The sequence below is a fragment of the Helianthus annuus genome, chromosome 2, assembly GCF_002127325.2.
Source record: "Helianthus annuus cultivar XRQ/B chromosome 2, HanXRQr2.0-SUNRISE, whole genome shotgun sequence".
Taxonomy (NCBI): domain Eukaryota; kingdom Viridiplantae; phylum Streptophyta; class Magnoliopsida; order Asterales; family Asteraceae; genus Helianthus; species Helianthus annuus.
In genome coordinates, this window is record NC_035434.2 from 94,725,920 (window position 1) to 94,798,008 (window position 72,089).

General features: G+C 37.3%; 1 protein-coding gene and 1 long non-coding RNA gene across 4 annotated transcripts; one reads left to right on the plus strand and one right to left on the minus strand.

Annotated features, from left to right (window-relative positions):
• Positions 1-8,171: 8,171 nt before the first annotated feature.
• LOC110915675 lies at positions 8,172-28,546 on the minus strand. Its single transcript, XM_022160408.2, has 27 exons — positions 28,374-28,546; positions 28,022-28,291; positions 26,443-26,502; positions 26,258-26,350; positions 25,547-25,775; positions 23,730-23,833; positions 23,534-23,596; positions 22,805-22,905; positions 17,593-17,687; positions 17,239-17,259; positions 17,046-17,141; positions 16,837-16,957; positions 16,360-16,497; positions 16,075-16,259; positions 15,052-15,287; positions 14,754-14,855; positions 14,281-14,457; positions 14,002-14,190; positions 11,260-11,501; positions 11,019-11,165; positions 10,688-10,904; positions 10,450-10,578; positions 10,223-10,366; positions 9,292-9,363; positions 9,022-9,201; positions 8,882-8,941; positions 8,172-8,448 (listed from the first exon to the last, which is right to left on the minus strand). The coding sequence occupies exons 1-27, from the start codon at positions 28,377-28,379 to the stop codon at positions 8,374-8,376; spliced, it is 3,552 nt and encodes a 1,183-aa protein (XP_022016100.1). The 5' UTR covers positions 28,380-28,546; the 3' UTR covers positions 8,172-8,373.
• An 11,950-nt stretch (positions 28,547-40,496) lies between these two features.
• On the plus strand, positions 40,497-48,891 carry LOC110915663. Of its 3 annotated transcripts, none has more exons than XR_004885996.1 (6): positions 40,497-40,649; positions 41,308-41,397; positions 41,909-41,999; positions 43,106-43,793; positions 46,927-47,016; positions 47,528-48,891. It is a non-coding gene; the product is annotated as an uncharacterized LOC110915663 (long non-coding RNA). The 3 variants fall into 3 exon arrangements; XR_004885995.1 differs by having other exon boundaries at positions 41,909-41,964; XR_004885997.1 differs by lacking the exon at positions 41,909-41,999.
• The last annotated feature ends 23,198 nt before the right edge of the window (positions 48,892-72,089 follow it).

Here is a 72,089-nt window from a genome sequence, read left to right on the forward strand (position 1 = left end):
ACTTTTCACAAAAACCTTTTTCTCGACAAGCTTTCTGTTTTGAACATTCTTTTTCTGATAATTCTTACCACCCTGATAACCACCCGACCATCTGTTTTGGTTGTTGTTATAAAAACGTGGTGGTACAACAGGCTTTTTATAGTAAGATTTATCTTTTTCAAGTTCAATTGTCTTTCAGAATGTTTCACACCTTCGATTTCCGACACATCAATCTCAGTCAACTTGAACACATTTCTCAATTTGCCAACATTCACATTCTCCAAAGGAGAATCACGATCCGAATACAACTTATCAGATCCCACCATCTTGTACATCACAAGATTAGGTTCTTCACTTAAGTTGTTTTTGGATTTTGATTTTGGAATGTATTTGTCCAAAAAGCATTCATCATCCTCAGTAGTAGGGATGAGCTCGGTACCGTCCGGTACCGAAAGAACCGGTACCGAAAATCCTCAAAAGTGGGTACCGGTACCGGTACCGAATATACCCGGTTCGGTACGGTTCGGTACCGGTACGGTACCGGTATTTGAGGGTAAAAACCGGTAAATACCGGTACCGAACCGGTACCGTACCGGACCGGTACCGTACCGGACCGGTACCGTACCGGACCGGTACCGAACCGGTACCGAAAATGTTAAAAGTCGGTACCGAATCGGTACCGAAAAGGTACCCGGTTCGGTAAATTCGGTACCGGTACCGGGTCCATTTTGCTCATCCCTACTCAGTAGTGTCACTTTCAGATTTCAAAACATTTTCAGCCATACTTTTAACAATTTCAGACTGGACACTATCTTCGTCAAATGATGAAGTGAATGTGACATCAATCGTGTCTGGAAGCTTAACTTCATTAACTTCTTCATCATTTACCAACCTTGATTTTTCCTTTGAAAAATTGTTTAACACTGGTGGTGGAACCTGATGATACCCCACCCCGGTTCCATCCGAGTATACATCTTCGCCTGCTTTGTTCTTCCCAATTGGTTTAGGAACGATATGTTGAAGAACAAAACTTGCGGAGTTGTAACTGTTCAATTTCAACTGGATGCGTTCATTTTTAATTTTAGCTTCTTGAAACTGAAGCTTCAACTTAGCAATCTCATCCAACTGTTGGTTGATTTGCTCTTCTTTAACCCTAAGAACTCCTGACGGTTGCACATTTTCTTTGTTTGTTTTACCATTTCTTTCATCATAATCTTTTACCGTTCGTTTTAGCTTCTTAAAATTTTCTGAGAGTTGACGATTTTCATGAATTAACTTTTCGTTTTCTTTCCTAATTCTTTCTACATCATTTTTATCATTTTCTCTTTTCTTAGTTAATTCTTTTAATCATTCATTTGAAGCTTTTAACATTTTGTCACGGTTTAAGATCTGATCTTCAACATCTCTGACTCTTCCTGTCAGTTCTTCGGTCTTTTTACCCATTGAGGTAAGCAAGTGTACTACAAACCTTGCAGTCTTTCATGCAATTTTTGCAGTCATTCTCAGTTTTGGCTTTCTTACCTGACTCATTGATTGCATCATTCGGACTGACCTTGCTTTTAGACTCAGTTCCAGAACCAAAAACTACCTCTAGCTCTTTTGCTGCAAGCACTTTGTCAGCCATCTTCTTCAAATTTTCTGCAGTGAATTCTTTTGACGTATCAATAATCCCGTCATCAACTTTCTTTGACTGCGGCTCCTTCTCTTTTTCTTTTTCTTTAGCTTCTCCTCCTCCCCACCACATTCTCTGGCTGGCTTCTTCTTCTTCAGCAATTTGCTCTATGAAAGTTTCAACACTGACAGAATCTGGATCAACAGCAATGTTTCCTTTAGGATCTAGGTAACATTCTCTATCAGCATCCCATCTATTCGCCCTTTTTGCTCCTTTGTATGTATGATAAATTTTACTCTTCATGCTTTGAGCTACCATCTTTCTGTTAACGTATTTCACTTCTTCTGTTCTGGTATCTTTGAAAGGAACAATCTTTGTCATAAACGCATAGCCCGCTGCATCTTCTTCTGGTAGCAATTCATCATCATGAATAACAGCAAGTGCTCTTGATTTTTCTTTGGGGGTATCTTCTAGCTGCTTCGTTCTGGGCGGTTCAGATTTGTTTTGATGATAGATGGCTCTTTTGTAATAATCTTCTCTGAATGGATTAGCAGTATCATCAGCATATGCATTTCGACATTCACGTTTAAAATGTCCCTTTTGTTTACATTTAAAGCACATGACTTTCGATTTATCAAACCCGAGCTTTGTGGACGGTCCGCTAATGGAGTGTCTGCCTGTAATCTCCATGAACCTTTGTGCTCTCCTAACCGCACTAGCCATACACCACCTGATATCGATCAACTCCATCTCTTCTGGGTCGATCTAATCATAGTCCTCCTTGGTGAGGTTAGTATTTCCAATCTTGCCCGCAACAAGGCTCTCGTATGATTCTAGAACAGATGCTAAAAACACCATTTGCTGCTTTGCGGATTCTTCACTGAAATTTTGAGCATTCTTAAGATCCCACAGCAATGTTACATTGAAACAGATTCTTTGGAACTGATTAACTTGAAGTAGTTGACGATGAACCACCATGAAAACCACTGCTTGAACTTTCTTGATTTGACGTGTTAGAACTTTCAGCTGAGAAAGTTGTCTTAGGAGATGTAGTCTTCGGGATCATACTTCCTCGATAATACAGCTCCACATTCTGCTGATATGAGGAATGATTGACTTTATTTGATTTCTTGATCTCAAGTTCATGACTCTCCAATCTTTCAATTAACAAATCAACCGTCAGATCCTCCAACTTTATTGTGTTCTTCAGCATCAAAGCAAAGTATTGCCAGTCTTTCTCATCCGGCAGCGAGTCAAACAGTTTGTCAACCAATTCTTCTTGGGTATAGATGATTCCGTGTCTTGCAAGTTCCATTTTCAAATGCCCGAATCTTTCAATCATCTTTGACATAGATTCATTTTTCAAACATCCAAACAAATCAAATTCTTTTCTTAACAACTTCTTTTTGTTTTTAACTATCTCGGCACTACCCACACATTTCACTCTCAGTTTCTCCCATAGATCTTTCGAATTTGTATACTCAATCAACGATATTATGTCATCTCTCACGTACTGATGAAGCAAAGCAATGCACTTTTGTTCAGCAACAAAACTTTCTACTTCAGTATCTGCTATATTTTCATAATCCGATCTTCCCATATTGAAACCATTCTTCATGCTCTTCCAGCTTGAGTATGCAAAAGCTTTTAGCCATTCTTCAAACCTTTTAGCCCATCTATTGTATTCTTCAATTGCCATTAGCTTGGGCGGTTTGTTGTATGTGCCATAAGCACTTTCTACACTCAAAGCGTCAGAAAGGGTTTTCTTTGCACTTTGACTTGGAGCATTTTCATTCGTGTTGTTTGATATATCATCTCCTGTGCTTCCCGTGAAAGCAAACGCGTCACTGAACGGATTCAGAAAATCATCCATTTTCAAGTACCTGAAACACTCAACAAACGCTTAGAAAAATTTTGGATTTTAAAGACAAGTTCAAACGAAAACAGTTCACGCGAAATAAGTTCTTCGCACGAAATGATTTTCACACGAAATACACGTTTAGTATGAAATAACAAGTTTGGCGTTAAATAGATCTATTTCGTACGAAATGGAGGTTGTTTTCGTACGAAATGAGATTCCAAGTTGATTTCGTGCGAAATAAGGTTTGATTTCGTGCGAAATGAGGAACAATATGCTGATTTCGTGCGAAATCACTTGATTTCGTGCGAAACCACTTGATTTCGTGCGAAACCACTTGATTTCGTACGAAATAGGGTTCACAAGATTGATTTCGTGCGAAATAGACACTGACTATTTCGTGCGAAATGATGTTGATATCAGCATATCGGCCACCATTTTGTCAAATTGATCCAGTTTTTGTTCGAATTTTGGTCCAATTCTTTCAAGGATCCATTAAAACAGTGTTTTATGTGATATATGAGAAATTCAATCCATTTTGTCCGTTAAATCTCGTTTAATTTTGAAAAGAATGAGTAGAAGTCAGATTTTATGATGAAAACAAGCTGAATTGGTATAAACTCTTCTTCCTGAGCTCTGATACCACTTGTTGGATCGTCGTGTGACCCGAACGAGTCAATCAGAAGAGTTTACAATCAATATCAAAGGCGGAATCAGAGATATCGACGTGATTACAGCTTGATTCTCCCTAATTATCTTTCTTTTATTGATTTCAAATCTTTTACAGATCGTTTGACAAATCGGTAGCACCTCGGCTCTGAAATCGGAAAGTTACAAATGAACCAGCAGCTCAGGTATTTATAGACTGGGTATTTCGCACGAAACCAACACTCTTCATTTCGTGCGAAATGACCTTGTACCATTTCATATGAAATGACTTGCTCATTTCGTGCGAAATGACTCGGTACCATTTCGTACGAAATGAATTGTTCATTTCGTACGAAATGAATTGTTCATTTCGTGCGAAATGACTCATGAACATCCAAATCCTATTTTCTAACCTGCTGAGCACTGGTTTATCCTATCTAGACTCAAGACTCTATAAAGACGAAGTTAACAGACATTAATGCACCAACAGTTTCGACTCGAGACCAACCATCACCAAACAAGAGAACTCGAGACAACTTAGTTGTGACTCCGGTTTCAACTCGAGACCTCATGGTCTCGAGTTGCAATTGCTAGTCTCGACTCGAGACCGTTGAACTACAACCTGAGATAGCATGATCTCGACTCGAGATCTCTAGTCTCGACTCGAGACCTCCTGGTCTCGACACTTATCTTGATTGGGCCGCGTTGTATGAAACTTGCACACTATTGGTAGGCCCATGTACTTGGGCCGCACACTTGGGCTTAAAACCTGCACCTATATGCTACTGTTAAACATGTTATGTGTATGTTGTTAACCCTGATTGTATGCAATCTGTTAGTATACATGTAAAACCATACGTGTGATACTTGAGTACGAACCTGACTTGTATGGTAACCATAATAGGACGTGGTTGACCACATTAGCTCAAGTACTTTTATCTGCCGAGCTAATCTAAGGTGAGTTCACTGCTCTTTTTCAAGCATGCGTCTCGGGGAGGGACATCTGGTAAATATTCCAGGGAGGAATATTGGGTTATGGGGTTTAACTGGAATGTTAAACTGGGATGTCGGATAATACACTTACTTTCTATCACTTAAGTCCCATCTACTACCGAATTAGTTGCCAGGGAGGCAACGAGGTTATTAGTTGAAAGCGCTATTAGGTTTGGCACCCTCACACCGTACCGAGGAGGACGGGCGTAAACTAATGACTTTAACCACTCGACCAATGTCTGATAGAGCATTGGGGAAGGACAAATAAACTGACGCCATCTTGCGCTATCGAGTTACTATCAACATGTTTTTAAACTAATATTTGGTAACTAAACGTTTTGACAAACTGTGAACTCGCCAGCGTTATGCTGATACACTTGTCTACATGCTTGCAGGTCGTTAGATTCTTGGACATGGAACTTGCAATCTGGGTGTGCTGGAGTGGTCATGGTTTGAGATACTTGGAATTGCGTGATAAGTTTATCTGTTTTAAAACACTTGGTTTTTGGAATACTTGAACAATGGTTTACATTATGCTTCCGCTGACTATGTTGGGCTTTTAAGTTATGTTTTGGAAATACTATAACTTAATGATTGGAAACTTTATTTAATATCTTGTAATAGTTCAATGTGATTGGTGGCTGGATCTTGGTACGTCACACACCTCGCGGGGTTTCCGCATGTGGTATTTTGGGGGTGTGACATTTGTGGCTGTTCAACGACTATCACTGTACCATCATTGAATCAATCTAGCACATTCCACTATCATTTCTTACAAACAAGTTATCATACTGTCAGGAACCATCATCCAATATTCATAAAAATCCAAGCTTTGCTACAACCAACCCCTAATCCTTATATCAACTTTTATATTCTAGCATCAAATAATTTTTGTCAATGTATCAATATATTACACAAAAACAATTATCATTTATCATATGAATCATTGACCAACACGCACCTTAAACATGTATTCCTATCAAGTATAGAGGTGGTACACTAACCAGTTTGATTGAGAGTAAAAATGTGCAGAAAGATCAAGAGATAAAGCTTCCAAAATGATGATTGATGATTATCTTGAAGGCTGCCGCCGAGATCAAAAAGAAGGGAGAAGATGTGTGTTTTTAGGGTTTTTAGAGAGAGAAAGTTAGAGAGACAGGGAGAATGTTTTTGGGATTGATGAGCAAAATGATTGCTGCCAAAACCTTCTAATTGTCGGCTGAAAAGGCCCTTTTTATATGCTTGTGGATGTCGCACACTTTTAAGTGTGCACCCACTAGTGTGCGGTGTATTAGGGTTCCATTATGGGCTTCTCAGTGACACTGGGCCTGGACCAACAGTGGTGTGCGGTGTAAAATCGGAGGTGTTGTGCGACCAGTGTAGTGTGCATGGTGTCAAGGAAGTGTGCGGCTGGTACAAGTGTTCGACCGATCTAAAAGTAGTAATGATGATAATAATAATCTAAATATTTATCACATAATGCACATTTAATCCTACCATAAATCTTATTTATTATACTCACATAATTATAACATAAAACAAAGCGTGTAGGAAAACCCGAAGTGTCACATTATCCCTAAGTTCAGAGAAATTTCGTCCTGAAATTTAGAGCGCAGCCACTGACGAGCTAGTGTGTTAAAATGTTTTCGCGGGGTGTCACATCATCCCCCTATTAGTTTGGAATTTCGTCTCGAAATTTGGCTGTAGCCTTAGTGTTGGAAGTATTGTTTACAAACAACTGGGGATACTTGCCCATCATCTGGTCTTCCCATTCCCATGTAAACTCTGGGCCACGGCGCGAGTTCCAACGAACTCGAACAATAGGTATCTTGCTACGCTTGAGGGCTTTGATTTCTCGATCCATGATCTCAACCGGTTCCTCAACAAAGCGTAGCTGATCGTCGATCGTGAATTCCTTAAAAGGAACGATTAGGGTCAAACATCATCTGAACCGTGCCCATCGATGCAACACCACATCGATTCATCATCGAATATGCCTATCGATTGACGAAGATTCATAGGGGCGAAGAATGGGCATTTCCCGACGAATGCCATTTTCCATGGCTACCTATGAGCATGTCGTGTTTGATAAAATTTGCAGATTGGGGGGGTTTCGAGGGTGGAGGTTTACGGTTGAGATGGTTGAAGGTTGGAGGTTTACGGGGAGATGGAAGTTGTTAGTTGGTGCAATGGTGGTAGGTGGTGCTCGGAGGGACTTGGAGATGGTAGTCGTGCGGGGAGAGGTGGGTGGTTGTGGTGGTGATGAGATGGTGGTTATGGTGCTAATGAGGTGGTGGAGTGGTGGTGGTGGTGAAGATGGTATGTATGTATATATAAAAAAATATTTTTTATATAAATATCCACGTCATCATCCACATAATCAAGCTAGCATCCACATGAGTGTTCACGTCATCAAAAACTAACCCAGTTAGAAAAGGATCAATGGAGGCCAAAATTTTACAAGTTGAGATTGTCAGAGGAAATTTTTTAAGTTGGGATTACTATCTGCCAACTGGTGAAACCTTGGTTATTAAAATCCAATAACCCAATAAGAAAAAGCTCGATGATGTTGCAAATGTGAAGTTGAACGAGGAATAAACCTCTGACCATGTTTTCTTTTGCTATTGAATTCATAGTATTTAGATTTACATGGCCTAGTCTTATGTGTAATTACTCAGTTTCTTTTGTAGAAACCTGAGCTGTAAGAATTTTATATTGATTTCTGCCCTAATTTATATAAACGGCTTAACGTAAAAGTTTGTTGTCCTCTAAACTTATTTCAACAAAAATTAAAGATGGAAGAACTAAAATGACCAGGTTGTTACCATTACAACATGAGAAAGCCTCTTGCCTATTTGTAACATTAAAATAAAGCAGACACAATATTTTCATCATCAATAAGTTAGTTGCATGTAAACAACAAACAGACACAATATTTGTCTCCCACTGCAGCTTATCAATTCAATTGTTATCTTCTCTGAGCTTGATCCAATCCCAAAAACATCATAACAATAGTTGTCTTTCGCCTATCGGGGCCACACATTCAAGAAACATGATAAACGAATTTCAAGCCATGACCCATCCAAGCACAATCATGATAACGATCTCACACCAAAATAATATTTAATAGCAATTATACGATTCTAATTGTATACTTAAATGTACATTGGAAACCAATCAATCACACACCTCATCACTTCTACACATAATGCACAACATCATGAATGCCTATTCTATCACATCAAAAACCATACTCAATGTTATCAGCCTTCCAGAATACACCTCATGATTGGCTAACATACAGAACAGGGACCAAACCTGCCAATTTACCATCCCGACCCGGCCTCTTTTTCTTCACCTGCGGTCAAAACAAAATATCAAAAATCATAAGCAACAAAAGGAAAGATATTGAGAAACAAGACTTGACATATGTATTCCAGCAAACATTGATGGACAACCAGGAGTGACTAAATGGGCGGGTTGAGTAACGGCTCAAAAAACATAATGAGTTGGGTAAACCCACTAAAAACACTTTTGATTAATTTTATAACGGTTTTACAGATAACTAAATGTGATCGCAAAATAACGTCTTTATAAATCAATTTACAAGGTTTTATGCATCTGGAAACATTTTTAACCTGCTTGAACTAGTGAACCCGCTTGCTATTTAGTTGGATCTTCTAGCTAAACCGTAGATAAAACATACCGAAGTCGACCCATTTGTATATAGATAGGTTAAATTGTCACCCGTAAACAAAACATTCAGCATAATGACGAGACAGTGTACTTACATAGAACCACCCATCCACTTCATACTCGATTTCAACCTCTTCCCCAGCGGTTAAATTCAACTGAAATATAGGAATTCTTACAAGTCGGAGAAATGGTGTAATTTCAAACAAAAAAGGATATTGACTAAAAGTCAAAGTACCTCATCATCACCACCAGCGGTGAAATCATAGAGAGCTGATCCAGATTGTACATTCCCTGAAGAAGATCGTTCTTCTTCATGAGAATCAAAGCTGCTTGACCCCTGTCCAGCCAGAGGGTTCTCAAATGACTCGTATCTTTGGTGAACGGGTGATGAGTATGGAGGTGGCTCTTCCGTAATCTATATTAAAAAAGTTCGTAAATTCAATAAACTTTGACCAGTTAACAACACTAACCTGTTACCTATAAAAGAAAAAAGAAAAAAACTAACCGGGGAGCCATAAGCCTCATAAGAAGAGGACCCACCAGATGGCTTTCTGTTTCTGCTCGTACTCGACTTCTCCTGAAATTATGCACCCAATTAACACATTTTATTGTACAACTGACTACCGGTTCTAACTCGTTTATTACCAAACCAAAAACAATACTTGTTTGCCCTTACAGGTCAGGCAAAGCAGAAGAAAATCAAACATATACAGTGGAGGTTGTCTGTCAAAATGGGTGATTTTGGAACCAGTAAAAATACGCTAAATACTTGAAGACATCAACAATTGACTTTGTACAAAAGAAGACATAGATAAAAATATTTTCTCGCACAGAATGACAAAACTAAGGAATCACACACAGCACAGCGATTTATTAAGTAAAGAAATTAAATCGCTATATACGTATATAGGATGAGGATCATGAGAAAACCACAAAGTTACTTGAAAACTTGAGAGAACAACTATCAACCAAGCAATTATTTTTTTCAACGTTTTTTTATTATAAGTTATTGTAAAAAAAAAAAAAAAAAAAAAAAAAAAAAAAAAAAAAAAAAAAACTATAAACAATATATGCCTAGATTGACGATCTAGTTCACGAGCTACATATATGTAGGCTGTAGCTCGTCGATTTACATTTATTTTATTAATTCCTGTGAATATTAGTAACGTATAAAAGTATGTAATTTTTTTTGTTTTTATTTTTTTAAGAAGTGTCACGTGTTTGGGAGGTTACACAGGTTTGAACCCGATTATAAACCACCTCTAGTATCCAGGCATCATGTTAAGATACAAGTTAACTAGGCCTCTTAATAAACATTAAAATGACTTGCAATTAAAATGGATTATTATAGGATTAGGAGCATCAAAAACACTCGTATCATCTAACCAGCTTCAACCATTATTGAAACATTAATTTATTTAGCATGATTTACATACCGCAGGTTGTGAAGACCCATAAGTTGATGGTTTTGAACTGAACAATGAAGGATAATTCATTCCTCCAAAGTGAGACGAAATTGATGTCTCAACTGACCCTACAGAATCTGGAGAAGAAGATCCAGAGGACCTACCATCATCATCCTGCAAAAAAATATATATATATTTCTTACATCATCATGCATAATCAATTAACCGTAATGGAAAATTTAGAAGTTAAATCATACATCAGCTTCTGCCGTCTCTAAAAGAGTTTTAGCCCACATGTCATCATAACTCATGGAAGGTCTGGATATAATGTTCTCATCATCAACATCAGGTGCATCAGTACCAGCCCCAGCCAGAAACTCATTCACCTACAAAAACAAATTATCTTAGCCATGGGTCTTCTCCTTTAGCTCTTTCGTAAATGTAGATAATAACGGAGGGATTAATGAGTGAGAAGCAAATTAGAACATATCTCACCCTGTTCATTGCAGGAGCATTGTTCCACAAACCATCGTCAGCAAGACCTGTTGCCCAAGCATTTACTAGATCATCATCAAGATTGTCAGGCTCCGCAGGTGCTGGTTTAGTGGCCTCATATATCAGTTCGGATATCCCTGTAGCAACAGCAACATCTTTCATGCCACTTGATGCAGTTATATTATGCCGATTGCGATAAATCTCAATAAGTTTTGCACTGTTATACATTGAAAACAAGACTATAAGTGAAACAAATAATTGATCAAAAGACCTGCTAAAGGCTAACAGCATAGGTCAATGAAGGTCAACAGCACAGGACAGTAACAGTTACCTTGTTGGCCCAAGAGGTAGATATTTTGATCTTGGAACATAACAGAATAGTGAAACAAGATCTAGAAGCCTTTCATGTGTCTCATAGAGCTTCTTCAGTTCGTCATCAGTCCACTCTTTTTGGGCATTATCATGGTTACGCATATCCCTGCAACCTCAGGTACAAAAACATTCATTACACAATTAAAAGGAATAAGTTTTTTAAAAAAAAAAAGTAAAAAGAAATAATCATGTGTACGCACTTTATGAGGTCATCTTGTGCACTATACATGTCATCAAGGACCTTGAGCATTGGACTAAGCAGAGATCCAAGACCAGTGCCACTAGCTCCTTGATCTTCACCATTACTAATATGCATATCTGAAAACTGGGACTGCACACCCCCTTGTGCTAGAGCATGTAAGAACTCATAGATTTGTATTCTGTAAGGCTCACCCGATCTGATTGCCATCGTGGTAAGAGCTTGGGCAGCAATTATACGAACCTGAGATAAAAATAATGATAACAAGAATGAATCAGAAAAGACAGACAAAAGAGTAAATCAGTAAATGACGATGACGATTGATGTCTAGCCCATATAAAAATAAAAATAAAAAAACTCCAAATAGGCATATAGCTGCTCTAACACTAGACTACCATGGATGTTTATACATTTCTGAGAATGAAAAATATACTCCTTTAACTGTTCAGAGGCATTCTGATTTCTGACCTCTTGCACAATATAAACATAATAAAAAAAAGGAAGAACACATTTAAGCCAATGTGTATTAAAAATGAACTTAGAATCAAACAAGTAGGCAGGCTTACATGACAGAAAAAAGAGACCTCTTAACATAATTCCAATGCGAGAAAGGCCAAAACTATATACAATGTCAATTATAGTTTCTATGAGCCTTTCTGAGAGAAACATAGTTATTGATAGCGAATAGCGACAAGGTACCTATATGCTACGTGGCGATAGCAACGAAATAGCGCCCACTATATCGTGTTTAGCGATAAGGCTGTTAAAAATTTAAGAAATAAAAAATAGCTATTATACAGAGTTAAATGCTTGTTTGGTCCTTTGCAGATATTGCAGAGTTGGTCCCAAGACTTCGATACTTATAGAGTTGGTCCTAGTGGTTGTAATTTTTGCACTCGTATGGTCCTTATCACTAACCTATGTTAAGTTTTTCAGTCAAGTGTGTGTGAAATGACTAGATTACCCCTGAACAATTTAAAAAAAATAAAAATAATATATAGATGGGCCACCCTCATCTTCTTCCTCCTATCTCTCTCTAAAAAAACCCTACCACCACCACCACCTACACCATCAACCAACCACCACCTCCACCGTCACCTTCAACCCACCACCACCACCACCTCCACCGTCACCTTCATTCTGTAGTCAAGCCGGATTTCCACAAGGTTAGCACCTTCATTCTTGGCCTAAAACATATCACCCACCAACTATTGGACGGAATGACTCATCAATGGCACATACACCATTGTTGTTTTTCTCAACACACCGAGACTACCCATGACCCTTAATCTCTAAACAACGAAAAAACCAAATAAAAAAAAGTTAATTCTGGTTAATCACGGTTTCGATTTGGTGTTTAAATAAGCAAAAAAGTTGGTAAGAGATAGGGGCTTGGTGACTCCTATGTGGAAATCCAACACAATTTCAAATAACTTGTAAAATGTGGCAGGTATTAGCTGTTGGGGAAGATGTAAATCTATGTTATTTTAATCGCATCGAAAAAGTCAAATATGTGCAAGTTGTCGTGAAGAACCCCACATTGAACCTGCAAAAATATAAAGAAATTGGTGCTTTGTAAACAAGGTAGGAAAGGTGTGAAACTGGATGGAAGGAGTTGGTGGCCACTATTACATTTTACTATTAGGATTAGGTTAGGAATATTATGTGGAGGTGGTAGTGGTGGGTTGAAGACGACAGTTGAGGTGGTGGTGGTGGGTTGATGGTGGATAGGGTTGTTCATGAGCCGAGCCGAGCCGAGCTAGGGCAAGCTCGGGCTCGGCTCAATTATAAACCGAGCTGGCTCGGGCTCGGCTCAATTATAAACCGAGCTGGCTCGGCTCGGCTCGGCTCGGATTTGAAACCGAGCTGAAAGTCTAAGCTCGGGCTCGGCTTGGTTTAAACCGAGCTGGCTCGGCTCGGCTTGGTTTGGCTCGATTTTAAAAATATAAATTAATATAGCTCTCAAAATTCAGTATTCTAAAATATTATCCAATACTTCAAAAGAACATATTCAAAATAAGTTGAACCTAAATACATTACACGCCAAAATCACGTGCAACAACGCAAAATAAGTTTTATATTTCAAGTAAATACAATATTTGTTCATTAGCACGACAATCAACCATTGGTGGAGGTGGTGGGTTGAAGGTGATGGTGGAGGTGGTGGTGGGTTCACGGTGGAGATGGTGGGTTGAAGGTGGAGGTGGTGGCACTAGGGTTTTTTTAGAGTGAGAAAAAGAGAGATAGGAGGAAGATGATGAGGGTGGGCCCATCTTTATACTCTTTTTTTTTTTTAATTTTTCAAAGGGAATCTAGTCATTTCGCATATACGTAACTGAGAAACTTAACATAGGTTAGTGATAAGGACCACACGAGTGCAATAATTACAACCACTCGGATCAACTCTGTAATTATTGAAGTCTTGAAACCAACTCTGCAATATCTGCAAACCACAGGGATCAACCAAGCATTTAACTCTTATATATGTGTGTGTATATATATATATAGGGTAGGGTTCATGCGTGAACACAATGTGAACACAACCAAAATAAACCCACCCCACCACCACCCGAAAACCTAAACAATGTGCACTCTTTAGTCTATGAGTGACATATACACTGTTTTAAAGCATACAAAAATCTATGAAATAGTAACATACATTGTAGATACGTAAATATGATTAAGTTTGTAGCTAATAACTGAATGAATGAGACATGGAGAATAGGAAAATGAATAGATGTACCTCCCAACTGCCAATGAAAGCACATCGCTGGAGTCGAGTGAGAGCATTAGCTAGAGTAGGATTGCGAGAACTAGCGGCTGCAACCATTTTATCTGCATCTAACATCATCAATGCTGTACCAGGAGGGGTTGCTGATTCCCAAGCGTACTCAGATGCAGCATAATTTGCATTTTCACCAAGGAACCACACCTATAAGTATGCATGCTCAGTAATAAATCAATATGTGTAATACACTCGTTAGGTATGCATTTAAAAGGATATGATGATGATAGGTAGTACCGCTGCTTGGACTAATCTCTGTAAAGCCAAAGCTGACTTTGGATCAGATGCAGATACCCGATCAATTGATGTAAGCCCAGACATTGAACCAGGTTGTGGAGGAGGCAGATCAAGAACTATAGTCACTGCTTCTAGTGCTGTATGTTTCCCATCTGGACCAGCTCCAACCAGACAAGTCTGAAAAAGAAAAACATGTAAGGATATGATTTCAGAAATAGCATATTCTAAACATTTTTGTTAAGTTTGGTGTGATAGATGGAGTAGTAGATACCTATCAAATATCTGGATGTATGCATACAACATTAAGCCTCTCAGTGATCTATGAGATTTATTGATAAACTAAATTTACCAAATTACCATAAGAATGTTATCTTTTAAGCTAATCGTTTACAGTATCAACTTATAAGATGCTGTCATACTAAATGCAGTAGGAAGTAATGCATTGGCATCAGGAAGAACAAAGAAAAACCCACCTTCCATAGTAGTTGCAGCACATCAGCATCAATTTTTCCAGGTACTTTAGTAGCAAATACTCGTGCAATTTCAAGTAGTGTAACTGCCATATCTGGAGTAGCCTATAAGAAATAACAACACAACAAAAGTACACAATAAGATTAAAAACCAGAAAGAAAGAAAGAATAAGATGACAGGTTGTAAAAAAAAGAGCTAAAGTAATGAAAATCAACATGTTATCGCAAAACTGAATCCAAAAGGGATCTCTAAAACATTAAAACCAAAAACAAAAGTAATAAGTTATAATTAACTAAGTACCTTGAAACGAGCATGCAAAGTAAGCAAAATATCATTTAATAAAGCTGCTGACCACGCAGGATCAGAGAGTTCAGATGCAATCATTGATTCTAACTCAGCAAATGTTTCTTGTGGGCTTTGCATCCATATAAGTGCTTTAATCACCATTGCACGAACATAAACACATTCGCATGCCACAGTTGTACGCACCACCTCCATTAACGAGGCCAATAGACTTGCCACTGTATCTTTGTTACCTGATTCAATTCACATGCAATGAATGACCGGAGGGGAGTGCAAAAGAAGCAGAAAAGTTCCCACTAACATGGATGACGATAACCAAACTATCAGGTTACGCTCAGCATAAGACTACATCAATCCAAATACATACAATGTTTCTGGAATTGTCTGTTGCAAAATTTGCATAACCAGAATCTACATAGAATGACCAAAATTGGCAATCATCCTAATTTCCTTCATTCGCCATATGTTCGCTCCTAAAATCTATTTGTGAAAGTTGAGTTAGAAGTCAATCGTGCATGACTCAAAACAGATTCTTAGGAGTTTAGTTATCAACATTGTAAAAGACTACAGCTTGAAAGAGCTCTAAAGTTTCCATGTTTGTCAAGAGATGGGTCAAAATGAGTTCAGGTCTTTTAAGCATGTGTTAAAACAGGTCATGCCGTATTGGGTTGACCCATTAACACAACTTTTATCCATTTTTTCTATACTACAAAAATGTAGTGTATACAACAAGAAAAAACTGTATTGTTAATATAATGATCAAAATCATCAAATATATTCAGATAAAACAATTTAAGACGTGGTGACTATTTGAATATTCTTAACATTTGGTCTGTTTGACACGTTTGACGTATTTCCTTTACAGCTAGTTTAAACTATTTAACACATTTGATCCATTATCAACAAACTCCTACCCGAATGGACCTGTTTTCACATGAACAGGTTCAACTTGCTACCTCTAGTCAAACACATAAGAACTACGGTTATCACAATATTGAAATCGGAATCACATCCATTTACCTTCATGTTGAGATTTTGCATCTTCCTGCTCATTACTTTCAGCGAAAGTATTAACATCTCCTCCTTCATCAATTTCATGTACACCCAAAGAAAATGCAGCAGCACGACTTTTCCCCATCTCCTGTACAACTCTGGCAGCTGCATGAAGTACAGGCCGCGAGAAACTACGAAAAGAACTCTCTAATCTGCAACAGATCAAGACGAAAATGATAAAGTTCTAGATGCATAACTAAAAAACCACTCCCCACCTGAACATGTATAATTATTTTAAATAAGCACTATGACCTTCTCATGACAAGTTTGATAAGAAGCTGTGGACGTCTCGCCTTTGAAGATTTATCCTTGTCCTTCACAGAAGGTGCTTCAGGGGCCTTAAGAACTTCTCTCGTTAGTTTATACCACCCAAGAGCTCGTTCTTCGGTCCTGTTATTGGCAAAATATTAGCAAAAACATAGAAAGAAAGCATGCTTGCTTACATTACATAATAGATCTGCACATCAATCAGAAACATCGCAACCACCTCCTTAGTATTCCATAACTTTATTTCTACTATGAGTAATTTGTGTGTTAAGACTATGAAACTATATTAGTTCAATAATAATCTAACTTTTCTATTAAACCATGATAGATCGAACTCAATAAAAATGCACTTGGGTGATTTTTTCCCAATAGTACCTGTTAAAAATATTAAACAACACGAATTGACCCATTTAAAAGTAAACGGGTCGAAATTGACACCTATACAATTCATGGACAAAGTACCTGTCAGCAGTGTCAGATTTCCCGAGTACACAGAGGATAGCCTCAAAACAAACTCTGTCACTGGGATCAAGGAGGAGTTGATACAGCAAGGAGGTAAATTGGTTTTTAATGTCTGGCCTTTCTATAAAAAAAATTGAAAAAAAAAATCAGATCTTGGTAACAGTTACTTTTCAAATGTAAGCAAAGAATTTCACAATATCAACACACACCATCCAGTGATTTAGCTCTAGATATTGCATGGCACAATCTAGCAAGAGCAACTCTAGCAAGCACGTCATGCAAATGCAGAACATCCTGCAGAGCTCCTGATTCATATAACATCTAAAAGTTTAGTGGTGATTACAAGGATAACATAAAAATTAATGATGACATTAATGACAGAGAGAAAAATATCCAAATTACCACCAGGCTGGGCGAGCTTCCCTGCGATAAAAAAAAAAAAGAAAAGATTAGAAACTTGATTAAAAAAAACTCATCATACAAATGTGTATGTATGATGATGGAATTCAAATAGGTACATCAACTTAATATTGATGTGAATATAAACAAATAATATTATGAACATGCTTTTTGGCCACAAACCAAAACAGAGAGCATACACAGGAAAAGCATGATTATTTAGATGTCTTGTTTCTTGATACAATATCATGTTTCATTTGATTAAATCAAATAAATAAGATACAGAATTTTATAAAAAGGAAAGACAACTAGATAATCAAACTTGATGGATTTAATTTTTTGATAAATTAAAATCACCTAAAGCCATTGCAACAGCATAAGGATCTTTTGTAGCTAGCTCAGAAATAATCTCCAAAGAATGTCTAACAGCCACCGGATCAGAAAATGAAACTCTGCAGTCAATATGAGCTTTATTTAGAGTAAAATACTTTAAGTAACTTTGCTACAAAGATACTAATAGACATCATACATATTTATAGTAATGATTGTATAGATGAATAGGATTTATGTTAATTGAGAGAAGATCTCTCAATTCTCTTGTATATATATTCTAGGTTATTGATCAATATAATTCATTCAGTATCATTCTATCTTACATGGTATCAAGCCTAATTCTCTCCCAACCCTAATTTTTTTCCTATGACCTGTTTCCTGTGACTATTCTCTTCTGCCGCCTGTCTTTTCTCTTCTTCTAGTCTCCATGGATTCTAAACTTCACCTAGCCATGACAGTGTCTAGCATCAAGAACTTCATACCCATCACTCTTGAGGTTGAAACCAGCCATTACACAACCTGGTCCGAACTCTTCAAGGTTCTCTGTACAACCTATGATGTTGCTGACCATCTCAGTCCCAGGTCTACCGCTGCTTCCCCTTCTTCTACAGCTGCTGGCAAGGCTGTCACGCCTCCCTCTGATGCTGATGCCCTATGGAAACGGATTGATGCCATAGTCCTACAATGGATCTATGGCACCATATCCACATATCTCCTTCATACCATCCTGAAACCTGGTAACATAGCCCACAAAGCCTGGACTACCCTGGCCAACCTGTTCAAAGATAATAGCTATACCAGGGCTGTTTATCTCCAACATCAAACTTGAAAATTTCTCCAGCATGGCAGCCTACTGTCAAGAAATCAAGCTTCTTGTTGATCAACTTGCTAGTGTTAGTGTTCCGGTTGACAATCAACGCCTTGTTCTTCAACTGCTCACTGGTCTCACTGTACACTATGATGGTATCTCCACAATCCTGCAGAACCGAGAGCCCCTACCCGACTTTCATGAAGCTCGCTCCCGCCTCCTCATGGAAGAAACTAAGCGTAAACACCGTGCATCTACTTCTACCACAGCCCTTGCGGCCACAGTTTCCACCGCACACAGCAGCCCTGATACACACACCAACCAGGGTTCCACCACTGACCGCGGCTGCGGCCGGGGTCGTACACGGGGCCGGGGCCGCAGCAACGCAGGGAGAGGAGGACGCAGTTTCGTCCCGTCAAATCAACACCCATACATTGTTTTCCCACAATCTTGGGCCTCTAATCAGTGAGCCAGTCTCATAAACCAAGCCCAACAATGGCCAGCAGAAAATCCCAGCCCACCATGCCCATACCCTTCCATGCCCAGGCCAGGTGCTGGTATACTGGACGCTACTCCATTGCAAGCTTACACTGCAGGACCAGTTCCAACCGACATCGCTCAAGCCCTCTACACTTTGTCTCTCAATCAACAGGATCCAACCGGAACCGGAATCATGGATACTGGAGCTGCCAGTCACATGACAAATCAACAACGTAACATCTCCCGGTCTGTTTTTAATGATTGCACTTCTAAACATATTATAGTCAAAAACGGCATGACCATTCCCGTCGTTGGACAGGGCAACCCCACACCTTACCAACCCCCTTCCCACCCCTCAAACTAAATAATTTCCTCTATGCACCACATTTAATTAAGAACCTTATTTCTGTCCGCCGCCTTACTACTCATAATTTAATATCTATTGAATTTGATCCGTTTGGAATTCTTGTGAAGGATCTCAAGACCAAGGCTCCTATCCTATGATGCAATAGCTCGGGTGATCTATATCCCCCCACCACTCTTCTCCACAGTCTATCCTCTCCACCTTCAACATTTGTTGTCATTACCCAAGACCGTTGGCATCAACGACTTGGGCACCTGGGACAAAATTTATTGAAATCTTTGAAACCTTCTTCTTGTATTAATTTTGGACAATCCAATACTACTATTTGTCAATCTTGTGTTTTTGGCAAGAGTGTTAAACTGCCTTTTTATGATTCATTGAATAAAACGTCTTTCCCTTTTGACATTATACATAGTGATTTATGGACCTCATCGGTTCTTAGGGTGGGCACCGCTACTATATATTGTTCCTTGATGATTACACTAATTTTTTGTGGACATCTCCAATCAATAACAAGTCACAAGTCTTTGAAACGTTTACGCACGTTAACAATTTTATACATACCCAATTTGAGCGCAAATTAAAACAATTCCAGTGTGACAATGGAAAAGAATATGCAAATAATAACTTTCAAAACTTTTGTCACCAAAATGGCATGTATTTCCGTTTTTCTTGCCCCCACACCTCCTCCCAAAACAGGAAAGCGGAACGCAAACCCGCACAATTAATAACATGCTCCGCACACTTCTTGCTCAATCATCTCTCCCTCGTAACTTATGGCATCATGCACTCGAGGTTGCAACCTATCTACTCAACATTCTCCCAAATAAAAACCATAACTTTCTCTCACCCACCACCCTACTTTACAAGTGCCAACCAACCTATGAACACCTACGCGTGTTTGGCTGCTTGTGTTACCCCATTCTTCCCTCCAACACACTTCACAAATTAGCTAACCGTTCACAACCCTGTGTTTTTCTCGGGTATCCCTCTAACCATCGAGGGTACAAGTGCCTTGACCTACATACCCACAAAATCTTCATTAATCGCCATGTTTATTTCGAGGAATCTATTTTTCCTTATCAAATAAGTTCTCCCACCATCACTTCCTCCTACGATCTTCTCTCCCATCTCATTCATCCCTCTTTATGGTCCCACATCTCCCAAACTGAACCTGATACCTCTCCTCCTTCAGCCCAACTGTCGGCCCAGCCCAATGCCATCCATCCTTCAGCCCAACCGTCGGCCCAGCCTACTTTAGCTCTTTCTCAGTCATGGAACATTCACCAACTTGATGTCGCCAATGCCTTTCTAGATGGGAATCTGGCTGAAACGGTCTACATGCATCAGCCCATGGGATTTCGACATCGGGATTATCCGAATCATGTGTGGTATCAATGATTGTTCTCGGGATAGGCTTCATGCAGAGCAAGTCTGACAACTCTCTCTTCATCTATCATCAAAGATCACACACAGCTTATCTTCTCATCTATGTGGATGACATCATCCTCGCCACCTTCTCTGATGATCTTCGCAAACACCTAATGTCTTCTCTTGCCGGTGAAATTGCTATGAAAGATTTGGGGCCTTGACCTATTTTCTAGGCATTTCGGTCACTCGCATTGGTGATCAAATGTTTCTATCTCAAGCCTGTCCCCACTCCTGTTGACACTTAATCTAAGCTGAGTGACTCCTCGGGTCCTTTGTTCGACGACCCGACTACCTACAGGAGTCTTGCGGGTGCTCTACAGTATCTTACCTCCACAAGTCCTGATATTACATATGCAGTGCAACAAATTTGTATGCATATGCACTCACCTCGTCTTGCTCACTGGAATGCCCTCAAAAGAATCCTTCGGTACATTCAGGACACTTCTGAGTTTGGTCTTCTCTTAGGACCCGCACCACAACTATCCTTGCTTTCCTACACTGATGCCGACTGGGCTGGTTATCCGGCACTCGTCGTTCCACATCCAGATACTACGTTTATCTCGGGGACAATCTCATATAACGGTCCTCTAAAGTTCTAAACGTCAGTCCACCGTCTCTTGCACCAGTGCGGAAGTCCGCACTGAGTGCGGAAGTCCGCACTGAGTGCGGAAGTCCGCACTGAGTGCGGAAGTCCGCACTGAGTGCGGAAGTCCGCACTGAGTGCGGAAGTCCGCACTGAGTGCGGAAGTCCGCACTGAATATCGCGTTGTTGCTAATGTTGTAGCCGAGATTTCCTGGCTTCAGAATTTGCTTCTTGAGTGCAACCCTAATTTATTGTGACAATGTCAGTACCATTATCTATCTGGCAATCCAGTTCAACATCAGCATACCAAACATATTGAACTGGATATTCACTTTGTACGGGAACATGTTCAGCGAGGTGATGTCCGTATTCTCCATGTGTCGTCTCGTTACCAGATTGCTAACATATTCACCCAAGGGCTCCCACGGATACTATTTGAAGACTTTCGGTCAAGTCTCAGCATACACTCTCCTCCCGCTTCGACTGCGGGGGTGTAATAGACATCGTACATATTTATAGTAATGATTGTATATATGGATAGAATTTATGTTAATTGAGAAAAGATCTCTCAATTCTCTTGTATATATATTCTAGGTTATTGATCAATACAATTCATTCAGAATCATTCTATCTTACAGATACAAGTACAATGCTTAATGGTATAGTAGAACGACTATTTAATCCTCCGAGAAAAATAACACAATCAGTATATTCACCAATATATAAGAGTATATTCACCAATATATAAGAGTACTGCTAATAACGCTCAACACCACATTATTAGTCACAAGCCTAATCAAAGATAGAACCTCACCTATAACCAATCAACAATAAAAACTCTACAAGAAATTACACATTTCCCTCACAGTCTTAAATCTGAATTCAGGAGTAATAGATAAGTTCATTTCCTAACATGACAAGAAACTTTAATGTTGTACTTATTTTAGCCAGCGAACCTTAAAAAAGATGTGTGTAGTTCAGCTACAAAAGTGTGTTTTGTCTAAAAAGTGTAAAAAGTGATGTAGACCTTTAGATTGGAATAATTTATGGACTGTTAGGGTTCGAATATGGTGTTTTAGCAATCTTCACTCTGTTATCTATGAGTATTGTTTTTGATGGATGATAAAGCTCTAATAATTGAATATCTGATAGTATGGCGTTTTATATTGACTATCATGTGGTATTGCGGTTTTCTATATTCATAGTTATATGATGGTGTGTGAAGTTTTATGGATTGTTAGGGTTCAAATATGGTGTCTTAGTAATCTTCACTTTGTTATCTGTGGGTTTTGGGTGTTTTATGATGGGGTTTTACCACACTCCTATGGCTTCTCACACTCTTTAGGAGTTTTGGACTTTGTAGCCAACTCCTGATATATATAGCCAATTATGATTAACAAAATAAACCATGACATTGATTCTTCAAGTGATAAAAAAAAAATAAACCACCGACTTATCATACGAATCACCAAGAAAGTGTTAACTAAAGCATAAAGCTAATAATAAATATTAAGATGCCAAGTAATTACTAGCAAAATCATATATATAGATTAAAAGGAAACAAACTAACCCCTGCACAGCACGATGGAGAAATATCGGATTTCCTGGATCCAAGGGAAGTCTTCGTAATGCACTCATTGAGCCGTATTGGAGATTACTTCGAATTATAGACTGCTTATCCACAGTGATGTTAATAAGGATAAGATAAAGAGAACACTCAATCAAATATACAAATGGATGAACATGCCAATATGTTATGTTATGGCAAAGATCAGATGTGCACTATTACTGTAGAAAGGAAAAACCATGGGTGCTAAATCATTACACCAAAAGAACGGATAGCTCTAAGAACTTCTCATGTCATTAAATAATGCATCCTACTAAATGAATCGCCTCAAAGAATTAAAAAAACAAATGCATGAACATGAGTGGAAAAAGGTTAATTTGGATCCTCGAGGATAGATACGCAAAGAACAAGGGGACTAACAACCTACTAACTAATGTAGTACACAAAACAGATGGATGGAGTCAGCTGAAACAATTATTTCACTTGTTTTAGATTATTACACTAAATACCACAGAATAGGCTGGAGACTTTGAGAAAGATGATAACCATGTGAACTTATTTACAAGAATATCCTGGTATTTCATATGATATGGCTATCAGGATATTAACCGCAGAGTGATGTTTGGAAAATGAGCATATTTAGATAATGGCATCTTGTTCTTTGAAGTAATAATTAAAGGCACTAAGTTCTCAAATGCTGAAGCATTAGATATTGCAGTTACTGAAATTTACCTCTTTGTCACCACCTTTTGCCCCAAATATGCCTTTCTTACGCTTGTCAGGCGTATCAGCAACCTGATCAACAGCATAAAGAAGCATAAAAAGATGGTTTACAATCTATGCTAGTCCTTATAAGATAAAGAGAAACAGGAGCAATATCTAAACTATAAGAAATCAAGAAAAATGTATAGATGTTTATAAATCAAACCTTATCAAGTATACCAAATACAATTTCGTATAATTTTTGCAAAATCTCATCACTGTTAGAAGCATATGTAAGAGCCTTCAGTGCTTGAAGCCTTCGCGCATGAACTTCAAAAGAAAAAAAACATCATTAAATAAATACCATGAGAAGAAAGCCCATAGTATAGTATCATAAAAGTAGTTGCACGACCATCACTTGAAGATAGATGAGAAACAATTACTTATTTTTACTATTACTATTTGGCTAATGGCTATTGATTAAATGAGAAAGTTTTCTGAAATAAAGCTTAAATAGACTGAAAAAAAAAAGTTACAGTTCTCCTTTGTAACGTGTTGAGATAAAAGGGGGCACAGAACGAGAGAAGTCCCCCGGATAAACCTGCAACTTATTTTACTTCATATACAACCTTCGATGGAAGGTTATATCACACTCACACTCAATTCCTAACTTTAGAATATAACCACACCAACTATATAACTCGTTAGAGTGTTAGACATTGAATGTAATGATGTTAAAAACATTTAAACAAGTTAATATTAAACAAACACCATATGAACAATGAAATGTCAAACTGTCAGTCATGCTAACACTTGAGGTTCGTTTTGAAAAGTACCAAAATTCTGTAGTGCTTAGCAACTGAGTTAATCATGACAGCTGAAAATAAGTTACTTTATCAAAAAAAATAAAGAAAAAAAAAACACCAAGTGTGATATCATTCACAGTGGTAAAACCTTGCAGCAGGTATTCATCAATGGCATGGCTAATAACACAATCAAAGTGACAAACAAGTTCAAATGAAGATTGATACATGCTATTAAATGCTTATAGCATAGAGATTTTTCTTTATAATTTACAATGAGCAAGAAGATTAGACGGCTTGCCACTTCAAAATTAAAGCCTCCATGTAGACCAAGAGACCGTCATTAGATGATAAATTAACTGCAACGTACCAGCATAAAGACATACCTCCAGTTTTAGTGTGCCCATTACCCTTATAAATTTAAATGAAACTTAATTTCCAGATCAATATTTAAGAGCTCAGCTTAAATAAAGGCTAAATGAAAATGGTTTGTTTAACTTCAAGCAATCAACTCATTTGCCGGTCAACAACCATGCTACTTTTGGTCTGCAATTACCCATTGCAGTGTAAAATGATTATGAAATTCCATAAGTACTTCCATACAATTAGACATTCTTCTTTCCAAATTTAACTCTTGGCAACTCTTGTATTCATAGCAAGATGTATTCTAATAAGACCATGATGTGTGGAAAAGTTTTATTCCTATTCATGAGGTAATCCATGTTGATGAGTGAAGGCCCGCAACAGTAATTGACCACTATAAACAATTGATCCATTTACCAATAAAAAATCCTCCCATCCCAGTCATGTATAACCATCAAGATCATTCATGATTAATATTTATATCTATATTATAATTTCCCAGTCATGTATAAATTTGAGATTCCAAGTAGTATCTTCTTGTGAAGAATCATGTATCTAGCATAGTTAGAAATATCTTAAGTGATCAACTTTCCTTTGACACAGGAAAAAAATATTGTAAGTGATCCATTTTCCTTTGACACGGGAATCAAATCAGAGCCTAGTTGTGCTTAGTGTGTACTGTCGTCTGTCGCAATCAGACTTATCAAACTCCATAGTGAGAACATCATAATCACACTCGTCAAATTTCTCAAAGATGATCTTCCTAACTTTAAATTTATAGCCACAAAAATGTAACCAATAGTTGGATATGTCTAATACTCTAATATTAAATAAGTAGTAGTAACACCACATGCAATTAAAAAAGATAATCACTTACATTCAGGATCAGGATTTACGGCCTCTGTAGAAAGTCGATCTAGTATTCGAGGTACAACATCTGCTCGAGTGACCCCGCCAATAGCATCAATGTCAGCTAAAGCGTCCCAGTTTGGTGTAGGGATCCCACCTCCCGGAGTTAAACCTTGCGCTCCAGTATCAGGCAATATTCTTGCTAGATAATAATATACATATCGTAGAATAGTCCTATCCTCACATTGTTGACCAAGCTACAAAATGAAACACAAAAGAAGACGCTTGTTTACTAATCAGCAACCAAACCCAATGTAAAATTTTCATTAAAATATGCAAATGTCAGGGGAACTTCTTAGAGCTCAAGTCAAAGCAAATATATACAGAAAATCAGGAAAGATAGATATGTCCAATAAAATTACTATAGAACGCACACGATTAGATCATGAACTTATAATGGACACCACCAGAAACTCCATTCCTCTTGAAAATCACAGGTGATTTTGTTAGACATTTCAGATGCAAAATATGCTCCAATCTAAAACAGACTATGCTTCAAGGACTTCAAATAGATACAATCAATTCTACTTAAACTGAAATTGCTAAAGTAACACCTAAAACCGCATCAAGGCTTAAGACTCAGCTCATAATCACAATTGTAAGTTGTAAGTTTGTAACTCATCAACAATACAAATGAGTGTATTCGAAAAGAGGGAAGCATATGCAAGTAAGTTCATACCATAAGAAGAGAAGGTGCAAGGGATGGATCAACGGAGTTGTACACAGCTAGTTTCGGGAACACATGATGCACCAACTGTCTCTGGGACTTTTTCTGCAATGCCATACAAAAAACACTATTTTAGTGGGTACCAAACGTGATACATACTTTCAACCGTTATTCAAGTTTAGGTAAAGGACTCATACTTGGTCGGATGAAGCAGCTAATTCATGGATACTCCTTGCAAGTTGTGCATAAGAAACCGGCTATATAAAAACAATATACAAAGAATCAGCCAGTAAGAAATAACTCAGTTCAAACATTAATTCTAAATCAGATCTTGAACTGCTCAAGCCAGAAGATCAAAGTTCAATTACGTAGCACTGAAAACAATCAAGGACTCTCTAAGTCAATGCATATCACTAGTACCATGAACCAGAACCAACTCATATCAGCTCAACTGGGTAAAAGTTCTTCCTAATTGTAATTGAAGCTGATACTTCACATCACTAGCAATTCTTATTTCTAAATCGCTCTTTTTAGTTGGTGGGCAAGGTTTATTTTCAAAGTTAAAGCTGTCATCACCAATTCACTGTTATATCTAAACAACTACAGAATAAACTCCAACTAATCGAATACCTGGACACTCCTTACAAGTTGTACATAAGAAATAAGAAACTGGCTATATAAAAGAACCTAAAAAGCATCAGCCAGTATAAAATAAGTCAGTTCAAACATTAATTCTAAATTAGATCTTGAACTGCTCACAAGCCAGAAGATAAAAGTTAATCAAGAACACTCTTAAGTTGATGCATAGAAAGTATATAACTAGTGCCATGGGCCTCCAATTTCAAATCTAATATAGAATGAGCCAGAACCAACTCAAATCCGCTCAATTGGCTTAAGATTCAACCTAATTAATTAATTATAACTCCAAATGATTAGTTATGTTTCCTGAACATTGCAACAACTTAAAGTTGGCATCATGCATTCACTGTTATATCTAAAAAGTTACAGATTAATCTCCACACTAATCAAATTATATAGCTTCATATCCATCAGTATCCAACTTAAAAGTGGCAATTCGACATAACAAATCAGAAGACCAAACTTAAATGAGAGAGCACTGAAAACAATCAAGGACACTCTCAATGTTGCAGAAATCGCGCCTAGGCGGTGATTAAACGCTCATCGGAGCCTCACCGCCCGACTAGCGGTATATTTATATAATTTTGTAAAAATATACATAAAAAGTCCATTCCGATTAATCCCTAGGCGGTACCTCACCGCCCGACTAGCACCTAGCGGCTTCAACAACATTGGACACTCTAAGTTAAAAGATAGAAAGTATATCACTAGTGCCATGCCATGAACCAGAACCAACTCAAATCAGCTCAATTTGCTAAACGTTCTGCCTAACTTAGTTAAAACTCCCAAACATTGCAACAATTTCCATGCTCTGATCCCTCACATCACTACCAAGTCTTGTTTGATTTGCAAACTTAAAGCTATCATCACCAATTCACCATCATATCTAAAAACTACGGAACAATCTCCATCAATATCCAACTTTAAAGTACCAATTCAACATTCAACATAATATATATACAATTATATAATGAACCAGAACCAACTCAAATCAGATCAATTGGCTTAAAAGACAACCTAATTAATCATAATGCTAAAAATCACAAAACAACCTCCACAATAATCGAACTGACTAACTAGATACCCATCAATATCCGACTCTGAAGTACCAATTCAACATAACAACTACACTCATACCTTCTTCTTATGACTTTTATGCGGTATACGAACAGCAGCTCTCGCAGCAGAAACCGCATCACTCTGGATCTGCATCAAGGTCGACTTCTTAGACTTCCGGTCAGTAGTAGTAGCAGTAGTAACCGCCGTAACCGCTTTACTAAACGGACTGGCAGCTCGCTGATGCGACGGCGGTTTCGCCGTCGAAGCCTGCGCCGCCGTAGACGATGGCGGAGGCACCGATGTAGGATCTGAACTGATCAGATCCATCAGAGTGGTTCCGGAAGAATCCTGTAGATCAAATATTGCAAAATGAATGATTCAGATTTGTAGATCAAGTGTATGAAGGTTTTGTGAGAAATTGAAGTCTTACCGCCATGAGAGTTGATTGTGAACAAGCGTGTTTTGGTTGATTTGTTAGGCGAATTTGGACACGATCGTTGATGTTGATTCCGGTGCTCGGAATCTGATCTGTGTGTTCTGGTTAGTTTGGTGATGATGACATTGGGCTTAAAATGTGTCTTGGACTGTTGAGCCGGGGTAACATATTTCTAAAAGTTGTATATAACTATATACCAGGTTAGTAACTCGTATATTACACGGGTTGATCTATAAAATTATAAAAGAGTTAAATGCAATTTTAGTTCCTGTAGTTTTGGTTATTTTGCCAGTTTAGTTCAAAGGTTTCATTTTTCACCTGTGGATCCAAAAAGGTTTCACCGTTGCCATTTTAGTCTAATGGGTTAACTTCATCCATTATTTATGTTAACGAAAAGGGCAATTCGGTCATTTTATATGTAATTCTGTTAACTAGAAGGGCAATTCGACCATATAAAATAACCGAGTTGCCCATCTCGTCAACATAAAAAATGGATGAAGTTAACCCAGTAGACTAAAATGGCAACGATGAAACCTTTTTGAACCCACAGATGAAAAATGAAACCTTTGAACTAAACTGGCAAAATGGCTCAAACCACAGGGACTAAAATGGCATTTAACTCAATTATAAAATTCATAAAATTGTAACAGAAATGTTTAATACTCGGTATTTTTTTTTAAATATGTGACAAGGATCATAAAATAAAAATGTAGTAGAAATAGAAGAGTGGGTTACAAGTTTGGAAAACATGTAATAAAACCTGATGATCATACGAATAACTAATACAATTCAAAACCATTTTATTTTATTATATAATAGTCTAATCTGCAACATGTTTGTGTTTGAATAGGTTGTAAGTTGTGTTTCAAGTGTTTTATCTGCTATGTTGTGTTGTACCATCTGCTTAAGCCATTTTCTTCATGCTTTTTGAAGCCACGTTGTCACAGCCTCCGATCCCTATCTCCCGGGAACGGGCGGCCGTGAGCCAGTTTCGGTGGTATCACACTTATTTATTCAATTTGGCAGCGGAAATTTTCATCAGGACCGTAGTTAGGAAATATTTTAATCAGAGTAAACCACCATGTTTTATAACATTACACATATGGGTAAAACCCAAGTTTTCAATTCACACGTTTCATAGGAATACATCCTATTTATTTGAATAAAAACATCCATTTTATTATTAGGTAACTTTATTGCCACTTTTCCAAGCCTCCAGTGCTGTCCAGCTGGCTTCTATTTGGCTTCCACATATTGTTACCTGAAACGCGTTTTAAAAACATTTTGTCAGTGGGAAATACTGGTGAGTGAATCCCAGTTTAATCAAGTTTAAATAACAATTCACAGTGAACAGTATTGAGGGCGCATCCGCAATTACATTTGTTTCCAAGTTATATCAATTACCACCACACGGTACTGTCGTTCCGACTTATGGTCATGTTACTCCTTTACCAGGTGGTAACAAATTTTGTATACAAAACCCCAAATTTACCGACTGTAATTGTATTCTTACAAATACTCAATAACTGTCATTCGCATGGAAAGATATTCAAGGTTTTGTAAAAACAGTTTTCAAAAAGAAGATTACTCACATTGCTGTTTTAGATTTTTCGTAAGGGTTTCCTGGAGATAATCTATAAATTACACAAATGCACGTGTGTTAGTATAATAACCCATTTTAACATTAGTAATACCCTCCCCGAGACGGCATTCCAACGACTACGTCGGGCAGAACCACGACAGCCGTTACGGAACCCTAGATCAATCGGGCAGCGTATCTAATACGTCTCCAGGGGTTATAATACTTACATCGTAGCAGAACCTCGCTATTTTAGGGGGTATTGGACTCGGGTATAATGCCCACTATTTAAAAGCTAGAGAGAAAGAAAGAAATTTGAGCGAAACTGACTGAAGGCCGTTGCCCTCTATTTATAGTTGTGAAATCGCGTCCCCACGCGGCCCGCGTGGAGTTTGGCCAGGCCTTACGCGGCCCGCGTTGACCCAAAGTCAACGTATAGCTTGTTCCGGTCATCATCTAGGGTTGACACGAGTTGGACACGTGGCCGCACCGGGTCACGCCACAATTCCGGACACTCGCGGCCCGCATGGACATAACCCACCATGTACGCGGCCCGCATCAACTTGTGTTTTAGGAAAAGTCTGGTTAAACATTCTCGCGGCCCGCGTTAACTTGAGGTGAGGCCCTACACGGCCCGCCTCAACTTAAAGATTATTGTTTTTATTTGTTTTACATAGTATAATCTAGTTTGGGCTCGGTTTTCACATACGGGGTACATATAAATACACATTGATATATATATATATATATATTAGGGTGTCGGAATTATTATGATAGGTGTCGGTTTTACCGAGGGTTGTTATATCCTCCCCACCTTGTTTTAGAGCTCGTCCTCGAGATCTACTGGAACAAGTGTGGATATTTCTTTTGCATTTCGGATTCAAGCTCCCACGTGTACTCAGGTCCTCTCTTGGAATTCCATTTCACTTTGACCAGAACTAGTCTTTTATGTTTGAGATTCTTAATTTTCCTATCTTCAATTTGCAGAGGCTTCTCCACAAACTTGAGTTGTTCATTAATTTCTATATCCTTAAGAGGTACTACGAGTGATTCATCGGCTAAACATTTTTTTGAGATTAGATACATGAAATACATCATGTATTCCTGCCATTTCCTCTGGCAGTTGTAGCTGATAGGCTACCGGTCCTATTCTTTCAAGAATTTTGAAAGGTCCAATATACCTGGGACTAAGCTTTCCTCTCTTGATGAATCTTACCACTCCTTTCCAGGGAGAGACTTTCAATAATACTTCATCTCCTACTTGAAATTCTAATGGTTTGCGTCTGTTATCAGCATAACTCTTTTGGCGATCACGTGCTGTTTTCAGTCGTTCCTTGACTTGAATGATTTTATCAGTTGTTTCTTGTACTACTTCAGGTCCAGATAATTGTTTTTCTCCAATTTCTGCCCAACAGACTGGGGTTCTGCACTTTCGTCCATAAAGTGCTTCGAATGGTGCAGCATTGATACTTGTGTGATAGCTGTTATTATAAGAAAATTCTATTAAAGGTAAGTGTTCGTCCCAATTACCTCCAAAATCAATTACACAAGCTCTAAGCATGTCCTCCATTGTCTGAATTGTCCTTTCACTTTGTCCGTCTGTTTGAGGATGATACGCGGTGCTTAGATTTAGCCTGGTTCCCATTGCTCTTTGGAAACTTGACCAAAAATGAGAAGTAAAACGGCTATCTCTATCAGAAACAATTGATAAAGGAATGCCATGTAATGAAACAATTTCATTTACATGTAATTTGGCTAATTGTTCCATACTAAAGGTTTCCTTCATTGGTAAGAAATGAGCTGACTTGGTTAATCTATCTACAATCACCCAGATTGTATCATTACCTTTCCTTGTTTTAGGCAATTTGGTAACAAAATCCATTGTTATCAATTCCCATTTCCAAACGGGTATTTCTAATTGCTGTAACAAACCTGAGGGTTTCTGATGTTCAGCTTTAACTTGTGAGAAAGTTAAACATTTAGAAACATAAGCTGCTACATCCTTTTTCATTCCTATCCACCAGAAATTTTTCCTTAAATCCTGGTACATTTTATCATTTCCTGGATGCATCGTATATTTAGACTTATGAGCTTCCTCTAATATATGGTGACGTAAATTTCCTAATTTAGGTATCCACATTCTCTTTTGATGGAACCTCCAAATTCCATCTGTTCCTTGTTCTAATTCTTTAATCATTCCTTTTAATTTTTCAGTATCTTCCTTGATTACTGATTCTTGTGCTTTTCTAATTTGATTGTTTAAATCTACTTGTAGATTTAATTTAAGAGAACGTACCCTTTTTGGCTTTTCGTGATATTTTCGACTTAAAGCATCAGCTACCACATTTGCTTTTCCTGCATGATACTGGATATCACAATCATAATCACTAAGTAATTCCATCCAGCGTCTTTGTCTCATATTCAGCTCTTTTTGCCCGAAAACATATCTTAAACTTTTATGACCAGTGAATATGGTAAACTTACTACCATAAAGATAATGTCTCCAAATCTTAAGGGCAAAAATTATAGCTCCTAATTCCAAATCATGGGTCGAATAATTTCCTTCATGACTCTTAAGCTGTCTGGATGCATAAGCTATAACCTTTTGACGTTGCATTAATACGCATCCATAACCTAACTTAGAAGCATCACAAAAGATTACAAAGTCTTCAGTTCCTTCTGGTAATGCTAGTATTGGTGTATGGGTTAATCTTTGCTTAAGAATTCTAAAGGCTTCTTCTTGTTTTGGTCCCCATTCAAATCTAACAGATTTACAGGTTAACTTAGTTAAAGGAATGGCTATTCTAGAAAAATCTCGAATAAATCTTCTATAATAACCGGCCAATCCTAAGAAACTTCTAACCTCGGTTGGTGACTCTGGGGTTTTCCATTTGGTAATTGCTTCGATCTTTGTTGGATCTACATGAATTCCTTCATGATTCACCAAATGTCCGAGAAATTGCACTTGTTTTAACCAAAACTCACACTTTGAAAACTTAGCATAAAGCTTCTCTTTTCTCAATAAACTTAAAAGTAAATGCAAGTGCTTTGCATGCTCTTCTTTGCTTTTAGAATAAATGAGAATATCATCTATGAAGACAATTATGAATTTATCCAAATATGGCTTACATATTCGGTTCATCATGTCCATAAATGCGGCTGGGACATTGGTTAGACCAAATGGCATGACAGTAAATTCATAATGACCATACCTTGTTCTGAATGCGGTTTTAGGAATATCCTCTTCCTGTACCTTTAATTGATGATATCCTGATCTTAAATCGATTTTAGAGAAAAATCGAGCTCCTTGAAGTTGATCAAACAAATCATCGATCCTCGGTAATGGGTACCGATTCTTAATCGTGACTTTGTTCAATTCCCGGTAGTCAATGCACATACGCATTGATCCGTCCTTCTTTTTAACAAATAAAATCGGCGCTCCCCATGGCGATGAGCTTGGCTGTATGAATCCTTTTTCCAACAACTCGTCTAGTTGTTTCTTCAGTTCCTGCATTTCTGCGGGTGCCAAACGATAAGGTGCTTTGGCAATCGGTGCTGTTCCTGGTAACAGATGAATTCTGAATTCAACTTCCCTGTCTGGCGGTAGTCCTGGCAATTCTTCTGGAAAGACATCTGAAAATTGGGATACTACTGGGATATCTTTTACTTCTTTTCCTTTAGTGTTAGTGATTATTGAAATCAAATACACTATAGATCCTTTTCTTATACAACTTGCAGTTTTCATCACAGAGATGAATTTAGTGGATCTAAAAGGTTTATCTCCTTTAATTGAGATCTTTTCACCTCTTGGTGATTTTAATTGAATTGTCTTTTGTTCACATAAAATACTGGCTTTATTGGCTATTAACCAATCCATTCCTAACACCACATCAAATCCTACCAGATTCATTGGGTAAAGGTTTGCAATAAATTTTTGATTAAAAATTTCTATATTTGCTCCCTGCAAGATTTCAGAAATCTTAACAGTTTCTCCATTTGCGGTTTCCACTAGACATTCTTGTGGTAGTTTAGTTAATGATTGATTTAGGAGTTTGCAAAATGAAGTATTAATAAAACTTTGGTTGGCACCAGAGTCAAATAATACTTTAGCAAAAATATCATTAACTAAAAACGTACCAGCAATGACGTCTGGGATCATTTTGGCTTCGTCTGCAGTCAAAACAAATGCTCTAGCATTTCTAGGGTTATTGTTATTTGCAGCTGGGGTCAATTTTGGGCAGTTTGTCTTAATATGACCTGTTTCTCCACAATTGAAGCACATCCCATTAGTTGGTTTTCTTCTGCATGTCTCCTCCTTATGTCCTGGTGCTTTGCAGAAATTGCAGTAAGTAGAGCATCTTCCAGAATGCTTCTTTTTGCAGGCTTTGCAGTATGGTGCAGAGGTAGAACCTACATTCCTACGATTGGAATTCCCAGAACGGAATTCTTGAGTAAGCCTTTGGGTTAGGTTTCTTCTCTGGTCTTCTTCTCTAGTACGGATTAACTCATCTGTCAAGGTATTGGCTAGTTCTACAGCTTCCTCTATGGTTTGGGGTCTAGCGGCCTTGACTACATGCCTAATCTCCCCAATTAATCCCCAGATATAACGGGAGATTAACACTGGTTCAGGTGATGCAAGGGTAGGTACTATCCTAGCATATTCAAAGAATGTGGTAGTGTAACCCTTACTATCTACCCCGGTCATTCTTAGATTCAGAAACTTATTTGCTATCTGTTCTTTTTCATTGGGAGGGCAGAATTTCCTTTCTACCATGTTCTTGAATTCTTCCCATTCCATATTATAAATCCTATTACTTCCTCTGGATTGGAGGATAGTGTTCCACCATTCTAAGGCTGCATTTTTAAACAGATTTGAAGCAAACATTATTTTATCTTCTTCAGCACACTTGCTTATTTTCAGAACTGCCTCAGTTTTCTCTATCCAGCGTAAAGCTGCAATGGGTCCTTCATTGCCCGAGAATTCTATTGGTTTGCAAGACCAGAATTCCTTATAAGAACAACCATGTGGCATGGTTCTTCTTCTTTTGGGAACGGGCGCTTGAAGTATGGGTCCATTGTTTACGCTGTTTTCGGGTTCAGTTGGTCGCTTACTGCTATGCTTACTTTTATTATTCGCTTCCTGAACTGTTTGAATAATAAATGGCATCGCATCTATAATTCCTTGTGCCACTATATGCTGAACGGCACTATTATCCATTTGGTTTCCGTTGTTATTATTGTCCGAATTCTCATTAACCGCGTTAATGTTACTCTGGTTATCGTTATTCAGATTTTCTTGATTTCCTGCGTCGGCCATCTGAATTTTAAACATTTACCAAATATTAATATCACAATTAATATTTGAATATATCCAATCACATAACACGCACGTTTAACCAAAAACGTCGAGCATTGCGACTTTTACTCTATTTATATAGTATGCATTAATACACACCAGTACAGAAATAAAAATTACAGTACCGACTGAAATGTAAAGTTACAATACTAATAGTATGCATCCGTAGTTTTTTTTTTTTCTAACACATACACATATATATTATTATATTATTATTACTACTACCGTATTGTCATCACGTTCACTGATATGGATTCATCCAGAAATCCATATTGCGCTCGTCGTACTTCCAGACGAGACGCTCTCCCACCTGTCGCATACTATCACTGCTTTCTAAAATTTCCTCCCCAAAAGTCCTAAGTTCCTGGACATTTTCTGCACTCATTGGGGGTGTAGGTTCTAGGATTGGGTTTGGAAACTGAGGTATGGGTTCCTGATACGGAGGCATAGGGGCCTGGTATGGGTATGGATTCTCTAAAATTTCCCTAACATATGCATCACTAATGTTGTAGGGATCTTGAGGATCTAACCCTGGGTAAGCTCCTAAGTTGGGCATTGGCACATTTTCCTGTATTGGGTTTTGTTGCACGTAGTCCCTAACATCGTCCCACCAGGGGTCGTAGTTGTTTGGGTCTAGAGGATCAGGTGCAGGTACCCTAGGTATTTCCTCCGGGTTGAAATCAGGCATTTCTATCTGGTCTTCTACTTCCATGGGTTGATCAGGATTTTGTGGTTGGGGTGCTAGCATTTGTTCCAGGTTTGGATCAGCAGCAGTGGTTGCTAAAATATGGATATTAGCGATACCCCTATTGAGCATATCCTGATTATAAGCATCAGTTTCTCTTTTTGCTGCGGCTAACACTCGCTGTTCCTGCAACTTTTTCATTCTTTTTCCTACGCTCGTGCGCTCCCCTACTGAACCATCCCCTCTTTTTCTGAGGAAATGGCTCTTCAGACTGAGCCTTAAACACAAAGATCCCTTCTTCTGTGTCAGCAGAATACCCTGAGAGGGCAGGCTGAGAAGAGGAGGTGCCTTCGCTCCTAGGCGAACCAGACAGTTGACGATAGGCGTCAGAAGGTCCTTGGTCACTCATACTGTAAACTAACAAATAGTCAGATAACATAGAGCAAGAAATACAATTATACACATATTTCCATAATTTATTTCCCAACACTTTGAATTTTGATGTCAGCAGAACACTTCTGTGGCTGAATCAGTGGCATAGCTCTGATACCACCTTCTGTCACAGCCTCCGATCCCTATCTCCCGGGAACGGGCGGCCGTGAGCCAGTTTCGGTGGTATCACACTTATTTATTCAATTTGGCAGCGGAAATTTTCATCAGGACCGTAGTTAGGAAATATTTTAATCAGAGTAAACCACCATGTTTTATAACATTACACATATGGGTAAAACCCAAGTTTTCAATTCACACGTTTCATAGGAATACATCCTATTTATTTGAATAAAAACATCCATTTTATTATTAGGTAACTTTATTGCCACTTTTCCAAGCCTCCAGTGCTGTCCAGCTGGCTTCTATTTGGCTTTCACATATGTTACCTGAAACGCGTTTTAAAAACATTTTGTCAGTGGGAAATACTGGTGAGTGAATCCCAGTTTAATCAAGTTTAAATAAAAATTCACAGTGAACAGTATTGAGGGCACATCCGCAATTACATTTGTTTCCAAGTTATATCAATTACCACCACACGGTACTGTCGTTCCGACTTATGGTCATGTTACTCCTTTACCAGGTGGTAACAAATTTTGTATACAAAACCCCAAATTTACCGACTGTAATTGTATTCTTACAAATACTCAATAACTGTCATTCGCATGGAAAGATATTCAAGGTTTTGTAAAAACAGTTTTCAAAAAGAAGATTACTCACATTGCTGTTTTAGATTTTTCGTAAGGGTTTCCTGGAGATAATCTATAAATTACACAAATGCACGTGTGTTAGTATAATATCCCATTTTAACATTAGTAATACCCTCCCCGAGACGGCATTCCAACGACTACGTCGGGCAGAACCACGACAGCCGTTACGGAACCCTAGATCAATCGGGCAGCGTATCTAATACGTCTCCAGGGGTTATAATACTTACATCGTAGCAGAACCTCGCTATTTTAGGGGGTATTGGACTCGGGTATAATGCCCACTATTTAAAAGCTAGAGAGAAAGAAAGAAATTTGAGCGAAACTGACTGAAGGCCGTTGCCCTCTATTTATAGTTGTGAAATCGCGTCCCCACGCGGCCCGCGTGGAGTTTGGCCAGGCCTTACGCGGCCCGCGTTGACCCAAAGTCAACGTATAGCTTGTTCCGGTCATCATCTAGGGTTGACACGAGTTGGACACGTGGCCGCACCGGGTCACGCCACAATTCCGGACACTCGCGGCCCGCATGGACATAACCCACCATGTACGCGGCCCGCATCAACTTGTGTTTTAGGAAAAGTCTGGTTAAACATTCTCGCGGCCCGCGTTAACTTGAGGTGAGGCCCTACACGGCCCGCCTCAACTTAAAGATTATTGTTTTTATTTGTTTTACATAGTATAATCTAGTTTGGGCTCGGTTTTCACATACGGGGTACATATAAATACACATTGATATATATATATATATATATATTAGGGTGTCGGAATTATTATGATAGGTGTCGGTTTTACCGAGGGTTGTTATACACGTTACATCTGGCTTTCCACATACCATCGTTCATTATATCATAGAGAGATATAGAGAGGAAACATATAGAGGGAGAGAGAGAGAGCCGACGCGGCCGTAGGGTACCGGCAACTGCAACCAGACCACAGATGGTCGGCCACCAGATATTACGCATTCGAAGCTTGCGATTCACTGTACAGGTTCGTAACCTTGATTTGTTCTTTCCACCGAATTAGTTAGGGTTTTTGTTCGTATTTCTGCAATCAGTCAATCCATACGAGGCATTCTTCTTCTTTGAAACCCTAATCTATTTGGTTTGTATTTTTGTTTGCACCCATTGAGTAGGTTAGGGTTTTCAAATAATCGTATTGACCCCTCATGTTGTGGTCGATTGTGAGTCACAGACTGAGCTTCACCGTCTAAGTTCTTAAAGGCAAGGTACGCGATTTGTGTTTTTCATGTGCGTCGAGGGTTTTAATGAACGTCTAAGGGTTTTTGATGATCTGGTTCTCATATTTCTGTGAAACTGATGTGGGTTTTTAGTTTGATTTGTGGATTGGATGTGATTGGGAGATGTCAGCTGGTATATATAAATTTTTTTGTAAAAGTTAGCTGCTATATATACTTTACTGTGTACAAAATCAAACTTTTTATGACCAGTATCTTACAGGTCAAGGATGAAGTGGTTACAAGTAATATAAGCATGGTACAAGTTTGATTTTCAAAGGACCTGAAGGTAACGATTGTATCATTCTTGATAATATGTTGATGATAAACTGTGTTTTATATATAAGCAAAAAGTAAGGGTATATTTAAGGTTGTTGCATAATAATTTATTTGAAATAAGAATTGTGTTTATGGAATCTTTTATGTTCTTAAGCATATATAATTTTTCATTTTAGGATATATTTTTTTAAGTTGTTATTTTTAACTCATATCCAGAGCGCATCAACACTATAGACCGTCACAACATCACTGGTCGTAGATTGGAGCGGTTTCTCAACTCATCGTCGGTGGTGTCGCCAACGTTAGTAAAACCTGCACCGCTCCGATTGCTTGCCTCATTATACTCTTTCAGGTATCGTTTCGTTGATTTGTTATTGTTTATGTGTATGTTCAATTTTATTTGAGCAAACGCGTGTGGTATATGTTGAGATTGGATCCGAATAATTGTTTTAGCCATCTGATAGAACACGTTGAGATCTTGATTTTCATGATCTAGGGCAGTTGCGGCAAGTATGATGTTCGCATTATAATACGTATATGCAAGTTGTCATTGCCATTAGGTATCAGGTTAAAAAAAGTTCATCTCCGCGCTCCAGGTGACTTTTGTTTTGCACCATTTCTTTTATGTGGATTTAAGGTTTGAATTATATAGCCAAAAAATTTGTCACAGTTCTAATCGGAAAAAGGTACGATCGGCAAATGGTGTTGATGCGGTGAAAACCATGACGATGGTTGTAGTATGTTGTTACAATGGTGTTGTGCTTGAATCGGGTGGTAAAGGTGGTCAATTTACAATGCCAGACACCGACATATGTCTGCCATAAAAGTGCAGCGAACGAGACAACATTGTCATGGATCCTATCCTAAGCTGGTTTCAGAGGCAAATGCTGGTAAATGGGGGCAGCAGCGTCCCTCTTTGTTTGTGGCTGCGAGTGAGGTGCTATGGGGCTGCAAATGGTCGTGAACTAACATTGGATAGTAGGGTTGACGACTAGATAACAACAAATGTACAGCATCGAGGTGCAATAAGGTACAGTCTTGAGATCGGTTACGGGTTGAATTGTGAGTACTGGCGTAGCAGCAAGGAGGGATCTTTGGCAGCTGTGTGGGAGTGTTTTGGGGCTGCTAACGGTTTCTGAACAACCATTATAAGTGATGGTAGCAGCCGCGAGAAAAGATCATAAACATGAGGCCATGCTCAAGTGACTTGGGGTACGTATCGGGGGCTCGGGGCCGAATCATGGTGTGCAAACTGTGAATTCGTAAGGTATTTTTAGGGTACGTAAAGTAGGGGTGAGCGTAATCTGGTCTGAACCGAAAATACCCAAGACTGACCTGAAAAAACCCGACACCGAACTGAATCGTATCATGTAGATACCGATATCGGTTCTTATATTTCTCCTTCATTCTGTAACACCCCGAAAATGGGATTAGTAATCAAGCTCCGTTAATACTAAAAGACGGGTGAAATACCGTTAGTGGTAAAATTTAACCCGAAAATATTAGGATTTAAAGGAATAATCCTAATATTAAATACAACGTGAATAAAAGCTTTTAAGGGAGTAAGTTTATAAGAAGTCCGAGTTAACGGGACTTAAAATAAAACAGGTTATAACTCCCGGAACCCACTAAATAACTAGGAATATCAACCTAGTTAGTCTAGTGTTTTAAAATAAAGAGGGAACTTGATGTAGTAACCTTTATAAACCTGGGTAAAGTAGAGGGACTAAAATGGTTAAGATGAGAAAATGAGTAATTAAAACTAAAAACACCAAAACACACACCTTTGTGTGTGTTCTGGTCGTACAATACACAGGAGCCAAGAAGGGCTCTCAAGCTCAAACCCTAACAAGCATAAAATCAACAAATTGAAGGGGTAAATCCAACCTAAATCGAAATCCAAGCACGAATTCATGATCACCTCGATGAAGGGATCATAAGGTATGCCAAATTTCATTATTTAGTTCCATCTTAAATTCTTGGTGAACATATGAAATCGAAAATTTGGCTTGCATGATTAAAGTTTGGATGAATTTAGGATGAAATCATGTCTAGGAGTAAACTCTAGTCAATAACTAGTTGAATTAGTGTTGAAATTATAAAGTTCATGATCATCCATTATGGGTGTTTAAATGGATTTTGTAGAAACATGATGAACACTAGAACCATGATTGTCAAGCTAGTGTTATTTAAACTTTATGAAGTTAATCTTGACATTTAACCATGAATTTGATGATCTTCTAGTAAAAGATGTTGAAATTGGCAAGATAGGTAGCCATAAGTTTGATTGTTAAATTCTATAAAAGAATGCCCATTAGGTGTTTGTTAAAATGCCTAAATGAGAAGTAAAGTGGTGAAATTCAAGTGAAACGCGTAATTGGCAAGCTTGACTAATCACATGAGATATGGGATAAAACGGGTTCTAATCATAATGTTGATTTGCCTTAATCGTGCATATTATATGATTAAAGGTAGTTGACTATAGAAAGTCGAACTAACCTATGATGAAGCCGAATAGAAGTTTCGACATAAAGTCCGTAAGATGAACTAGTCATAATAATGATGACTGATCTAACCATCTTACGAATTATGATGCTAGTTTGACTCTTGACAAGCTAGATGGAGGCTTGGGGAAAGAAGCGGGTTAAACGGATCGTATACACGGAAAAGAGCATAATCCGGATACTAGGTAAGTTAAAGCTTACACCTTTTATTAACAACTATTGGTTTTATAGGTTATGAATAATCAAAAGTCATATTTGACTTATGATGTTTTGACCCGTCATGTGCGGTTCGGAACAAAAGACATTAATGATAAACCATGTTGAATGATTAAAAAGAGCTAATAAGATCATTTAGTCATGCAATGACTAATAAATAACGAGTTCTGAATGCTTACCTTGTAAGGTAAATCAATACAATTAATAAGGGTTAAACGGTAAGGTGGTCACTAGTTGACGATAACCGTTAGTTTTGAAGGACACTTTATGGCGTAAGATATAAAGGGGTCAAAATGATCAAGAAATAGATTTATAAGGAAAATTGACCGTACGGTGTAAACCGGTACAAGTCATGTAGACGAGATGATGATAAATCCATCTCGCAAAAGTAAACGGTCATTTAGACCAAACGGGTCAAAAGGTGAAAATATCACCCTTTGACAATATCGACTAATGGTTTGTCGAGTTGTATGATTACAGGAATAAATATCGATTGAATGTTGACATCGCTATTACTTAGCGGCTACTAAGGCAAGGTATCGAAACGGGTCAATATATTGATCCGAGCCAGGTTTGTATAATGATTTAACTCGTCATGTAGAACTTGAGGTTCTATAAGTGTTAGACAAGGATAAAATATAGATATTCGGTTATCATTAAGGTAAACCGAATAAATTGGGTCATGATTATGGTATTTTAGAAATATAATGGTTTCTAAACAAGATTATAGTTTTAAAAGTGGGATTTTGGTCGAACATGGCTTTAAAGGTCCTTCGTCGTAATAGGAGGGGTAAAAGTGACCAAAATGCCCTTATAAGTGAAATTAAGCAAACGATCCCTAAAGGTTGCTTAGAAATGAGTTTTGTAACCAAATAGATACTTGTATTAAGTATAAAAAGTGAAATATGTGAATCTTTGGGTCAAATGACTCTATATGAGTCTTTGCCGTAAAATGATAATCCGAGGGGTAAAACTCGGAATAAATAGATCTCCACATTAAATCCTCCACACATATAGTTGTGGTGGAAGATAAATTGATAAATAATATGGAAGTACAATGCTAGAAGTGAATGGGTATGAATTATGCGGTAAAAGTGCTTAAATACCCTTAACGGGTCAAAATAAGCTTCTAAGTCAAAACGGGTTAAAGAAGGTATACAAACCCGTGATTTTGAGCCTAATATAATAGGAGATATTGAAATTATGAAGTTCACGGGTTTAAAGATCAAATAGGCATGTTTGTTTGATAAAATCACGAACGGGTCAAAATTTGGTAAAAAGGGTAATAAGCCAAAGATTTAAAAGTCTTAAATTTTTGTTAATCCGGATGTCGGATTTTAACTCCACGTGATGGAGAATTAAATTACGGATGCGTAGGAAAAAGAATTGTGTAAAACGGATTAAAAACGAGAGAGTTATGTCCGTTTCGGTAAGAACTAATGAAAAATAAACGTGCAGAGTTGACACGGGCGGGTGACTTTTTGACACGGCCGGGTGGCTGGGCTGTGAAAAATATATGTTAAGCTGACACGGCCGGGTGACTTTTTGACACGGCCGGGTGAAGGGGCTGAAAACAAAACAAAAATAATTTCTTGTTTTGTTACGTTAAGCATGGAACTTGTTTATACTCGATTATTAAAGTGTCAAAACTAATTATTTACATGGTTTTGACCGTAGGTGAAGATGGACCTAATCCGGATGAAGATCAAGCGGCGAGCAAGAACCGAACACATGTTAAATGAAGCTTCCGCGTCAAATCTTGATTTGTGTTGATATAAGTGAATTATGTAAACACTTATAAATTGTTTTTGAAATGTTGTAATCATTTGGGAATGTTGGTGTAACAAGTTAAATAAAGACACATTTTAGCATAAAAATTTGTATCTTTTATTAAAATATTAATAAAACCAGACGGGCGTTACAAGTTGGTAATCAGAGCTCAAGGTTAAAAAGAATAAAGTGTTCGGTTCGAGGCTTGATCGCAAATCCGGTAAGTACAAGTATGTTAATGGTTTAGCGTGTTAAAGTGTTGTAAACAACACATAGGGTTATCTTGTAATACACATTACCCTAATTAAAATGATTGATATAGTTGATGAAAATACGCGCGTTGACGCATATAGTAGAAAAAAAGCCTTGTATTATAATACGGGCGATTACTGAAGTTGATATTATTAACTCTTGTAAATGTTTTAGTTGAAGGACACTCGCATCTAAATATAGCGGGAGTCTAACAAATTGCGGACTTGGCGGAGGAACGGTCCAAAGTACGACAAGTAGAACATACTCACCAAGGACCTAAATCACGCAGCGATCGCGAACAAGGCTAATGGCAAGAAAAGCCTGTCAGGGCAAGCGTTACCAGGTGCACATTTTAAATTTAATTGCACATATAGTAATATGCAACAAATACGTAGAGATTGAAAGTTGCATATGTAGATTGAAAACTTGGAAAACCCCGAATAGAAAACCTATCCGGGATATTGTTTCCAAGAGAAACAAATAGAGGCATTACTTACATGGGGTGTAATGTGAAAATTATAAAAAGGTCATGTATACCAGGTGTTGATCGCTTACTCTGGCCAAATAAGTGGTGAGCACGTGGTACCATGAACTTTTTATGATGGACACGCTTACACCCGATGTAGTAAGGACGGGGCGAGTGGGACAAATTAAAAAGTACCCAAATGAATCAGATAAGCAAAATATTTGATCATAATGTAAACGCACAACCAAGTGACGGAAGCGTATTATATTAGGATAATGAACCCGAGAGAAGGGACAAAGAAACATGTAAAATGATGTAGACATGTATTGGGAGGGGGTGTACTTACACTCAAACCCGGAGAATGTAAACATGTAAAACGATTAGATATTCACTGGGAGGGGGTGTACTTACACTCGAACCCGGAAAACGCAAACATGTAAAATGATGTAGACATGTATTGGGAGGGGGTGTACTTACACTCGAACCCGGAAAACGCAAACATGTAAAATGATGTAGACATGTATTGGGAGGGGGTGTACTTACACTCGAACCCAAAGAATGTAAACATGTAAAACGATTAAGATATGCACTGGGAGGGGGTGTACTTACACTCGAACCCGGAAAATGCAAACATGTAAAGTGATGTAGACATGTATTGGGAGGGGGGTGTACTTACACTCGAACCCGAAGAATATAAGCATGTAGAGTGATCAAGATATGCATTGGGAGGGAGTGCACTTACACTCAAACCCGGAAAATGCGAATATGTCTCTAAACGGGTCGTTCTTGTAAAATGTCAAATTTGAAGACAAGGTTGGAATATAAAAATGAAGCGAGGTCTTAATGCATACCGGGAGGGTTGCAATAATATCGACTTCGGTAAAACACCCGGTTGATGGGTAAGAATTTAACACATGCGTAGACCGAGAAACGGGAACTCGGATGGAAGGTTAAAAGACTCTGGTTTTGAGTCGTAACTAAAAGACGACAAGATAATGTAAATAGAAATTTTGAATAAGTTATGTTCAACTATTTCAAAGTTGAACGGGTCGAATATAATATCACGCCGAACGGCATGAGTAAACGCAAGCAGGATAATGGTAACGTTAAAAGCAAAAGAGTAATGAGCCCGGTAATGGGACATAACCAAATAAGAATATATCAAATCAAATAATAGTAAGCATGAAAGATACAAGTCTTGACACTGATAGGCGCAAGAAGATATATTCGAAAAGTGATATTTTCGAAAATGAAAGGTTGATATAAATTAAACATGATGTGACACGATCACGGTCAAGAAATGCAATGTGAAGTAGAATCACATTATAACCAGGCGAGCGGTAAAAAGTAACTGGACTAATAATTCTAGTTAATGAGACCGGTTAAGGTCAGCAATTCAAATCAAGAAATTTGGTTTGCTTGAAAGCGGTGGATTCGGTATAACTGAACCGAATAAATAAATTTGAAAACAAAAGAATTTGTTGCTAAAAGTGAAAGATTTCACTAAAGACCTTTAAACGGGTCAAAGTAACGGATTCATAAAGAATTCGATAGTATATGAAAGTGATGAATATCGCTAAGTTAATTAAACTAGTGGAAATAACGAGATTACGTTATTTCAAGTTGCACTATGTCGTATGAGATATGTAGACAATTAGTAACCAAAAAGATGTTACCATACTTTTCTGGTAATACTAACGAATGGTTAAAAGTATAAGTAATGTTTAAAAGATTTCTCGGATCGAATACATCGAGTTTAGACTCAATGAATTATGTAAGAAAAGGTTTCGAGGACGAAACCTCTTTAAGGGGGGTAGACTTGTAACACCCCGAAAATGGGATTAGTAATCAAGCTTCGTTAATACTGAAAGACGGGTGAAATACCGTTAGTGGTAAAATTTAACCCGAAAATATTAGGATTTAAAGGAATAATCCTAATATTAAATACAACGTGAATAAAAGCTTTTAAGGGAGTAAGTTTATAAGAAGTCCGAGTTAACGGGACTTAAAATAAAACAGGTTATAACTCCCGAAGCCCACTAAATAACTAGGAATATCAACCTAGTTAGTCTAGTGTTTTAAAATAAAGAGGGAACTTGATGTAGTAACCTTTATAAACCTGGGTAAAGTAGAGGGACTAAAATGGTTAAGATGAGAAAATGAGTAATTAAAACTAAAAACACCAAAACACACACCTTTGTGTGTGTTCTGGTCGTACAAAACACAGGAGCCAAGAAGGGCTCTCAAGCTCAAACCCTAACAAGCATAAAATCAACAAATTGAAGGGGTAAATCCAACCTAAATCGAAATCCAAGCACGAATTCATGATCACCTCGATGAAGGGATCATAAGGTATGCCAAATTTCATTATTTAGTTCCATCTTGAATTCTTGGTGAACATATGAAATCGAAAATTTGGCTTGCATGATTAAAGTTTGGATGAATTTAGGATGAAATCATGTCTAGGAGTAAACCCTAGTCAATAACTAGTTGAATTAGTGTTGAAATTATAAAGTTCATGATCATCCATTATGGGTGTTTAAATGGGTTTTGTAGAAACATGATGAACACTAGAACCATGATTGTCAAACTAGTGTTATTTAAACTTTATGAAGTTAATCTTGACATTTAACCATGAATTTGATGATCTTCTAGTAAAAGATGTTGAAATTGGCAAGATAGGTAGCAATAAGTTTGATTGTTAAATTCTATAAAAGAATGCCAATTAGGTGTTTGTTAAAATGCCTAAATGAGAAGTAAAGTGGTGAAATTCAAGTGAAACGCGTAATTGGCAAGCTTGACTAATCACATGAGATATGGGATAAAACGGGTTCTAATCATAATGTTGATTTGCCTTAATCATGCATATTATATGATTAAAGGTAGTTGACTTTAGAAAGTCGAACTAACCTATGATGAAGTCGAATAGAAGTTTCGACATAAAGTCCGTAAGATGAACTAGTCATAATAATGATGACTGATCTAACCATCTTACGAATTATGATGCTAGTTTGACTCTTGACAAGCTAGATGGAGGCTTGGGGAAAGAAACGGGTCAAACAGATCGTATACGCGGAAAAGAGCATAATCCGGATACTAGGTAAGTTAAAGCTTACACCTTTTATTAACAACTATTGGTTTTATAGTTTATGAATATTCAAAAGTCATATTTGACTTATGATGTTTTGACCCGTCATGTGCGGTTCGGAACAAAAGACATTAATGATAAACCATGTTGAATGATTAAAAAGAGCTAATAAGATCATTTAGTCATGCAATGACTAATAAATAACGAGTTCTGAATGATTACCTTGTAAGGTAAATCAATACAATTAAGAAGGGTTAAACGGTAAGGTGGTCACTAGTTGACGATAATCGTTAGTTTTGAAGGACACTTTATGGCGTAAGATATAAAGGGGTCAAAATGATCAAGAAATAGATTTATAAGGAAAATTGACCGTATGGTGTAAACCGGTACAAGTCATGTAGACGAGATGATGATAAATCCATCTCGCAAAAGTAAACGGTCATTTAGACCAAACGGGTCAAAAGGTGAAAATATCACCCTTTGACAATATCGACTAATGGTTTGTCGAGTTGTATGATTACAGGAATAAATATCGATTGAATGTTGACATCGCTATTACTTAGCGGCTACTAAGGCAAGGTATCGAAACGGGTCAATATATTGATCCGAGCCAGGTTTGTATAATGATTCAACTCGTCATGTAGAACTTGAGGTTCTATAAGTGTTAGACAAGGATAAAATATAGATATTCGGTTATCATTAAGGTAAACCGAATAAATTGGGTCATGATTATGGTATTTTAGAAATATAATGGTTTCTAAACAAGATTATAGTTTTAAAAGTGGGATTTTGGTCGAACATGGCTTTAAAGGTCCTTCGTCGTAATAGGAGGGGTAAAAGTGACCAAAATGCCCTTATAAGTGAAATTAAGCAAACGATCCCTAAAGGTTGCTTAGAAATGAGTTTTGTAACCAAATAGATACTTGTATTAAGTATAAAAAGTGAAATATGTGAATCTTTGGGTCAAATGACTCTATATGAGTCTTTGCCGTAAAATGATAATCCGAGGGGTAAAACTCGGAATAAATAGATCTCCACATTAAATCCTCCACACATATAGTTGTGGTGGAAGATAAATTGATAAATAATATGGAAGTACAATGCTAGAAGTGAATGGGTATGAATTATGCGGTAAAAGTGCTTAAATACCCTTAACGGGTCAAAATAAGCTTCTAAGTCAAAACGGGTTAAAGAAGGTATACAAGCCCGTGATTTTGAGCCTAATATAATAGGAGATATTGAAATTATGAAGTTCATGGGTTTAAAGATCAAATAGGCATGTTTGTTTGATAAAATCACGAACGGGTCAAAATTTGGTAAAAAGGGTAATAAGCCAAAGATTTAAAAGTCTTAAATTTTTTTTAATCCAGATGTCGGATTTTAACTCCACGTGATGGAGAATTAAATTACGGACGCGTAGGAAAAAGAATTGTGTAAAACGGATTAAAAACGAGAGAGTTATGTCCGTTTCGGTAAGAACTAATGAAAAATAAACGTGCAGAGTTAACACGGGCGGGTGACTTTTTGACACGGCCGGGTGGCTGGGCTGTGAAAAATATATGTTAAGCTGACACGGCCGGGTGACTTTTTGACACGGCCGGGTGAAGGGGCTGAAAACAAAACAAAAATAATTTCTTGTTTTGTTACGTTAAGCACGGAACTTGTTTATACTCGATTATTAAAGTGTCAAAACTAATTATTTACATGGTTTTGACCGTAGGTGAAGATGGACCTAATCCGGATGAAGATCAAGCGGCGAGCAAGAACCGAACAAATGTTAAATGAAGCTTACGCGTCAAATCTTGATTTGTGTTGATATAAGTGAATTATGTAAACACTTATAAATTGTTTTTGAAATGTTGTAATCATTTGGGAATGTTGGTATAACAAGTTAAATAAAGACACATTTTAGCATAAAAATTTGTATCTTTTATTAAAATATTAATAAAACCAGACGGGCGTTACACATTCGGGTTCGGGTCAGGTCGGGTTGGTCCAAAATGCCAAAAGAACCGAGTTAACATTGTTGGACCGAAAATACCATATAATATGTGTTGGTGCATTTATGTCTATCGCCTCCGTCAATTCCGTTCGTAGCAGAAACAGAAGTATTCTAGGCTTATATTGTTATAATTAGATAGAAAAGGCAAGGTGGCAATATTGTAAATAAGAGGAAAGCTCTTATAAGCATTGGCCTATAAATAGGAGAGTTATAGTTAGTTTAGAGACTTCTGGCTCATTTATGTTTTGGAGAGCTTGAGATCTAGAGAGAGAGTCTAGAGAGAGAAAGCTCATTCCAAGTGATTCAGGTACTGTACATTATCAAATCAATCAAAGAATCACGTTTATATTACATCACGTGTGTTAGGTCACTTTCGTGTACGGATTCCGCACGTCACACGTTCGTTTCGCAATTGTTTCGGAGTCAAAACCGGTCCTAACAAGTGGTATCAGAGCAGGAGCTCGATTGCACGGATCAATCACACGAATTCACACGGAAATTCATCAGATTTAGATCAAAAATCGCATCAGATTCGCTTAATTTCTTCATCTTTTCATCTCTTAACTTTCTTAACTGATTTTCGTTAAATTGAACAGGTTTTTACAGTCGAAAATTGTTAATTTTTGGATATGTTGTGCGAAAACATCTGATCTATAAGCCTACAAATTTTCAGAATCTAATTCTTAACGGTTTGGGAGAAATTAAAGATTTTTTGGTTCGAAAAAGTTGTTCAAAATGTTGACTGTTGATGTTCACTTGAATGTCGTCCGATCGGACAGAAGTCCGATCGGCTAGCAATCCGAACCATAGCATCATTCTTTCATTGAATTTCATTTAACTCGTTGACTATTGTTGACTTGCCAACCGATCGGTTAGCAAGCCGTATCATTGCATCACTTTGAAATTCATTAAGTTCTTTGACTTTGTTAACCCAACCGATCGGACACCTGTCTGATCCATAGCATCACTTTACAATTCATTAGTCTTTGACTTTGTTTGACCTAACCGATCGGACAGCTGGCCGAACAGCTAGCATCCCAACCGATCGGTCGGCAATACGTGTCATTAGGTCAACATATTCTGAAATTGTTCAGTCAGTTGTTCTAGGACTCACTAATAACATACATCTGTAGATCACGTGATTGAATATTAGTTGATCATTATCGAAATTTTCAATAACAGTCCACTAAATCTTGCGGTCCTATAATATTGAAGCTAAGTGAAATTAAGAGGCCAAATAGGATTTTAGATCTCATCAGAATCTCACGTGAACTGGAATTTGTCTTATTCATATTAATAACAATCACATGTATCAATACTTTGAACGGTCAAATTAAAATTGATTGTCTGATTATATGATAAAGTGATTTGGTTACTGATGCATGTGATAGACTGTTGTTGTCGGATATAAACTCAGTAGTGCATGTGATATTATCAGTTTGCATTATAATTGTTGTGGTCAAAGAAGTCAACGTGCCACCCGATCGACTAAGCAGTTTTTCGTGTAGTGACATTGAAACGGACAGCAAGTCGATCGGATTACCAACCGTTTCAAGAATATTGCAAGTCGTTCGGACAACATATCATTCTAACCGATCGACCAACATATTGTTTTGTCTTTTTGTGCCATCAAACGAACAGGCCGTCCGATCGACCGGCACCCTGTCCGATCGACCGGCACCCTGTCCGATCGATCAGAACCCTGTCCGATCGACCAGCACCCTGTCCGATTGATCAGCACCCTGTCCGATCGATCAGCATCCTGTCCGATCGACCAACACCCTGTCCGATCGAACAGCATGTCCGAACGATTTACACTCTGTCCGATTCAACGACACCTCTTTCATTTCATTAAAATCAATAGTCAATCAACTTTATAGAATCGGTGCAATTCATAAGTGTATCACGTGATCATTTAAAGTACTGTCAGTCCATGTGAATTTTGGATCATTTCATTTGTCTTGGCCCAATCATACTTTAATTTGATTTAGACTTATAGTGCGGCCCAATGAGAATTTAGATATCATAAAATTTGTCGGCCATCTTTATTAGAGATATTACATATTTTCACAAGAATTAAAGTTGTATCAGGTTGCATGAGATTTTAATTTAATATGTCATAAAGTTGTTGGCCATTTAAATAAATGATGTTGTCACTTTACATGTGAGTCAGTTGTGAAAATCAAGGTTCATTGATGAGGACAAAGAGTTATCACGCTACTCGATCGAACAACTTAAGAATCTTGTCGTCTTGTGCCATAATCGAACAGCTTTCCCACCCGATTGGACAACACTGATTATTTTCACTGTTGATTTTTGTTGACTCGCTCGATCGGATACCCGTCCGATTCAAGTTGTTTGTTAAGTATTTGAACTAATCTTGTGTATTCGTGATTCGGGTTCTTGTGCTGTGCACGTGATTCAAGATTCAGGTGATTAAAAGGTGCTGAGATTCGAGAAGTTCATATCATGGCTGAAGAGTTCTACAAAACGTTCTACAACGCGTTTACATCCGAATCATCTGAGACTTCAACTGTCACACCCAAATCCATAACAAAAACGATTAATGACAATATAAAACATGAAAATTTCTATGGAACTTATTCGAAACCACCTAAGCTTGAGAAGATAGAGGATTACACTTGGTGGAAAGAAAGATTCCTGAACTGGGCCAAAGCATACGCTCACGAGAGTTGGTTCTGCTTAGAGTTTGGATATAGTCGACCAATTAATGACAAAGGAGAAGAAATTGCACTCAAAAGCTTAACAGATGATGATAAACGGAAATTCTCATATGAACAGAAGATGATCGCTTTGATTCAACAATCTATCCAAGATGATATATTTTATTTGTTAAATCATGATGGGTCATCAAAATCGGTTTGGGAAGCGTTAAGATTTAAAGCTGAGGGGGGTAAACAAATCAAGAAAAATAAAATTGCTTTATTAAAGAAAGAATTTGATTTGTTTGATAGCTTGAAAGGTGAATCAGTTTGACAAATGATTGAACGCTTTTGTCATCTAAAAATTGAACTTGAAAGGTTTGAAATTGTGAAAACGAGAGAGGAAATAATTGATAAAATCATAGAGGCGTTACCAAGAGCCGATCAGTGGCAAACATTTGTGTTTATCTTGAAAAATGATGTTTTATATGATTCAATTTCTCTTGATGTTTTGATAGAAAAAATTGAGAGTCATGAACTTGAGCTACAAAAGCAAAGCAAGATGAGCGGTTCCTCACATCATCAGAATGTCGGTCTTTACTACAAGGGCAATGCACCTCCAGTGAAAGTTGGTGAATCACCAAAGACCGGATTTAGTGTTGAAAAGACGAAAGAACCACAAACAAGCTCATCAAGCTACAATCCAGGATACCATTCATCTTCGTCAAAAACAAGTCCTGAAGAATCTGAAGAAGTTCTCTGCAACATAGCCTAAAATTGAAAAATTCTCCGGCTATGAGCATCAATGCAGCAAAACAACAAATGAGTTTTCTGGCATCTGTGTTAGAGTCATATGAAGGTTTAGTGTCTGGGAAAATTGGGAACTCGGAACTGACAAAGGAAGACTACGACCAGATCGACCCAGTAGAAATGGAACTTATTGACATACACTGGTGTCTAGCAAGTGGCATTCGAAGAGCTCAGAGGTATATGGAGATTACTGGGAAGCAATCAATAGGTGGCCCGTCAATAATGCTGGGATTTGACAAATCCAAAGTGACCTGTTTCAGATGTAAACAAAAGGGTCATTTCAAAAGAGAATGCAAAAACTCTGAAGTTGACGAAACTGAGAAACCTTTCAATGATGATTATTACCGAAAGGCTATCTACCACCGTAGCAAAGAAGAGCCAAAAATGATCAAAAATAATCCCAAAGAAAAGTCAAGAGCATGTGCAGTAATCCATGATGACGGAGGGTTTGATTGGAGTGAGATTCTTCCAGAAGAAGATCGTATTGATAATCGATTTACAGCTCATGGCAGAACTATATCAAAGAGCAAACATCATGTCTTTGTTGCTGAAATAAAAGAGAAAACTCGAGAAGAAATTCTGAGTGAGAAAACTGATAGAGAAATATTCATTGTTGGGTGCAGAATGGAGAAAATGCAGGAAGAATATGAAAATGCTGTTAGAAACAAAAGATGGGACAAGAACCCAGAATGTTATGTCAACAGAGATGGTGAACCTGTTGTTCCCAGGAAAGATATAGTTCATGATGATGTTCTTCAAGTAATTCCTCTATCCGGCGAATTTTATTCAAAACGTGAAAAAGACAAGAATTATGAGAAGAAGCTGGATAAAATCATCAGAGATGCCATGACATCAAGTCTGAGGAAGAGGGATGAAGTAAGAATGAAGAAAAATGTTGAGTGTATGGTAGAAGAGTTGGAGAAGGTGGCTGAAGAAGTGAAAGGAAAGGAAGAAAAAGTTGTGGTGAATGAAGAAGCTGTGAAAGAAGCTGTTACTGAAGAATAGCAGGTTGAGAAAGAAAAGAAGAAAGAAGCAGAAGAAATGAAGAATGAAATTTTAGTTGCTGGTGATGTTGGTAATGAAACTGATGATGGTGTTGATGCTGGTAATGAGAAGAAGAGTGAAGCTGATCAGAAGCAGATGGAAGCAAACACCGAGGTGCCAATCACTAAGGTAAATTCTGATTCTGAAACTCTAAATGAAACAGTTGAACAGTGCAAAAAATGCATGGAACCATTGCAGTGCTTGTACTGAAAAAGACGAAGAGTTCAGAAAAAGAGATCTAGAATTTAATAAAATTGAAGAAGTTTTCAAAAACAAGTGCAAAGAAATGTTAGAAAATGAAAAAGTTTTGAAAGATAATGATGAAAAGATAACTCAAAAATGCACGAATTTAGAAAAAGAAAATGAGATTTTGAAAGAAAAGGTTTTGAAAATGACAGATGAATGTTTTCAAAAAGAAAAAGAGTGTCAGGAAATGAAAAAGGAATATGATTCAATAAAATTGGCATATCACATAACAAAAGATACAATAAAGCAACAAGTTGTCAATTCTCACATTGAGGATGTTGCTAAGCTAAAGCGTCAGATTGCTGATTTAGAACAGGATAACAACAAGTTACATAATTATCATGCGTCATCATATGTTCTTGAAAGAATTTTCAACATAAAACCGTGTGATGATGATTCTGAGAAAAACAAAAAGGGTATTGGTTCTGAGTTTCATCAAGTTCCTCCACCGGAAAAGTTTGCATTTTATGATGATGAAAAGGTCGAAAAAGCTTTCAACATGGTAGATCAATTGCCAGATAACATTGACGTAACCTATTCCAAATCTGATGATTCTAGTGATTTAGAGGTGGTAGGTAAGGTCGTTGAAAGTGTGTTGAAAGAAGAATCGGTTGAAACAGGTAAATCTGAATCACAGGATGGAAATAAAGGTAGTTTTCATGAAGAATATCTGAAAAACTCAAAATCTGAGAAAAATTTGAATGATGATTCAAAAAGATTAGTTTATACCATGATTGGATCGGACAAATTATTCTTAGATGTTGTATTCCCGATTCAGAATGTGATTTCAGAAAAGATTGACAAAGTTTTCAAAATGGTTGAGATTGAAAAATCTGAAATTCCAAAGTTTGCTGGAAAATGTCACAAAACTTTTTATAACAAACCTGGTTACAAGAAGAAAAACATGAAGGCTGGGTTGGGTTATAAAAAGAAACAGAATTGGAAGAAAAATGAAATGCCAAATTATCAGACAAAGATGAACTTTGTTCTTGGAACAAGTTCAGAAGAAGAGAAAGAACTCCAATTTAGGCGTCAGTCTAATGAAGAGTTCTATGCTCAAAAGAAAAGGCAACAACCACAGGTCAAAGATGTCTCAAAAAGAACATGTTTTAAATGTGATCAAATTGGACATCTTGCTCACAAGTGTCCAAATCTGAAACCTGTTGGTGTTGAGACGAAAAAGAAGTCTGTTTATGTTCAAAAACAGAAATCTGACGTTGTGACTCAGAAGTCAACCAAGTTTGATTCAAAGCAAACTTGGAAGCCGAAAATGTCAAAGGTTGACTCACAACAAACATGGAAACTTGTGACATCTAGATTTAGAACAACACAAAGTTGGAAAACAACTGTTGATGCAACAAAACCAAACCAGTTTTGGAAACCAAAAGTTGTTGTTCAAAATCAAAATGTGCAAAAAGAGTCACATTTTTACAAAAACGAGGTACTCCTAAAGGTCAAACATGGACTGTTAAGAAACAAGTGACTTCAGTAGATGATGCTAAAGTTGAAAAAGTCTTTGTTCAAAATGACAAAGATTTTCCGAAGTTAAATGATGCTTATTGTGTTGAAATGCCTAAGGTCAAACAGACCTGGGCTAAATTGTTCAAGTAATTGAGTAATTTGAATGTGCAGGTGCTTCAGAAAGAGGATAAAAGTCAAATCAACGGAGGAAGCAGCCTGGCACGAGAAAAGGAGGCTGTTGGTCCCTGTGACGGTTAAACAGGGAGTTTGTTTGTTTTTTTGTACATAAATAAACCATATTTCAAAAACCCTAAAAATAAAAAAAAAATTTAAAAATCAAAAATATGTTTTTATTTTGTCAAAAATTGAAAAAAATAAAAAATGTCTGTTTTTAAATCTGTAAAAAAAAAAATTCAAAAACATGTTGATTGAATACGCCGAAACCCTCACGACTGAACAAACATGATTAATTTCACAAGATTGAAAAACGGTTTTCAAACTGTAAAATATCAATGTGTTGTAAATCATGGGGGTACATTATGTTTTCTGCAAAACGGAGCATGTGAAGCAGAAAATGGATGGCGAGACAAAGCTATCTACACCGGTTTGTCAAATTTTCTTTAAATGTTTTGGATTTTAGGGGGAGTAAGAAATTGTCAGATAATACAAAAACATTAGAAAATTTGAAAAAGCCAAAAACATGATAAAATTAAAAAATTGAGTTTTGTGTAAAAAGAGGAAATGATAGTACATCAGTAGACAATCACAGTGCGCTAAAGAAATGAAATGTTAAACTGTGATAAACGGTCTCACTGATGATATGCCAGTAGGTTTTTACACATTTAGTAGATTGTTTTCGAGATATAAACCTAAATATCAAAACTTACTTATCTCGTGGGGAACATCTCTCGGATATATGGGTAACCCCCGAAATCTTGTTTGAAGGGCTTTCTATTTCTGACATACTAGGTCTTTGTACGTGATGATATCTGGGTATTATACCGGGACTTCTGATTTTGCGGGAGCAATAGCCTAGTCCTCGTATAATACTCTGCACTGCTTTAATCATAAAGCCCACCCTCAGCATAAAAAATGATGAAACATTGAAAAATGCTAATCATGTGCTGTTGAAGAAAAGATCCCCAAACGGGACACACCTAAAGTCGAACCATCATCTCTTTGTCTGAACGGAAGTTCTAACCTGAGCTCTCATGGTCTCGCATTACCCGTTTACAGATATCATTAGTGTACATTCACCTGTAAGACTGAATATAGGAGTCTGGATACGGGAGTATATTCTGAGGTGGGACACGCGAATAAGTTAAGTCCTTAAAACACTAAATCCGTATCTCGAATCGATTAAACATTGTGTGTAAATTTAAGTGGATCAGTATACTGACAATCTAAATGAATCGTTTAGAACTTAAAGTGTTTAAAGCTCAACGGTGCTAGTGATTTGTCATAAACTGATATGATCCTCTGACGCAAACTCAAACAAAAATACTGTCTGTAAATATGTTTGTAAATATTTCTTTACTGCTTTATATTTCAGAAAAATACAAAAAGATTTTTGATTTCGCTTTGTTGTCGACAACCGATGTCTGGATGCTAAGTTTTAAAATCTAAGTATGCTAATCGTGTTTCTGAAAATAAAACAAGTTCATTAATTTAAAACTTGTAGTTTTAAAATCAAAAATCAAAAACAGTTTGTGATATCTCCAAGGTCATTAAATTGGACTTGGATGATTAACTATGAGGGATTTGGATGCTTAAATTGTTATAATCTAATGTAAAAGAGCCAGTTTTCGATGTTGATTCACTAAAACTGCCAAATCTTTGAAGATAGTTGATAGATGGAGTGGAATCAAGTAATCCTAGATATATTCATATTATTATATCTTAGTGCCAGGATCTTGATTTAGAAAGTTTAATAGAGCCAGGATTACAATTCCTGGAAAACCGAAATTGCTTTCATTGTCAAAATATTTTAGCTTATGCTGAGTGCCAGGTAATCAATCCTGGATGATCAAAACATTTTCACTTATAAATGTTTGAGAATTGCAGATTCCAGATTACGATCCCGATAGCCGAGTCTAAGGGGGAATCTGAAGATGAGCTCAACGCAAAGGGAAGCGTGCATTCAAAGAGCCAGGAAACTATCCTGAAGGAGCTTGTAACTGAAAAGCTAGGTGTGGATCCCAAAAGCACGGAAGCTTGACGAAAGGGGGAACCAGAAGAAAAAGAGTTTACAGAAAGGGGGAGCTGAAGCTGAAGACAGATCCACGGTGATTCTGTTCGAGTAAGAGGGAGTCTGTGTTGCTGAAGACGTCAAACCAACAAGAAGACTCTCAGAGAGAGATAGAGAGAGAGAGAAAGACAAGACGCTACGAGTTTGACTATGGATTGACTACGGCAATATCCAAGGGGGAGTCTGTTAGTGCATTTATGTTTATCGCCTCCGTCAATTCCGTTCGTAGCAGAAACAGAAGTATTCTAGGCTTATATTGTTATAATTAGATAGAAAAGGCAAGATGGCAATATTGTAAATAAGAGGAAAGCTCTTATAAGCCTTGGCCTATAAATAGGAGAGTTATAGTTAGTTTAGAGACTTTTGGCTCATTTGTGTTTTGGAGAGCTTGAGATTTAGAGAGAGAAAGCTCATTCCAAGTGATTCAGGTACTGTACGTTATCAAATCAATCAAAGAATCACGTTTATATTACGTCACGTATGTTAGGTCACGTTCGTGTACGGATTCCGCACGTCACACGTTCGTTTCGCAATCGTTTCGGAGTCAAAACTGGTCCTAACAATAGGATGGGGCTGCTAGGCTATGGTCCATCTGTGATTTTGTTTTCTTAATTATAACTAACCTAAATTACTTAATTGCTTAGTATATAATGACAGAATCACTATCTCCATTATTCATTTGAATTATAGGAATTCACTTACTATCTATTGAATTGGTTGGCTGCTCTTGTGCATAATTCATCATATAACGGGTCCGTTTACTAGCTACATACTAATCATCATTTACATACATACCGATCGTATCATAAAGTTTGCATTTTTTTCACTAACTTATCATGTTTTCAATAAATTGTAAATTGTAATCATTGGCGTTTTATTGATGTATATACTTAGATGGACCATTTAACTGTCTGATTGTAGGGGAAACCAAACATAATAAATTAGTGAAAAATGAAATCAGGAACGGTTCTCCTACCCTAAAACCATGGAACCGAACTGATGGAGAACCGGAACCGATGTATTAAAACGGGTATTATTTTCGGGTAGCAAGTTATATTGATTTCGGGTATCGGGTCAGGTCGGTTCCTAATCGGGTCGTGTCGGTTCTTGGCATTTGCACACCCCTAACGTAAAGGTTAGTTCCATACCCTGTTTTATTCTTTTAAATATCTAGAATCTTATCAATGAAAACTGACAAAGTGTTTGAACCCAATTATAGGTTATAATGATTTGTAATTTTGCTTTGATCTCAATAATACGCTCTTAGAGCAAGTTTTCAGTATATATAATAAGATTATATTGACATTGAATGCTCACGAAGATGAATGATTATTATGACTCATGACTACACTTTATATACACATTCACTCTCAGCTTCATTTGTGCAGAAAGTAGCAAGAACTTAGTTCACACTAATATCGTTTAAACTTTAAAGTGACCGAAACTGCAAATTTTGCGTCGGAGAAGGTGGAGGTGCAGGTGTGGGTGAAAAGTTGGTGTATTCTCTACCAACAACAATTTTGTATTCTTGATTTTAGTTTGGTATGAAGATGCACGATGGTCGCAACAACGAAGCCCAGTGAGTAGAACCGGCCGCAACGCACCGGGTACTACTTCTAGTTACTATAAATAAGCAACAAAACTATGCATTGGAACTTGTACATTGTGTTTTGGGGTTTTTCAAAAAAAAAAAAACTTGATTTTTTACTTTTAACCCAAAGGTTTTTACCTTTTGCAATTTTAACCCTACATAATTTGTTTTTTAACTTTAACTCAAAACTTTTCATTACTTTTAACCCAAAGGTTTTACCTTTTGCAATTTTAACCCTACATAATTTGTTTTTTTAACTTTAACCCAAAACTCTTCATTATTTGCAATTTAACTTCACAACTTTTGTCACTTATACTTTTCATCTTTGGCAAATTTTCGGTTCACGTATAGTTCTAAATTTTCCGAGTTAATACGACGCAACGTACGAGTGTGGTTCAACTTTTTTTATGTTTTGTTTCAAAATTTGCAAGTTAACACGGCGCAACGTGCATGTGTGGTTCAACTTTTTTACCTATATTTTTCATGTTTGACAGGTTCGTCGCAACACGCAGATCCTAGGTCGAGTCAGTGTTGGTGGTCGATAACGGTTGTGTGACATTAGCACTATTAGACACCGTTTAACGCCCTGCCGCAACACGGGGTGTGCTTTGGGGCTTTTCCAAAGAAAAAATGGTTATGCATATAGTTGTCGTAACCTTGGCTTTGGGGGTTTTCCAAAAAAAAAAATGATTTTTTTTACTTTTCACCCTAAAGTATCTCATAAATTACTTTTAACCCAAAACTATTTGTTTTTTTTACTTTTAACCCAAAACTTTTTATCTTTTATAATCTATCCTCACAACTTTTTTTACTTTCAACTTTGGTCCTTTGTAGTTTTTATTTTCCGCAATTTTTTTGCTTTATGCTTGGTTCTAAATTTTGTGACTTAACACATCGCAACGTGCGTCTTTGGTTTAACATTTTTACGTTTCGTTCTAAATTTTGCGACTTAACACGACGCAACGTGCATGTGTGGGTGAACGTTTTTACATCGTCTATTTTTTCCCCGTTTGACAGGTTTAACATAACGCGCAGGTGCTAGATCGACTGCGTCTTTGGTTTAACGTTTTTACGTTTCGTTCTAATTTTTGCGAGTTAACACGATGCAACGTGCGTATGTGGATGAACATTTTTACATCGTCTATTTCTTCCCCGTCTGACAGGTTTAACATAACGTGCGGGTCCTAGATCGACTTAGTTATAACTAAAGAATCCCTGCCGCATTGCGGCGGGTCTCAATTCTAGTTCCTATAAATAACAAATATAAATTCATAATTACCAAAAGTCATATCAGTAACCAACAACAAATAACAAACACAAATTGAAAATTACCAAAAGTTTTGTAGAGTAATTTTGATAATTATCCTACGAGCAAATAATTACGAAAATGCCGCCGCGTTTTTTTTTTTTTTGCTTTAGCATGTCTTTCGTACGTTTTGTAATATAAGGTTGTTTGTACGTGAACTTAACTCATAATAATGCAGCTAAAAAATTTGTAATTAATTAACGATTTTTGATTTCGTCATTTTTCTTACTACACAAATCACTAATCATCGAACACCCCGTTTCTTCAAAATTAACGTCTTAAACATAAATCACTATAAAACATCTAATATAGTGCATCATATATTGGAGAACAACCATAATAGTTAGTTTTGTTATATAATTAGTTAGTTATATTTATTTTTTGATATAAAATTAATATAAGATAAGATATCTAATATGTAGCATATGTTTCGGAACATGCATATTAGTTAGTTACTTATATTAATTTTAATATAAAATCCTAAATTGTAGAAAACTTTCCCTCCAAAACTTTAGATTGTCAAGGGTCCACATGGCAACCCAAGTTCTTTATTTATGAGATAGGATAGAGATGGCGACATCCAAAATCGGTTTGGAAACCAAAATTCTCAAACCGGTTCAGTTCAGTATTCAAGCCGGCGATTCCCCACCGGTTCACACCCTCGCTTCAAAACCTGACCTGACCCAAACTGATGCGGGAAAAGCTGGCTTTTGCCGTTCAGAGCGTTTAACGTTTAAAAACGGAAAGATGACCGTTTGAAGCCGTCTTTTTACCGTTTTTCACCCCATATTCACCAAAGTTAGTATAAATAGTTATTTGATTTTTTTTGGGATAATCACAACACTAGAAAACATAAACCGAACCCGAAAACGCAAAAATAACGCTTACAAAAATGCCTTCACTTGTTCCCTATTGGATCGAAGATGAGGATTACTCCTAGGATCTAGCTTTTGTTTACGTTAGGACCTTGAACTTACAAGAGAAGGGTACGAGGTATCAATGTGGTCTTGATTTTTTGGAATCGCTTTAAGGATAAATTTGACGAGGAAATGTGGTTTATAACCGAGTGTACAGGCATTGGAATCAAAAGAAAGATGTTGAATATATCCAAAGTTCTTACAAGATTTCATAAAATCTACCACATACGGAAGGACGAGTTGAAAGAATCCAAATAATGATGAGAATGTTGAAGAATCTATAGTCAAATATGAACGAGTTAATGGAATGTCATTTACTGGGTTAGAAATTTGGAATCATTGTGGTCTTGATTTTTAGAATCGCTTTTATGATAGATTTGACGAGGGAATGGGTTTATAAACCAAAAGAAAGATGTTGGGTATATACACAGTGCTTCAAGGATGTCACACAATCTACTGCAGATGGATGAGTTGGAAGATCCAAATAACGATGAGAATGTTGGTGAAGAATCTATAGCCGATTATGAACGAGTAAATGGAACGTCATTTACTAAGTTAGAAAATTGGAATCAACGTGGTCCTGATTTTTGAGATCGCTTTGATGATAGATTTGACGAGGAAATCGGTTTTATAACCGAGCATACAAGCGTTGAAATCAATAGAAAGATGTTGAGTATATACATAGTGCTTCAAAGATTTCACAAATCTACTACAGGTGGATGAACGAGTTAGAAGATCCAAATAACAATGAGGATGTTGTTGAAGAATCTATAGTCGAATATGAATGAATTATTGGAATGTCGTTTACTAAGTTAGACACTTGAAAGCTTATAATAGGCGTCACTTTGTAATTTGTATTAGTATTGTAATATTTATTTAATTTATATTATTGGAATAAAAAATATATAAAAAAACCCATTATTTTTAAAATAAAATAGTTTGAAAGCTATAAAAATAATAAAAGTCATATTTTATATTTTTATTTGGTTAAAACAGTAAAAAATGTGCGCGCAAGAACCGGTTTGCTAACATATTCCAGTTTAAAAAACCGGTCAAACAGGGGCAAAACTGAAGCGAACCCGGTTTGCCAAGAACCGACCAAAAAACCGATTTGGGTTTCTAAAAAAACCAAACTGGACCTAGACCCCTGACCGCTGAGCTGGACCCTTGCATGGACCTGGACCCCGACCATTGAAACGGACCCCAGACCCCACCGTCCCAACCCGAACTTGACCGTTTCACCGAACCGAACAACTACCTAACTCGACCCGGACCATCGTCTGGACTCAGAAGTGACCACATACACAAACCTATCTGCCGACTCGAGTCGTCGCCTCGACCCGAACCTTCAAGTCGGCAACCGCCTACCTGGGTCGGGCGGGGTCGGTATCTGAGGCAGGGTCGTTAGTATTTAAATTGTAAACAAAAACATTATTTGTTTAAAAATAGTTTAAATGTTTTGAATGTCTCATCAACATGGTTAATATGCCTAAAAACATTGCAAAGTATGGTAGGACAAAATATTAATGAATTAGATTGCATTGAGTCTTTAGTTAGGCAAGTGACTACTAAAGCATAAGAACATAAATAGTCGGGTAACAAAGGACCTACTGTGTAAAACGGGTCATAAATAACTAGAAGCTTATGGATTGATAATAACCCAAATAAACAAATATATAATCTATACATTGTAATAAAATAAAACAATTGATAAACCCTTTGGTGGTTTGTCCGACGAGTCAACACAAGCTTGATTGCATTCGCCAGCAAACCGTACTAGTTTTATACAAAACAAAGATGATTGGTTTAAACAAAATAAGATCGATTGGTTTATACAAAACAAGTGTCACACCTCGACCTCGTAAAACAACAAACCGCGATGAAAACGTCGGGGAGTCATGTCACAGGATTATTGTTTCACAACACATGGTACATAATGTTTTGTATTATTAAGTTAATTGTTTACATTGTCTTGGAATAAACAGAAACAGAACATAAAATAAATTGTCTTTCATTTTAAGTCACTAAGGCCCAAGTCCGCCCTATGTGAAGCAAGCTCAACATCAAACATTCGCTCCTGAAACATATGTGAAAGTAAAACGTCAGCATAAAAATGTCTGTGAGTAACATAGGTTTTGTGATGAAGATTTAGGGCTTTGAATGTTAAAAGAAATGTTTAACTAAAAAGTAGCCATGAACCTTTATAATAATGTTTTCTTACATGAAATCATATGAAAATCAAATGATTTAAAAGACATGGTTAAGTAAGTAACCAAATGAAAATGTCTTGTATAAAATATGCCATGTCTTGTATAAAATATGTCAAAAAAATGTCATGTCTGTATAAAAAATGTCATGTCTTGTTATTGTTCGAAGTGGTTTAGATAACGCTATGATATGTAATATAATAAAAGCACTTATATATAGGAAGTACCAGCGGCATATCCACCATGCTTTTGTCATATTACACACGCCTCGTTATTTAAATCACTTACTAAAAACCAATGTCTTGTATAAACCAGTGTCATGTATAAAACAATGTCTTGTGAAAACCAGTGTCATGTAATAAACAATGTCTTGTGTAAACCAAGTGTCATGTAATAACCAGTGTCTTATGTAAACCAAATGTCATGTATAAATCAATGTCTTGTACGGTAAACAAAAGGTCTTTGCTTAAACCATAGGAAATAATGTCTTGTATAACCAAAATGTCTTATATATAACAATGTTTTTTGAATGAACAAGAATCTTGTTTAATGTGACACCCCAGGAAACCACACAAACTAACTAGCTTCCTTAGTGACTACGTGCTAAATTTCGGGACGAAATTTCTTTCAACTTGGGGATAATGTGACAACCCGTAACTTCGAGACTCGAACCGTTTGAACCAAAGTACATGCCTCGCTTGTCGATCTAACCCACTCGCGTAACTCGGAACTTTTGAGGCCCGAACCCTTAACGTCAATATAATACATCCATGTTAGTTGATTTATTATAAATCTTTAATTTAGCTATTTATATGTTAAAAAAATATATAATACAACAACAATGGTAATACCATGCAAAATGTTGGAAAGCTGGCATCCTCTTACAGCCCACATTTCAACCTCACGGCCCACAACCTCCACCTCTTATATTTGTTTCCTTGTGTGGTTATCGGCCCAACCCCAATTGTATGTTTAAACCGCCCCACACCCTTATATTACGTGTGCATGCTGTGTGTTACCATCTCAAAACCCAAAACCCTAATGTACATACATCAGCCGCAATTCCGGCGACCGGATTTCCTCCGGAGACCCACCGCACCACGACCATCTTTCTGCTGCCCTTTCCCCCTCGTCACCTCAATCTCCCTCTCCTATGAACCAGCAGCGAGCCAGTCGACACCTTGTTTTCCGGCGGCTCCACCTCCAGTGCACCCACCGGCAACATCTTCTTCTCCACCGAAACCCTACCTCTCACACCTGTTACTCCTTCTCGCTCGTCTGACTTGTAGTCAAAGATACCAAAGGCATCGGTGGTCCTGTTGTTGATCCGGCGAGCTGATGACGACGATTAATGAAGTTTAAGATATGATGATGGTGGGGACGTGATCGACGACGGCTGTAACCGCCGGAAGTGAAGACAGCCGCGGCGACGGCATTTGGTTCCTCTCTGACAAACCTTCTGCGGGCTCGGGTCGATGCTGGTCAACGGAGTCGGGCACAGTCAATCGTAGCTACAGTTCGGGTCTCGGGTCGCACAAGCAACCACCTATTCTTAACCCTCCGGAAATGGTTGACCAACTTAAGACAAATGCTTTATCTACCGAGCAAACCAAGGTGAGTTCACACTCTTACCAAGGCATGGGGTTCCCAGGGTGGGAATGGGATTGATAGATTTATTCGTACATACTTAGTTAATCGAACGTAATGATATGGTCCTCGGGTGAGGAAGAGTAAAGATAAGATACGGCTAGACTAGTATACCTATTGAACTGATCTTCGCATACACGCCAAGGGTTGGCCGCGATATTATGACTAATCATTCGCACACATGCCTTGGGAAGGCCGCGAACTATAGATACTAAAACTTCGCACACATGCCAGGGTGACCGCGATACAAATATACATAGTCTAGAATATTTGGGAATATTTCCCCTAATCTTCGCATACATGCCGAGAGGGCCGCGATGGAAACTAATACGAAACATGACTTAACGAACGAACATAATGCTACTCATACTATTACAATTACTGAACTGTACACTGTGAACTCGCTCAACTAGTTGTTGACTCTCTGCTGCATGCCTTGCAGGTCGTTAGGTATTTCAGGAGCTTGCACGAGGAGGCGTGGACGTTGTGGGACATGGACTGTTGAGTTCCATGTTAAACTTATGAACTTTTAACTTATGTTTTGGGTTTATGCTTCCGCTGATAACTTTAACTTGGATGAATTGTTTTGACACCAATTATATTGATTGGATTGGACTTTTATTTACTTAATTTATATTGTTCAATATGATTGGTGGCTGGATCCTGGTCAGTCACGCCTCAAAGCGGTGATACTCCGCGTGTGGATTTTGGGGGTGTGACAGTTTAATCCAAGGTTTTGTTTTATAAATCATTTCTTTTATTGAGTAAACATTTATTAGGTTTGTTGGCAAATACATTCAAGCCTTGTCGTCTGTCAGATAAACCCTTATCAGGTCAAAGGTTTATCAAATGTTCATCGGATTCTGTCATTCCCTAAGGTCACTTCCAAACAAACCTAGGAAGCGGGAACGGGATTGTCAATCCTATGGTACCATTACATACTACCGGTCGGCGTGATCAATGTTAATGAATGTATCATTTTCGAGTTCAACGCACCAAATGTCTAGAAAATGTAAGCATGTCGTGAAAATGTTTTGAAATCATGTGCTAGGTATGCTAGGTTAACAAACGAAGCAAACTCTCTTTGAAAACCATGTACTAGGTATACTAGGTCAACATACGAAGCAAAATGTCTTTGAAAATGTGTGCTAGGTATGCTAGGTCAACATACGAAGCAAAATGTCTTTGAAAACATGTACTATATGTGCTAGATAAACAAAGCATGTATAATGTCATGAAAACAAGAAAGTAGTGATAGGCACATGTGAATCACCCCAAAACATTTGAAAATGTAAAAGAGGGGACTATGTACTCACTTGGGATTGCGTATAAGTCTTGTATGAATGCTTAAACAAAGCTCAAGAGATCAAGGATTCAAGTGTGTCCTAAATATCAGATAACTATGTTAGTGTAACGGGACTTTAATCGGAGGATCAGATAGAATGAAGTCTTATAAACCAAACGAGTGTTGGAACTCATATGATATGGTTTAATAAACTTAACTTTCTGATTAGGAAAGGATCCTAAGTGCTTTTGAAAATGTGTGCTAGGTATGCTAGGTCAACACACGAAGCAAAATGTCTTTGAAAACCATGTACTAGGTATGCTAGGTCAACATACAAAGTCAAAAATATCTTTGGAAACCATGTACTAGGTATGCTAGGTCAACATATGAAGCAAAATGTCTTTGAAAACATGTACTATATGTGCTAGATAAACAAAGCATGTATAATGTCATGAAAACAAGTGATAGGCACATATGAATCACCCCAAAACATTTGAAAATGTAAAAGAGGGGACTATGTACTCACTTGGGATTGCGTATAAGTCTTGTATGAATGATTAAACAAAGCTCAAGAGATCAAGGATTCAAGTGTGTCCTAGTATCGGATAACTATGTTAGTGTAACGGGATTTTAATCGGAGGATCGGATAGAATGAAGTCTTATAAACCAAACGAGTGTTGGAACTCATATGATATGGTTTAATAAACTTAACCTTCTGATTGGGAAAGGATCCTAAGTGCTTTTGATCCGTTATGACTCGTTAAAGTAGTTTACGCTACTTAATAGGTCATTTACGTAAATATATGATCGGATGGTCAAATATGTCTTATGATAAGTCTTATATGCCAAAACATGTTTGAAAATGTTGTAACATCAGTTTATATGTCAAAACTTTGGTTACATATGCTTAAAATTGATTTATGCGCAAAAAGGGCATTTTGGTCATTTTTTAAGAAACATATAAGCGACTTATCATAACAATAACCAAACGACGTGACCATAAGGTATAATCTCAGTAGGTTATTCCCTATACAACTATGGTTACAAACATGTGTTTGGTCAGATCCTAAGATTGACCAAACGGGTTGGATTCGAAAGTTAAAGCGGTGGTCAAAACCGCTCGACTTACGACCCTAATAAAGCACTAAACTTGAGGTGACGAGTTAGACATGTTAAAACATGTCTAATTAAGTTATAAAACTGATTTAGTATCAAAACTTGGTGTTTTGATACCCAAAAATAGTTTCGTTGTAAAATGCACATAATGCGCATCTTTGACCAAAACTTTGACTCGTCACTTCGACTAGTAAACATGGTAATCAGAAGGCGTAATCGCAAGGGATTATAACCTTCATGATTACGATCACGTTGCAAAGTTCAATTGAACTTTAACTTGACCAATTAAGGTCAGAACCGAAAGTCAAACAAAAAGTCAAACTGTTTGACTTTTAGCTCATAACAAGCTAAAATTAAGAAAAAGACTAAGGAAGAACACTTACTTGTGTTCTATGAAGTCTTAAAACTCAGTAGTAGGCTTCCATAAGGCTGGAAACAAGCTCCAATGATGTGGGAGAAAGAAAGATTGAATGAGCGAGGAATTTGTGGTGAAATAGCTTGCTATTTATAGTGATTTTGAAGCCATAAGATCATCACACATGTCCCATGAGGTGTCCATGATGAAAGGAGGTTCAAACACTTGTCAAATGCAGGAAAAAACTTGGAAAACACGAGTTCTTAGGCTCCAAGGCATGAAAAACAAGGGGCTGCCAAGAAATCTGTTGCTGGGTATGTTTGGCTACCCGCGATGGCCTGAGCCAAGGCTTACGCGCCCAGTGAAGGGGTCTGGCAGGGGTAGAAGTTTGCTAAATTGGCATATTTGGCCCCTTGACTTGTTTCGTCACGTTTTGTCACTTTTAACACCTTTTAACCTAATTTTTAGGTTCTATAAAGGGGCTAAGGCATATGTAACTTAGATTTTGCCTGAAAATGTCATGAATGCCGGTTCGTTCGGTTGTACGATTATGTTTTTCGCATAACTACGTCAAATGCTATAACGAACACGAAAACGACCGAAATTTCGCAACGATTGACATTTTTGCATTCTTATCAACAAAAATACAAGATTTTAATGATTACAAAAATTTTTGGAGGTGTAAATATGGTTCGTATTAAAAAATACGAGAATTGGCAGACTTTTGCAGTTTATCGCAAATAGTCCCTGAACTTGAATAAGCATGTTTTTTGCCACGCCTAACCCTTCAAAACTTATTTTTAAGTTATGTAAAGGGTATTTAAGGTATGTGTAGCTTATATCCTTGTTCCAGAGTGTATGTCGCATTAAACTGATTACCTTTGCATAACAGTTTACGAATTAGTTCTAGAAAAGCTTTTGAGAGTTCGAAATTGTACATGGATTGAAAATGTGCAAATGTCATAGATAATTATACAATCCTAGAAATGAAACACAAGGTTTTATTGAATACAAAATTGTTCGGAATTGTACAATGATTGAAAAGGCACAAATGTCACAACAAGGACGATTGGTTTACACAAAACAAATACAATTAGTTTATACAAAACAAGGACGATTGGTTTACACAAAACAAAGACGATTGTTTTATACAAAACAAAGACATTTGGTTTATCCAAAGTCACAAATGGTTTCCAAACATATATGAACCATACAAATATTATTTTCACCAACTAGTTATTCAAATGATTTTTTCACAAGGAACGATTTTGTCAAGATTCATGGCTAAAAAGATTTATTTACAATATCAACTCTTGTAGCTGGTTAAACACCATACAATTTTGTAGCCATGAATTTGACCACAAAACCTATGTTACTCACCAACTTTATTGTTGACATTATTTTCACATATGTTTCAGGAGCAAATATGTGCGATGATTATTCAAGTGTGCTACAAGTAGGAATGGACTTAGGCCTTAGTTTAATTTAATCTAAAAAGAATATTTTCAATCTTTTGTGGTTGAAAAACATATAATATAATGAAACTTTGGTACCATGTGTTATGAGCAATTTTTAACGTGACTCCCGACGTTTCCACTGCATATTGTATTTGCGGTCGAGGTGTTACAGATTCTGTTGACCTGTGTTCCGTACAATATGTTTTTTTAGGAGATGAATATAGAGAAGATTTTGTTTTAACACCATGCTGGGGCATCACATCAAGCCGACCATAAGTGCAATCCAACCATCCCAGAAAAATGCATGTATAGATTACTTGAACCCAAGGTGAGTTATCTGAAGAAATACGGAAGACTTGTTTTTCTACCTTGATTAGAATTCCATAAACTCCTTTATGGGCTCAACGAGAACAGGAAAGTTACCCAACCCATGGTCAAACATAGCAACAAGTATGAGGACAGTTGGTACAAACCCGTCAAGCTTGAAAGCTTCTACAATATTACCATATTGGACAAATATATCCAGCAAAATAGTAGCAACAATTGGGTTGAACTTGAGTCCATTGTCAGCGATATACAAATAGAATTTCAGAATTCCACCAATCCAACCACCCAAAAACTTGTTCCCCAAATGAAGATGTGGAGGTAATGAATCTAAATAAGTGGTGTTAGGAAAAGATGCTAAGGAAGCTTAGATGATGAGATGCAATTGTAAACTGATTATCAGAGTGTGGAATTGTACCAGATGCAACGTAGTCAGGAGAACCGAAGAGGTGCATGAGAGATGTCATGAACACGAGCCAACCGGTTATGAGAAATATATGATGGATTATTGTAAACCAGGTTGAGGTGTCACACCCCGATTTCCGATGGGCCCGGATGGGTACAATCGTGACGGTTGGATAACAGTTATCACAACATAATAATATGCTACGGAAGTATTAGATTGAAATTATTAAAATAAAGCTTGAATGTATAAAAGTATTACAAGCGTTCGATACAAGCCCACAGGTAGGATCCAAATAAATAGAGCTTTAGACATCATAGGCCTTAAGCATCAGGAGTGCAAATTCCTTAGCCTTCATTCTAGCCAACCCGTATTCCCAGCCTATAATAAGGTTCGGTACCTGTTGTTCAATCTTTTGAAAATACATCAGCCAAAGCTGGTAAATACAATTAACCGACTCTTTGGAAAAATAGTTTTTCGAAAAGAGTTTTATACATATAGATAACCCGTAGGTAATCTTTTAAATATATCTTGGGATTATTCTTGTTACGAGATTATATACTTGGTTATCCCATTGGGTTGTCCGGGCATGGTATCATTAACCCCCAATTACAGTAATTATCAAGTAAATGGATTAAACCGTATTCCTACGCTTTTGCACAATCATAGGCGACTTACTGGTGTAATAACCGTCCAAAGAGGCATATTTGTCATTCCAAGTTTATACTAAAATAAGTCAAGAGTATTTACCTTTTTGCTAGTTTCCAATCAACAAGACTATATTTGGCAAAAGCCGCAAGTCTAAGTATTATTGACCCAAGTCCGATTAACTGGGGGGGGGTACTATAGTCTGGAATGAACAGATTTATTATCTGTTAGAGTGTATACGGGCCAAATGTAGTTCCTTTAGACATGACCTGATACTTAAGAATAGGTTCGCTAGATTAAGCGTATACCGAATCGAATGTAGTTTAAACCCCACAAGCACTAGGACTTGTATAATATGGGTAAACATAATACATTCTGGATTTTGAGATCAAAACGATAAGGTTAAACCCCTTTTCGGTAAACTTATGTAAACTAGTTACGTAAGTCTAACCGTACGCGTATAAGCGATAACGGGAACGGGTAACCGGATGAGTCATGAACAAGTTCCATATGCCAATACACTTTAAAAAAGTTATAATATCAGTAGGATATCAACTTGTATGCCCATTAAGGTTTTAAAATCAAATTATGCCTCACAAGGGCATTTTGGTAATTTTACAACTTATAAAAGGAGCTTGCGAGTAAACGAATGTCATGGTCATAAACATTCAGTAAAAATGGTTTAATTATGATATCATATCAGTAGGATATCAAATATATGTGTGATTTGTGCTTTAAGACCAAACTATGCACCGTAGGGGCATTTTGGTCATTTCACACATAGTTTGAGAATTTATTTGGGATTCTAAGTTCATGAGTTATACCTACTGTAAAAAAATTTAAAATAGTTTATAAAATCAGTAGGTAACATATCTTGGTCCATAAATATAGTTGGAAACCATAATACGCGCCTAAACGGCGTTAATGTCGTTAAATGACGATTTATGCGACGGTTTATGAAATCTGATGTTATGACCAGCTTTGAATAGTTAAAATATTTTATTTGTCATAACATATCAGTAAGCAAAAAGGTTTGGTTTGGATATTTTGCTTAAAACGCATTTTATGTGCCATAAGGGCATTATCGTCATTTATCGGCACTATTTACGAAACTGAAGTTAAACTCAGTTTACAATCCGACTTAGCATCCCAAATAACCCTAATTATCATATTATATCAGTAGGTAATGAGTTTTATGCTAAAATTATGTTTAAAACTCATTTTAGACTTAAAAGGGCATTTTAGTCCTTTTAAAAGCATAGTTTACGATTTTATGCGTAAACTCAGTTTATGACCAGATTATAAACATCAAAATATGTTAAACATGTTAACATATCAGTACTTAAATCATTTGC

Excerpts from the sequence above, each read along its gene's own strand:
- LOC110915675 (XM_022160408.2), bottom strand. Across the intron at positions 11,166-11,259 it reads GCACAAGATGACCTCATAAA|GGATATGCGTAACCATGATA; the intron begins GTGCGTACACAT and ends CTGAGGTTGCAG. Across the intron at positions 10,367-10,449 it reads TAGAGACGGCAGAAGCTGAT|GATGATGATGGTAGGTCCTC; the intron begins GTATGATTTAAC and ends ATTTTTTTGCAG.